Source organism: Narcine bancroftii, chromosome 5 (assembly GCF_036971445.1).
Source record: "Narcine bancroftii isolate sNarBan1 chromosome 5, sNarBan1.hap1, whole genome shotgun sequence".
Classification (NCBI taxonomy): Eukaryota; Metazoa; Chordata; class Chondrichthyes; order Torpediniformes; family Narcinidae; genus Narcine; species Narcine bancroftii.
This window is the reverse complement of record NC_091473.1, coordinates 141,545,501-141,617,589: the sequence shown is the minus strand read 5'-3', so window position 1 is coordinate 141,617,589 and position 72,089 is coordinate 141,545,501. Positions and strand designations below refer to the sequence as shown.

The window sequence follows — 72,089 nt, the reverse complement described above, 5'->3', positions numbered from 1 at the left end:
GTGCCTGGACTGGGGCCGCCGCCTCCCACTCCCTGCCCGGAGTACTAAATTATTAGTACATAATGAATTAACCAAAACCGAGAAAATTAGTTTCAGTGTGAGCAAATACAAGATTGAAACTGTTTACCTTAAAAGAATGTGATTAAGTTATTTCTTTACAGTAAAAACCTATGAACAATGGAGATCCAAAGAGATTTGGGGCTTCTCTAATAATGTCATAGAAAGTTACAGTGCAGTGTTACAGACTATTATAGATATGTTTTTGGGAGATAAATTGGGAAAGGTTTGTTAATGTAGGTAACATAAAAACACTTTAAAACAGATCTTATTGGAAATACTGGAGCTCTGCTATGCTTGACATATCGGCCTCACAGCCTTTGCAAGAGCTTTGGAGAGTGCCCAAGAGACTTCACTTATGGATTTTTGATTATAAAAAGGCAACAGATGAAAGAGCTTGTTGGAGCCACCGTATGTCTGGAAGGGAACTTGTTGTTCTAAGAGGGTCATATGGTTTTGCAAGCAGAGAGAGTCAGATGCTTTTTTCTCTCAGAGAGAGACAGACAGACAGACGGACACACAGAGATCACTTCTACAGTGTTACAGTCAGCCACATCAGGTGGGACTGGAACAGGACAAGCTGGAAAGCTTGTGGAAAACCCCATTTGGAAGATGGGTTCTTATTTCAGCCTGGTCATAGCCCTCGTGGTTCATGCAAGAGGAGAGGACTGGCTGTCTCATGTTTCACTTGGAATAAGTGAAACAAAGAGGAACTCTGGTGACCTGAAAGAAAGAGGTTATCATTTGGAGATCCCGGAGGGGGAAAGTTCCATCAGCAAGACACTGAAGTGTCTGATGGAAGTAAATCAGTTGTGGAGGTTCTGGAACAACAAATCTCTCTCTGCAAACCAACAAGAACCTTCCTGAACGGTAACCATTTACCTTTCAAGCACCAAAGCTTGGTGAACTTTATAAATGTTAAATTTTGTGCACAGTATAAGAATTTCCTCCAACCAGTGAACTTGGAGGAATGAGAAGTGAAATTGGACTGTGAACCAAACAACTTTTCTGAACTTACACACACATTGAATGGCGGAGCAGGCTCGAAGGGCCGAATGACCTACTCCTGCTCCTATCTTCTATGTTTACATACACGTGTACTTAGAATTAGAAGGAGGTTAAGTTAGGTTAGTTGAGTCAATAGTGATAAGTTAAAGTGTGATTCTGTTTTCATGTGTAAAGATAATTAAAAGCATATTTTGTTTAAGTAGCCCTTTGATTTGGTGAATATCTATTGCTGCTGGGTTTTGGGGTCCTCTGGGCTCGTAACAGTAGCGCCTACGATACGGTGGCACTGCAAAGAGAAAGGAACATGTCTGCACTGAGCTTGAGTGAACCAGTAACTGACTGTTTATTCAAACAGACCGTGCTATAAAAGCAATACTGCAAAACCCCCAGCCGCCATGCTGGTTCACGGGAGTGATGTCAGCGAACAGTCTCAGGAGTGGCACTTGCACCCTGCAGTCTGCTCTTTTAACCCTGGTGCTTCTCTTCAGGGAGGAGGCGGTCTCTATGCCGTTGTGTGTAGGCTGTGTGCTGCGGTGATTCGGCCCCATGTGTACAGGGCTGGACCAGACTGCTACAACAGTTAATTATCAGACGTGCAAATGGACCTTTTATCCAAAAAAGAGAATGCTAAATTAACAGATTAACTGGGCTAATGCCTGGAATGCATTGCCAGGGATGGTGGTAGAAGGTGATACAAAAACACTCATGGACGCAAGAAAAATGAGGGGTTGTGACCTGTGACGGGGGAAGGGTAGACTGAGGCGTAGGTTTATAGTGGGTCAGCATGTTATAGGCCAAAGGGTGGTACTGTTCTAATACCTTGATCCAAATAGTTAAGTTACAAGGAAAGATTATTCCAATTTGAGTTGTATTCCAAAGAATTTTACAAAGTTACAGGGTAATTTGATAAAAGTTTTAAAGGATATTAATAAAGCCGAAAGGAGGGGGTTCAGGGGATGACAAATTTTAAAAAAAATAGCAGCTGCTGAAATCTGAAATAAAACAGAAAATGTGAGAAACACTCAGGAGGTCAGGCAGCATCTGTGGGAAGAGAAACAGAATTAAGATTTCAGGATTGAAGACCCCCCATCAACAGCGAAATAAAGAAAAGCAAATAATTGCTGGTTAGAGTGTGTTGGACTAAGAGAGATTGTCTACAATTCAATCAAGACTCAAGAAGTTGATTATGCAAGTAAATGTTGGTACAGATTAGAACTTTCTTCCACAAACACTAATTGATGCTTGACGGGAGCTGGACAAGAAAATATGCAGTTGCTGGGTTCTAGTGCAATACACCAAAATACTAGAAAAACTCACCAGGTCACGCAACATCTACAGGAAGTTAAAGGCAATCAACGACGTGGGCCTGAGCTCCTTGTGGGGAATCTGGAAAAGCAGGTAGTCACCTGAATAAAGAGGAGGGTGGAAATTTAAATTTTTTTTTTTAAACATTTAAATTAAATTTTAACATTTAAGTTTTAATTGTTTTTAAATTTAGACAGAATTTTGGCCCACGAACCCATGCCGCCCAATTACACCCATAACCCCATGTATGTCTTGAAGGGTGGGAGGAAACCAGAGCCCCCGAGGAAAACACCTGCAGACCTGGGGAAAACATACAAACTCCTTACAGACAGCCTGGGATTCGAACCCTGATGCCAATCGCTGGTGCTGTAACAGCATTGCACTAACCTCTATGCTAACCATGCCGAGGAGAAGAGGGAGGAAAGGAATACAGGCTAACAGGTAAGATGGACTAAGTGGATGCAGCTTGGAGGGTAGAAGAGAAAGAGACTGGGAAGGTAAAGGGGAGAGGCTAGAGGAGAGCTCTCCAATAGGAAAGAGATGGGGTGGAGGAAAGGAGGCAAGAGTTTAGAGAAAGAGAGAGACCAGGGGAGTGGGTTCATGGAAACCAGAGAAATTGTTGCCAGATCATTTGTTATTTTAATACTTTAAATTAATAATTGTAGTTGATCAAAGATATGAGAAGGCGATGAGAGTAAGTTCACAGAGCAGCTGGTGAAAAATGCCAGAGAAAATTAATGGTTAGTGTATCTTAATTAGCTCCGACCAAAATGTTCAAATAAACTGATCGTACTCGTTGAGGATGGAAATAGCAAGAAAAAGAATTATAAAATTTTTTGATTAATACGTATTTGAGAATTTTAGTTTGTAAAAAGTATTTTCAACTTTAACATTTCAGAAGCATTATTTATTTCCTTGGGAGCAGAGCTTTAACAATGGATTTTATTTGTGGATTGGACATGAACTTCAGACAGCGCTGTGAGCTTTAGAGATTCAGTAACAAAAGAAACATTTATAGCAAAAGCTTAAGTATAGCCTTTAGGAACTCAGCCACAAAAGAAGCAATAACAATGAGTGCTTTGAATATTAAAAAGACAAAGACACTAAATAAAAGAACAACTGTATTTTAGAGGTCAATATCTAAGAATACATTAGTAATCTTTTAATGCTCATTTAAGGGCTCTCACTTGTGCACTTTATTGATTTCCTTTTTGTTCTCTCTATTGCACAGTTTGTTTACATTTATTATGTTTCCAGTTCCTTGTCTACATGTGTTACGCTGTTTGGCACTACCAATTTGTGATAATTTTGCTGCGCCTGCAGGAGAAAGCAATCTCAGGGTTGTATGTGATTTCATGTATGTACTCTGACAATAAATTTGTAATCTAGTAGATAGTTTTATTTTTCTCTTCTTTTTCAAGAGATTATCATACAGCGTACTGTTCTTGTGATAACAAGATATTGGAGCAGAGGTAGGCCCATCGAATCTGCTCAGCCTTTCTATCATGAGCTGATCCATCCCCCCACTCACCTCCACTCCCTGGCCTTCTCCTTGTAACCCTTGATGCCCTAATCAAATACCTGACAATCACTGCCTTAAATGCACTCATCGACCTTGCTTCTACACCCACCTGTAGCAACGAGTTCCACAGACCCACGACCCTCCAACTAAAGAAATTTTTCCACATCTGTTTTAAATTGACGCCCCTCTACCCTGTAGTTGTAGACTCTTTTCCTAGATGCCCCAACCATGGGATACAGCCTTGCAACATCTACTCTGTCCAGGCCTTTCAGCATTCAAAATGTCTCAATGAGGTCCCCCTTCCTCCTTCTGTACTCCAACGAGCTCAGTCTAAGAGCAGACAAATGTTCTGACAACGCTATGTGAAAAGTTGGCGGAAAAAGTAAATTTGTAATTTTAATTAACAAAAAAATAGATTTTAAAATAAAAAAATTGAAGCCAAAAACCAAATGCTAGGCAAAAAGTTAAATTGGATGGACTCAGCAGTCAGGTAGAGAAATAGAGAGCCAATGTTTTGGGTTAGGAACCTTTATTGAGGGGAGATATCAAGCATAAAAAAGGAATGGAGCTAGGGCTGGGGAGGGGCCATAGTAATATTAAACTGGACAAATGTAAGTGGGAAAGATGGAGTGGAGAGGCTCAAAGGGGATTAGACCACTTGGCAGGTGCTAAGGATAGGTGGAAACAATGGGATCTCACATCATGGAGACATGGTTTCAAGGCAACCAAAGTTGGGAACTGAATACTTAAGAGATATTTGACATGTAGGAAAGGAAAAGGGAGTAGCTCTGTAACTGAAGGCTGGGAGCGCAGTGATGAGGAATGATATTGGTTCAGAAGCTCAAGATGTAAAACCTATTTGGGTGGAGATATCACTGGTGCAATTAGCATGCGAGCTTCTATGAAATGCTACATGTGAGAGAAAAGTGTAAATCAAGACATAATGGGGCCTTGTAAGAAAGTACAGGTGTGCGCTGCTTATCATCCACGATATTAGCAAACTTTCACGGGATGCTGTAATGTACCTGTAAACTTTTTAATTGTAAATAGGGACTGACACAGGGCAGTGGAGAGGGCGGGGCAGTGGAATCAGTTTGGGTGTACAGTATAAATTTCTTATAGCTAGCAATCGGTTTTTCTAAATTTGCTGTGAACTTGCTCACAGTAAATGAATAATTATAGGACCTCAGACATGTACGTGGTCAGATGTTGCCTGAACAGATGTTAATGGTGTATACCTGTTAAAGTGATTTTATTTGGACAAATAAAAGTAATATTAGCCTTGAGGTCAAATTCAGTTCCAATTTGGAACTTAGAGCAACAGAACCATAGAACACTATAGCACAGAAACAGACCCTTTAGCCCATCTAGTCGGTGCTGAACAATTATTCTGCTTAGTCCCAATGACCTGCACCATAGGCCTCCATTCCACCCCCATCAATGTACCCATTCGAATTTTTATTAAATTTCAAAATGGAGCCGCATTCAACACTTCAGCTGGCAGCTCATTCCACATTCCCACCACTCTCTATGCTAAGATCCCCCCCTAATGTTCCCTTTAAATATTTCCCCTTTCATCCTTAATCCATATCCTCTCGTTATTGCCTCACGTAACTTCAGTGGAAAACGCCTATTTGCATTTACTCTATCTATACCCCACCCCTCGCCGTTTTGTAAATATATCAAGGAACAGACTGTATTAGGCCTGGTATCGTGCAATGAGAAAATCAGTGAGCTCATAATAAAATAGGCAGCAAATTCAAAATTCTTCACCCTATACCCGAACTCAGAATCATCCACTTTAATCTTTTTGTCAGGTAATCGTTCAGTATCGACGATACCTTTCTTCAATCCTGATTCTGGAATGTGCATGTGTCTATATATGACAAGAACATGAGCACTTAACCATAGCCCTATCAACTCATTACCTGCTAATGGACATAAATACATGGCTGCTCACAAAAACCTGTCTCCTTCCCCTCTCTTTCCATAACACACTCTAAATGTTTAATACTTCAAAATAAAAACAGGTTTTAAATTTCAATTAAAACAGGCCAGGCAGCCTTCTCAGAGAGAAACGTAATTAATAACCTTCCATAAGGGAAATGCAGGGGAAAGAAAATAGGATGAAAGGAAAGGTTGTCGGAAGCTTGTGGATTAAACAAAGGTATTTCACCAACCAATCACCATTCTGCAGTTGGTCCTTCAGTGCAGAAAAGGGCTGAGTTTTGAACAGCAAAAGCAAGCATCCCAACTGGAAAAAAAATACTGTTTCAAAAACAAACAAAAGAAAAAAAATTGCACTTGCAACCAGAAAGACTGGTTTGGAGAACTGAAAATGAGGGAGGAGATAAAAGGGCGGGTGTTGCATCTACACTAAAAAGTTGCCGAACTTTATGTTGATGCCAGTAACCGAACCTAGATATTGAAAAATATTTCCTTAAGAATTGCAGAAAGGGAGGGGAGGTAGGGAGGGTGGGATGGGAAGAGGGAGAGAGGGGGGAGAAAACGACACTGTATATATTTGAAAAGGAAAATATATGTATCTTGATCAATGTGGTTTATAATGTGAAAAATAAAAAAAAAATTTTTTTAAAATTACAGAAAGGGAAAGGAAAAATGTGTCTGCTTTCATATTAGTTTGCAATGTCAGAAATGGTACATTATGTGATGGAAAAGGAAAATTTGGAAAAAAAATCTGCAGATCCTGGAAATCTGAAGTAAAATGAGAATATACCAGAAACACTGAGCGAGATAGACAGCAGCATAGAGAACCCTTTATCAGAACTAGGAATCTAAGGGCTGTACAGTTGGTGTAGCAGTTAGTGCAATTCATTTACAGCACTAGCGTTGGAATCTCGCACTGTCTGTAAGGAGCCCATGTCCGTGAGGGTGTTTCCCCAGGGACTCCAGCTTCCTCCCACCATTCAAAACGAACCAAGGGGTTGTAGATTAATTGGGTGTAAATTGGACAGCACGGACTTGAGCCGAAATGGTCTTTTTTTTTAATTAATTTTAAGTTGCACAAAAAGAAGGGCAGAGAGATTTGAGCAAGAGCAACACAAAATGGTGCTGTGGAACATGCCCTGCAGTAGTAATGGAGAAAAACTGAGACAGTAGCCTTTTTCACATTGGCTAACCAATAAATTGGCTGTTCAATGAACCAGTTTACGAAGCTGTTTTTACTGTTTAAGCTGGACCTCTTAACCAGTTCTCTGCGTCCTTTCACACTCACCATCAGTCATTCCCGGGAAGAGGGGCGCCTATCCTCCACCAGTGACGTCTGAGTGAAGCATCCGAATGATCTTGTATTTAATCAAAATCAATCATGTGTGGCGAAGAACGTTTGCAACGGCGAACTGGCCACACTTGTCACGCGCTGTCAGCAGGGCAGCTGCGGCAAGGGTGGCGTCACGGGACCGTCTCTTCTGGTCCAGACCGGAAGATCGCATACATGCTTGCATCATTGGGACGCAAGAGCCGGGACCGAGAACGGGCTTAAAGGCTGCAGTATGGAATTTTTAAAAAACCAGTTGTGATACTTGAGTTCACACCCTGTTGCCTGCCTCAGTCACTTCGCTGTGCTCGCTCACAACTCACTACATTGGTGACCCCGACGACTCTCCACATCCTGAAGACTCGACACAATGGAATAAGCAGCTGTAGGCACCATTGCGTTGAAGCTGCCCACTTTCTGGACAAACAAGTCCCGGACTTGGTTTGGCCAAGCAAAGGCCCAGTTCCAGATCAACTCACTCGACCAGGAAGCCACCTCACAAGTCGATGATCTAATCCAAGCGCCGCCAGAGGAAGGTAAATACATGTCTCTGAAAAACTTCCTCATTAGCACATATGGCCTCACAATGCAAGAGAGCAGCCAGGCTCCTGCACTTGGATGGCCTAGGCGATAGGACCCCCTCTGCCCTCATGGATGAGATGCTCACACTAGCAGAAGGGCACAAACCCTGCCTCATGTTCGAGCAGGTGTTTCTCGAGCAGGCGTTTCTCGAGCAGATGCCCGAAGACATCAGACTCTTTTTGGCTGACGCGGACTTCAGCCATGAGATTGCAGCGTGAGTGAATATTCTCTACCATTCCAAGCGCAAAGTTATAGACTCGGTCAACTACGTCATGCAGCCATCACTGAGGACAATGCCCAAATTCAGTCCACCACGTAAGCAGGAAACAGAGAGGTCCAATACTCAATGATGTTTCTACCACCAATGTTGGGTTGGCATCTGCATGCAGGTACCGCCAGCCATGTTTGTTCCCGGTAAACAACGGGACCAGTCGCTGTTAGTGCCTGTGACAGCTGGTCGACCAATTAGCCTTCTCCACGTCTGGGACAGCATCTCAGGCTGCAGGTTCCTCATGGACACAGGGGCAAAGACAGGTGTCCTACCCCCTACAGCACTCGAGATGTGTACGAGACCCCACTGCCCTTACCTGTGTGCTGTCAATAACACCGTCAGAACCTTTGGGAAAAAGGCGAATTAGATACGTTTCGACGACACTACTTTCCAATGGTCCTTCATGCTCGCTTCAGTGAAAAAGACTCTGCTAGGCACAGATTTCCTCTGGGCACACTCCCTACTTGTTGACCTCCAGGGCAGACGACTAGTCCATGCTGAGACTTTCCACCCAGTGCCCCTTGGCAAGTTCAACAAGCCTTCCACCCAACTTGCTTCTGTGGAAACCCAACATGGCCAGTACAGCCACCTCCTCGCACAATTTCCCTCCATTATGTGCCCCTAGTCATGCCCAAGCACGGTGTCCAACACCACATTGCCACCACTGCATTCATGGGCCAGCCACCTGGAAGAGTTTAGGTGCATGGAGGAGCTCTACATCATCCATTATCCCGAAAGCCAGTGGGCCTCAGGCCTCAACTTGGTGCCCAGGTCCAATGGCAGCTAGAGACCTTATGATTACTGATGTCTCAACAACAACGGATCACTATCCTGTGCACCCGGATGACACCCAAAAGACTGCCATTATCACGCCGTTTGAGCTCTTATGCAGGCCGTTTGGTTTAAAAATGTGGCGCAGACATTTCAGCGCCTCATGGATGTGGTCAGCAGATTTGCCTTTTCTCTTCATTTACCTCGACAACATCCTGGTAGCCAGCAGCTCACCAGAGGAGCATGGTGCATCTCTGCCAGTTTTTTTTACTTGCCTCACCATTAACCCTGAGAAGTGCCAGTTCGGCCTCATGGAAAGAGATTTCTAGGCCACAAAATTACCACAGCCGGTGCCATATGACGCTTCGCCAGACCAACAACACTGAAGGGCCTGCAGGAGTTCGTGGGCATGGTAAATTTTTACAACAGATTCATCCCAGCGGCAGCCAAAATTATGCGCCCTCTCTTCACGTTAATGTCGGGCTCGTCAAAGGAGCTTGAATGGACCGATGAGGCTCACACCGCTTTCAAGTGGACCGTGGTGGTCCTGGCCCACACAATGCTAGTACACCCACAAATGAATGTACCACTGGCCCTCAGTCGTCGTGTCAACCACCCTGTAGGTACCCCCATGACTTGTACTCGTGCGCAAAGGCACACACAGAACTCCCCTCCAGTGACCTTATGAGGGTTGATACAAGAGACACTTCGACGTTCATCTTTGACATTGGGGGCAAGAAAGAGTTATTCACGCTGGACCGGTTAAAACCAGCCAATGTAGGTTCCTCCACCAGTGCAGAGGTCAGACGCCAAAACAGCACACCTCACCTTCGACGCATCCTGAGACCATCAGTGTCAGTTCTGGGGGCGGGGTGTGGCAATGCACGTTTACAATGGTAAACGTTTACAATGGCCCCACTTGTCACGCGTGATCAGCGCGACAGCTGTAGCAAGGATGGCATCACGGGACCATCTCTTCCTGTCCAGACCAGCAGGTTGTGTACATGCTTGCGTCATCGGGACCCAAGCGCTGCGACGTTAGGGGCGGGACCGAGGACAGGCTTTAAGGCTGCAGCACGAAATTCAAAATAAACCAGTTGTGATACTCGAGCTCCCAGTCTGTTGCCCCAGTCCCTCACAACTCACTACACATACCTAATAATAACATAATTAAGCATTATGTACAGCAGAGTATAAGCCCTTCAGCCCCTGTTGTTGTGCCGACCTAATATAAACCCATGTAAATTTATAAAGGACTGTGGGAAAGTGGTAGCAATAATAAAACACATAGGTGCACAATTTATAAAGGACCATGGATACAGTGAAAATTAAGAAAGATTATATGAAAGAGGATGATTAATTGGAAAAAGAAATAGAAAGTTTGGAGAAGGATTTACAAAGAAAGGCTTCCGAGGACAAAAGGAAGAAATTAATAATTAAAAAGCTTAATTATAATACGATTTAGACTTGGAGAACGCAGAAATTAATTGAGAGAACCAAGCAAAGATATTATTAATTAGGGGAAAGAGCTCAAAGTTCTTGCTTGACAATTGAAAATGGAACAAACTTTTAGAACAATTAATGCTATTTAAAATTTCTAAGACAATTACATATAAACAATGATTTATTTTTAAAATTTTATTCTAATTTATATAAATCTAGTCTAGATGTGATGAAAATAAGATTGAGAATATTTTTATCCCAAATAAGTTTACCTAGCCTGAATTACTGGGACCAAACAGACTTAGATGCTCTTTTATGGCAAGAGAAGTTAGTGAGGTATTGAGTTCATTACAAAGTGACAAGTCGCTGGGGGAGAATGGTTTTACATCTGAGTTTTAGAAATTTAAGGACCATTTAATACCTCCCTTTATGGAAGTCTTAAATCAAGTAGCAGAGTCTCATTCTCTACTAGTGATAGAGACCCTTTAAAGCCAGTGTCTTATAGACCAAAATCTCTATTGAATGCAGATTATAAAATTGTTGCTAAAGCTTTAGCAAATAAATTAGCTAATTACTTACCAAAATTAATCCATATGGATCAAATAGGTTTTGTTAAAAAGCAACATTCTTCTTATCGTGTTGTAAGATTGATTAGTCCAATTCATTTAGCCCAGAAAAGGTGAGATTTAAGTATGGCAGTGAATTTGGATGCAGAGAAGGCCATTGACAGGTAAGAATGGATATTGAAAGTTTGGTCTATGGCCAACATTTATTAAATTCTTATACTAAAGTCCTTGTGCAAAAGTAGTAACTAATGGTCAAATTTCTACTCCTTTTCAATTGAATAGATTGAGTGGACAGGGTATCCTTTATCACCAGCTTTATTTTAGCAATCGGGCCTCTAGCTGAGTTAATAACATCCTATTATCAAGTGTATAAAGGTCAAATCAAGAGGAATATAAATGCTGATGAGGTTTTGATTTATTTGACAGATCTTATGAATTCTTTACATCAATTGCATACAAGATTTTAAAAGTATGGTAAAGTATCTGGGTATAAGATTAATTGGAATAAAAGTGAAATTTTGCCCTTAGTTAAGGGTGACTATACACAATGTAGAAAGGCCACTCAATTTAGGTGGCCAGATGATGGAATTTAATATTTAGGTATTCGGGTCAATAATGATTTGAATAGTTTATATAAATTAAATTACTCACCATTACTTAATAAAATTATTGATGATTTGAATAACTGGAATATCCTACCTATTACTTTTGTAGGTAGGGTAAATTGTATTAAGATGAATATTCTTCCTAGAATTCTATATCTTTTTCTGTCAATCCAAATTTCCCCCCCACAAAAAAAATTAAATATTTGAATAAGCATTAGATTTTTATGGAAAGGGAAAATGGCAAGGGTTTCTTTGGAAAAATTGACTTGGAAGTTTGAGCTTGTGGGGGTGGGGGGGGGGTGGGAATTACATTAACAACTTCCCCATTTTAAGAATTATTGTAATAAAGCTGCCCAATTGAGATAACATCCCTGCTTGGATTAATATAGAATTAGTAAATTAGGAGAAATAAATTTGCAGGATTTTATTAATAAATGGAATTCTAAATTGTTGGTAGGAGGTAGGGGTACACCTATTTTGAAACATTTGATTGAATTATGGAATAAAATTGATTATGAACTAGGAATGAGAGGTTTAATTTCAAGAAAAATGCCCTTATGTCAAAATAGACTTATCCCATTTTCTATAGACAATCAATTTTTGACGACTTAGATGCAGATGGGTATTCAGAGGATAGAGGATTGTTTTGAAGCTGGAACATATATATTTGAAGAAATTAAGAATAAGTTTAATGTGCCTATCAATACCTTTCTCTGATATTATCATCGTGGTTTTTTCACTGATGACATAGGTCAGAATTTGATACTACAAAGTTGGAATTACTGATTCACAACAGTAATGCCAAGTAAATTTATTTCTGTAATGTATAATTTACTTCAAAGGAAAGCTCCCAAAATAGGGGTGTAAAAGTCGAGATTGAGAAGAGATGTGGACCTAATTAGGCAAATAGACAACATAAAATTGGATGAAACTATGTAAAGATAATATGACAAAAATTATCAATGTTAGATATAGGCTGGTTCAATACAATTTTTGCTCTCAGTTATATCTGGCTCCTCAAAAACTAAAAAGATTAAATCCTGCATTATCAAATTTGTGTTTTAGGTGTGGATGAGAAATTGGATAATTTTCCCCATGCTATTTGGCAGTGTCTTTGTTAAGCCTTTTTTGGTGCAAGTTGGTAATTTTTTGGAATGAATAACAGGGGTTAAGTTCCCAAAGGATCTGATGTTATTTTTGTTAGGTAATATTAAGGTTATAAAACCTAAATTAAAAAAGGTATCAAAATGAATTTGTAAAAATTGCTTTAGCAGTTTCTAGGAAATGTATAGCAACAACTTGGAAATCAGATATAGATTTAGGGATGGAGAGATGGCATGCGGAACTTCATAGTTGCACACCACTTAAGATCACTTATAGTTTATTAAATATCATAAACTTTATTTATACACATATACATATATAAAATTCCCTCTATATTCTCCAGTCCTCCTTTATTTATGGGGCTATGGGGGGGAGGGGGGGGAAAGAGGAGGAGGTTTTACATCACTTGTATAATCTTCAGAAGCATTGTCATTGAAAATGTATTTACTGTTGTGGTTTAAAATTTATAAATATTTTTTAAAAAAGGCCATGGGAAAGAGGCAAAGTGACCTGCCCTCCCAGAATTCCATGCATCAGAGAAAGGGCTGTATGCACGGAGCATCCATGGAGGAGTTTCTCCGCCTCATGGAATTCTGGGAGGGCTAGTCTACCATTGCTCTCTCTGTGACTTTTCCAAGATCTTTATAAATTGTGCGCTTATGTGTTTTACTGCTTTCATAATTTTAAGTTTCTCTCTTTACACATTAATTTTGTTTAAATAAACGATCATAATACATTGATCAGGATTTAGTAAATTGAATACAAAGTTTATACCTTTTTAATCTTTTGTTTCCTTCACGTTATTGCACTCATACAAAAATGTCAACAACGCATCACTATATCCGCTCATATTGTAGAGCCACCGTGCACATAGATTTCATAGCGTCGTGAAGCTCCAGGTCTGGATTAAACCTCGATGCATGCTGCAGTGGGTGATCTCAATTTGTGTGAGGATTACAGTGAATGTGGAGGAAGCAGAATTCGACATCATCATTGAAATTCTGGGAGCACAGGAACATTATTTCCAATCACGCTGGAATAAACAGTAGAGAAGAAAAAAGCATCATCAATATTTTTACAAGTATTTCAAGTTAATCTCACTCTTGTTCAACAAATGTTTTATGACCCCACAAAAGCAGTTTTAAGATTAGTCGGAATTTCTTCTGAAATCTAATATGCATAGGGCCCGATTGCTCAACATTTCTTCTTAACACAACCTTCATCTCAAATCAACTTCACAAACCTTCACTTAACAGCCTTCGATGCAGCACTCATCCTGCTTAAAGGCCAAAACTGTAAGCTTGGTCTAATAATCTAGACAGTTGTGCAACTGTCCCCAATTAGGGAGGCCTTCTCCATGACCTTTACAGCAAAGAACAACATTCCTTTGAGCTTCCAATTGCATGCCAATTTCTGTGTTCCATGTATATTTAAACTCATCTCTCAGGCATTGTTCTGTAGACTCTCTCCAATTACGCTTTCCATACCAAGGTGAATAAGATCTCACATCCCACATTATCTTCCCAGCTTTTACCCACTTATTTTATCTATTTACAGTTACACCATGTTAATCCAGCATAGTGTTTGGATATTTTGGTAGTCTGGAATCCTATCACTCATTAGAATGGAGCAAGAGTCACAGTGCAAGTAGGGTGTGCACCCAGGGCTTGTAACCACAGCAGAGGGTCAAGGGTGCAACCAAAACTGGGACCAGGCTGTGCACAAGTTCACAGGGGCAGGGTCCCAAATATCCCAGATCAGCAATGTTGATTGCTCTAGAGCAGAGGTCCAGTGTGCTTTTCTATTACCTAATAACCAGAACATACTGTGCAAGATGTTAAAAGTGAAATAAAATTGTTTGGGCATTAATAGAGTACACATTCAATAGGTCCAGAAAATCTGGACAGCTAAGATCTACCAAAATCCCAAGAGTTATAAATGATTGAGTTTTACATATCCCTCTGCAGTGCCCTTGTCACAACTTGCTTTCCCAATTATTGACAGCAAATTTGGTTACTACATACTGTTTCTACATCATAGTCATTAATTGAAGTTATACAAATCCTAGTATAGACTCCCATTAATTACAACTTTCCACTCCCAAAATGGACCATGTTTTCTACAATCTTGTAATTCTCCATCCTTCCTATTATCCTCAATTTCAAGCAAACATGAAGCAACCTTTTGTGGCATCATACTTTTAGAAATCCAAACCAAATTCCCTTGCACGAGGCTATTTTGGCTCAGAACAAAATGTTTTAGGATTTCTACTACTTCCTTAATCATAGATGACGGCATTTATCAATAACAAATGTTCAGCTCAATGAACTGTACTTTCCTTGGGGGGGGTTTCCCCCTGATCTTCTTGGACTTTTCCAGAACTTGGGAGATGTAAGATGATCACTTAGTTATTTAAGTTGTTGGGATGAAGGCAATCAAATCCAACTAGATTTTTCTCAAATCATTCCTCAACGCATCTGGATTAGCTCCTGTCGGACAACTGGGTTTAGCTCTCATTGATTGAATGGCCTCTTAAACTACAATTCTACTAATGAATGTACCAACGTAACTGCCATGACAGCACACAAATCTGTTTCCCAATTCAACTCAGAAAAAAGTCAGGAAACATTACCCCGTTCTGTATATTCAAAGATGCCTTAGCGAAGCTAGTAGCGGACCCCCACCTTATCTAAATCATAGGTTGGCACATCATGGGCTGAAGGACCTTTTGCTGTAATAAACTACATTCTATTAACAGTTCCGAAAGGAAATTGGACAATTGTCGGAAGGCTCTAACTCTCAATAGCAACAAGAGTTTTGAAATAGATAAAGTAAACACAAAATATTTAACATTTTTTAATAAAAACCTGTTTTTATTGCGAAGAGAAAGAGCACATGAAAAATGTAAGAAGAATAAGCACCATGAAAGAGTTTATATCAACCTTGCAATGCAGATTTTTTGCTAAACATACACTCCACAATGGAAACCTTCCCCAGATGTAGCAAGGTGAAATGTAGCAAGGACTCAAAATCAAGACAGTTTTATTTCTTTAAGAACACGAAGCGTTACACAGTACAAAACAGTTAAAACATTTGAGCAGCAGTCAACGTGCATCCCCCGAAGAGCCCACTTCATTTGTCAATCTTCCCAAAGCCGAATTCACTCTTTGCTACTGCAAATGCTGCCAAAAATGTGTTTTGTTTCTTTTCCAACCCTTCCGGAAATAGAGCTTACATTACACCTAGGAGGTAAATCTAACCAAAGGACATATGCGGCATAAAATTAAGACTAAAAAGTCTACTATAGATTTGATGGTCTTATCAAAGATAATATAATGTTACTCTTTAAAATTCTGTGAACTCAAACTCATTTTAAAAAAATGAACCAAGGGCAGGTTAACTGGTTTTTTTTTTAAAAAAAAGTCAGTTTCACCCCAGTTACAAGTCGCACGTTAAAAAACATTTCAATTGCAAACTTAAATAAGCCACAATAAATTTGCTTTCAGTGTGTGTTAAACAGTAGGGGAGCAACTGGTTACACAAACTGAAGCATTAATTCAGATTCACAAGTATTAACAATACTGATTTTCAGAAAGCTGCAAGAAACAGTACTGCATTGATTTGATTTGATGCTCCCAACACTTGTTGCCTGATGTGTAACTAATAATAGTATTCTCAACATTCCAATCCTGGGCACTTCCACAAATAAAAAGTAATTGGTTGTTACACATGAAAACTCATGACCCTCTGCAAGGTTGTGAATGAAGCTGAAAGTTGCAGACTGGCCAGGTCACTTGTTAATGTGCGGTAAAAGGACATCTGTGTAAAAGTAAAGTTGCTGGTTAAGTTTAAACATCATCCTCTTCCTCTTCATCTTGTGAAGATCCTGCTTTATTAAGTGGATTGGATGTGGCTGATGTTGCTATCTGTGCTTGCTGGGCAGCTTGCTGCATCTGTAACCACTCCTGCTGGGCTAATTCTGCCTGCTGCTGTCTGGCCTGCAATAAGAAGAAAGAGGGCATCTGTAAATACTTTCCATGGAAACCTGGTAATCTGCCAAATGATTCTGAAGGTCATACTAACAGAAGGGCAACACAATAATCCCTCAATTATCTAGCTGATCAGATTTCAATGAACAATGGGAACAAGAATACAAGGATAAATTGGGAAGCACCTGAACCAAGAGCTAAGAAACTACAATTATAAAACATGCTTATAAATATCATGGCAATGTTTGCAAACACCAAGATATCATTTACTCTTCGATTTTGCTTTAAATTACATTTCATTGTCAATGGAAACGGCACGGTAAAAATCCAGAATAATTTAAAGAAACGTTTCCTGCAAACTTAAGAGCTTGAATGTTTACAGACACTAAAATATTGGAGCTTTACTTTCAGAAACCTCCCCCAATATGATCTGCGTCCAAGAAGAGTTGGTATAGAAGGCCATTTGGTCCATGCTGACCAAATTAATCAAGTTAATCTATTACCCAACTTTTAGGATGTTACCCTGCATCATGGCTTGTAGAAAAACCATAAAGTTTACAAATTTCCTTAAAACACCAGTGAACCAGCAAGATTTTATTTTTAAAAATCTACCAATTTCATAGTTACCTTTACTGAAACTGCGATTTTAAATTCTAGAATTTTAATGGCAGGTGGTCCCCTACTTCCAACCTAACGATCTATGTGACTTATGACCATCCGTACATACAACCAAAAAACTATAAATTTAAAAAATAAAGAAAAAGATGTAAATATAAAAATGATGCATCAGGTCACAAGGATCATGGGGCTGTTTATTTTGACGGATCAACACGGCAGCGGCCACGGGCTGGGAGGAGGCCGAGACTCCGCTGCCACCGAACGTGTTCTATTTTCAGAACACGAAGATGGTGGCGGACCCGGAGTTCAAAGAGGGGGAGGTGAACGATGGCCAGGTGTTGATGGTGAATAACGGGTCTTTCCAGTGCTGGGCTGTGGACAACGTGTGCAGCTCCAGTCTAAGACTGTGTCAGCCTGGAGTGACTAGCACCCATTTCGAGATCCAATTGGTTGGTTGGAACAGAACTCAGGTGTACATTGGGGACCTATGTACTTGTACTTAAACGACCAAATCACTGATTCAGAACTCTGGCTATAAGGAAGAGAGAACAGCAAAATTGAAAACCACTTAAAGCATCCCCAGTATATTTTTGTTTAAAATTAGGAAGCAAATATTTATGACAGAGTAGTTGTTGAGCTAATTATCAATCTGACTTCTGGATTACTAGTTGAGTGATTTAATTTTTGATGTACTTTTCATGTTTACAATGTTAATAACTACACTAGTGATTCACTCGTAGGATGAAGCAACTCCAGGAGTATTCCTTGATTTTAAGGAGGACAAGATAACTGAAGGTTTTCCCTATGACTAATTAAAAACAGTTCTGATGTTTCACAAAATTATCACAACATAGGCCCATGCATCTGTTATGCCAGACGCTGGCTATACATATCAAAATAAAAATTGCAAATTGATTTAAACAGAATACCAATAGGTGTGGAAAAAGACCTGGCACACTGAGATTCCAAAAGTACAGGCTAAAAATTTGAGAAAGTTCTATATGCTTGAATGCACCAGTGAAAACATGTGATAGTGAAGAATGAGAATGTAATTTCACCTTGTTTGTTCCTTGGGCGCTCCCAGTCATGGTTCTGATTTTGTCTTTTTATGATTTCAATTTATTTTAATAAAAAGAATTCTAAATTTTGGCCATCCTCTTCAGCAAAATCCTGTGAGTTGACTTAATTGTGTACACTGCAAATTTGTTTCCCCCTTTTTTTCTAGATTGTAGAACTTCTCAGCTCTCCTGTCAGAGTTTTTCTTTGCACATGGTAAAAGTTTGATGATATTCTCCCTAATACAGTCAGTCTTTTCACATTGTGGTGAGAAAATGGGATCTTTTAGCAAGAGTATTACAATGCGAAGCTCAACTTTTGTCAATTTGTTGTTTTTAATCAAGCACTCGATCCAATGCCCAGAACAGAATTTTTCAACCTGTGGACCATGGACCACTAGCAATCTGTGAGTTTGTTATAGGCAGTCCGTGGCCGTACAACAAAGAGAAATATTACTGATAAGAACCAGATTATAAGTTTAGTGTCAAAAGAAATGTGCAAAATTAAAAATTCCCACAAAGACAAAATGAAAAAAGGATCCATGGTAATAGGGAGAATCCTGGGAATTATAGACCAATGAGTCTTGCAAACTACTTGAGAAGATTCTTAGGGACAGGATTTACCAGCATTTAGTGAAGCAAAGTCTTCTCTGGGGTAGGTTGTGGCACATGAGCCTAATTTTTCCAGGAGGTGACAAAAGAAATTGATAAATCTAAGATGGTAGATGCGGTGTGTATGGATTTTAATAAACCATTGGACATGGTAGGCTCATTCAGAATGTCATGAGGCATGGGATCCATGGAACTTTGGCTCAATGGATTCAGGATTAGCTTACCTGCAGATGGCAGAGGATGCGAGTAGATGGAACATATTCTGCTAGGAGGTCAGTGCTCCACAGGGATATGCTCTGGGACCCCTGCCCTGTGATTTTTATAAATGACTTGGAAAAAGAAGTAGAGGGGTGGGTAAGTAAATTTGCCATCGCAAGAAGATCGGAGGTGTAGATAGTCCAGAAGGCTGACGTAGATTACAAGACACAGAGTTGAGCGGAGAAGTGGCAGATGGAATTCAATCCACAATATATCCAGTAAATATAGTAATGCACTTTGGAAGGTCGAACTTGAAGGCAGAGTAAGTGGTTAATGCCAAGATTCTTAACAGCATGGAGGAACAAAAAGATCTTGGAGTCCAAGTCCATAGATTCCTCAGGGTTGCCATGCAACCTAGGGTGGTTAAGAAACCACATGATGTGCTGGCCTTCATTAGCTGCGGAAATAGTGTTCAAGAGCTGTGAGTTAATGTTGCAGTTCGAGAGAACTCTGGCTAGACCACACTTGGAGTGCTATGTTTAGTTCTGGTCACCTCTTTAAAGGAAGGATGTAAAAGTTTTAGAGAGGATGCAGATATTGTCTGCATTAGAGAACATGTCTTGCAAAACAAGGTCAACTTAGCTCAGGCTTTTCTCTTTGGAGTGACAAAAGGATGAGAGGTGACTTAAAGGCACACAAGATTGTCAGATGGGGTGGACAGCCAGCATCTTTTTTCCAAGAGGGAAAATGGAAGATACCAGAAGGCATCTGTTTAAGCTGAGTGGAGGAAAGTTTTGGGGAGATGTCAGTTTTTTAAAATAAATAAATACACAGAGAGTGGTGGGTTCTTGGAATGCATTGACAAAGGTGGTGGAAGAGGCTGATACAAAAGGGACATTCAAAAGAATCTTAAGATTAGATTGTTGTGGAGTAGGTTTACATACCTGTAGATCAACACATCATCATGGACCGAAGGACCCTTACTATTTTATATAACCAATTTATATCTTTACCAATATTTCACAATAAAAATTTGAGTACTCAATTTCAAACGGTAATATAGTAATAATGCCAAGAATGACAACACCTGTATAATGGTTTGAACATCAACACGTTACTTACTTTTGCAAATAGCTCCTGTTGCTGCCTCAATAGTTCTTCTTCTGGTATGCCGAGGTTCTCTAGTCTTGAGCTTGCTTTTCTCCTCTTTAGTGCTACTGTTTTGCACTCTTGCAAGACTTCCTTTACTTCACTAATATACGAGCAAAAGCCAAGACTTTCCAGGGCTAAAAAAAAGTCATAAAATTATATTAGCATTTGTGCATGCTGCATAAAAAATTTCCTTCCAATTAAATTGCAAGACAATAGCTAACAGGAAATACAGCAATGAGAAAGTATCTATATCAGACAAAGTTGAACCCCTGAACCTTGTTTCTCACCCTGTGTATTTGCATAACTGTAGTTGTCTCTCAAGTACTGGAGAACATTTTTGTCAGACCCAACATGCATAAATTTGGATTGTTTTGAAATTTTGCCCATATACATACTTTTTTTTTAAAAAAAAGGTGTCTGGCTATTCCAATACAATTTCCAAAACAGACTTACAAAATGGTGATGCAAACTCTTCTAGATCAAAAATTTCCTTTACATTTCAAGCAATAAAACATTGCTTCTTTCTCCTAGACTTAATTGCAAAAAAAATGCCACGGCAATAGAATTAAAATGCAACATGAAACATATGAGAAGAATTTCAGCATTTCACAAAAATTACACTTATAGAAACCATCATCAGATTAAAATAACATCTGCTGCAAACCTAATAAGTTCAAGAATGTAATGAACTTCAATGGAATGCTACTTATGGATGACATCATTACAGGTAGAAATTGCCTTCCAATATTTGATCAAAACTGGTTCTTCAACACGCAGATTGTACAGCTCTTGGTTCATGTTGATCTTTAACTCTCATATTCCAATAAGATCAGATTTTAGTGTAATTTTTTACTGATTTGCTCCTGGACACAGATTTACAGTGGACCATTCTAAGATGACGGTTCATTGGTGAATAAATTACAACTCTATTAACAATGTGGTAGCATTTATCCAAATAAATTGAAGATTCCAATGTTATGGGATCGGAGGATTCATTAGCTACACCTCCACAAGAAAGTGCACGATTTGAGTGAATAGGGTCCATTGGTTTTGATAGCAAGCCATACACACCAGGTTCAAATCCTCAAGTTCTCAAAATGAGCAAAACTGGAGGCAGTTCAATAGATGAGTGATTCAATTAACAACACAAACATAAAATAAAGCAAATCAACTATGAGGCTCCAGGTCTTAACCAATACCCAATGTTGTACAAAAAAATAATTAGTTGTAAATTTCCTACTTACTGCTGCATGTATCATGTGGAACTCCAGTCAATAGTACCATCTCCCTAGATTTCTGGCTTGAAGTGAATTAATATGACTGTGTCAAAGTTTCCTAGATCACTTGATCTCTATTGCCCAATCAGCTTCATGCTGACGTGAGCTTTTCAAATCCAACTGCTTGAGTCACCTGACTCCAATTGGCAGGTGCAGCCTTCAGATAACGTCCCTTTTGAAATCTGCTACAATGCACTCAATGAAAAATAATTGTACTAACTTAAGGGCACATTTAAGAATGTCACCTCCTGGAGAGGAGTCACGTGATAAAGTAGTGGCCGGTAGGAGAATACCAACCCTCTCCAGAAAAAAAGGAAAAAAGTTAAGAAAAAGCAAAGCCCCAGACACACAAATCACAACAAATAAAAGATAAAGGTGTGGAGAAAATGGCACCTAAGAAAAAAAACCCAAAAACAACAGGAAAAAAAAGGAAAGATGCCAGAAAAGAAAGGTGAAGGCCTTACTTGCAAGAAAAAGCATGGACCCGCCGTGGAAAGCAGAGCCCACTCTTCGAGGTTAGTGGAGTCCCCCGCAGGGTCGCGACCCACTGACCGCAGGACTGCAAAAATGTCTCACGGAGCCAAACAGGGGTGAGCAACTGCACACAAGGAGAACACCTAGAACATCGTGCTGAGAGATGCCCGACAGCAGGGCTCCCAGCTGGAAGAAAAAGAAAGCAACGGGAAAGAAAAACAGAAGTAGGGGGCCCAACAGATAACCAGCCCAGAAGATGATCAACATTAAGAACCCATGGAAAAAAAATACCCAACAAACTGAGACAAGCAGCTCAACAAGAAAGTCAGAAGAGACACAGATACAAGGAAGAGAAATAGAAGATACAAACCCAAGAGCAGACACAGAAGAAGAAGGAGAACACCAAGCTCTGCACAGAGGAATAGGAGGTAAAATGAATGGACAGTACATAGATTAAAAAAAATTTCAAGAACAAATGAAAGCATTAAAAGAATGGCTGGCACTAGAATTTAGTGAACTGAAAAGAAAAATGAAAACTACAGAAGAAAAAGTGAGTAGAATAGAGCTAGTCATAACAGATGTAGGGAAAAGATTAGAAAATATGGAAGAACGTGTAATGGCAGTAGACATGGAAGTGAACGACTTAAAGAAAATTGGAAGAAAGTGACAAAAAGTTAAAGAAACAAAGGAGTTGTTAGCTCAGAAGATGGATATAATGGAAAACTATAGTAGGTGAAACAATATAAAGATAGTGGGCCTTAATGAAGATGAAGAAGGCAAATATATGAAAGAATTTATAAAAGAATGGATCCCCAGGGTCCTAAGAATGCCAGAAATACAGGAAGGAATGGAAATAGAAAGGGCACAAAGCACATTAGCCCCGAAACCATAGTCACAACAAAAAAGATCCATTTTAGTAAAATTCCTGAGATACATGACAAGAGAAAATATATTGGAGAAGGCAATGAATAAAATTAGAGAAGACCAGCCCTGGAATACAAAGGTCAAAATTTTTTTTTCTACCCAGACAAAAGTTTTGAGCTCCAAAAGAAGAGGAAGGAGTTTAACGCAGCAAAATCAATCCTATGAAAGAAAGGCTATAAATTTATGTTAAGATATCCAGCGGTGCTTAAAATAGTTATCCCAGGGCAGCAAAACAGACTGAGAGATGGAGATGTAACAAGAACAAAGAATGACGACAAACTACATATAAAGATGTAAAAATAATGTACAAGTAAGAACTAAAGAATGGAAAGAAAAGGGAAGAAAGGAAGTAAGGGGGGGGGGGAAGAGGGTGAGCTTTGTTATATGTGAAGATAAAAGTCTTTTCTGGAGGGGGTTGGGTGGGAGAGGATAACAGTCACTGCGAAATCAGCTGACACTTGCGAACGGCCACAGTCCAAATGGAGAATACTTGGGATTAAGGGAATTTTAGATGTGGGAATGGTTGAAATATTTTATGTTTTAGAAGTGTCATACAGTGCGTTCAAAAAAAGAAAACTGAGAAATGGAAATGGGGAAAAGGGGAAAGCTGGTGGTGAAGAAGCGGAAATGAAGTGTAAACAGGGTATGATATGGCCATGTTGAACTATATGACTAAAAATATTAACGGAATACATAACCAAATCAAAAGGAAGAGGCTATTAAATTTACTGAAAAAATAAAAAAATAGATATAGCATTCATGCAGGAAACGCATCTAAGTGAAGTGGAACACAACAAATTAAAGAGAGATTGGATAGGACATGTAACAGCAGCATCATATAATTCAAGAACCAGAGGTGTAGCTATATTAATCAATAAAAATGTACCAATCAAAATAGAGGAGGAAATAATAGATCCAGCAGGGAGGTATGTAATGATAAAATGTCAGATATATTCAGAACTCTGGAATTTGGTCAATATATATGCACCTAATGAAGAGAATCAAAAGTTTATGCAAGATATTTTTTTGAAGATTGTAGATACGCAGGGGAATAGGGGGGGTCTTTAACCTTAATTTGGATTCAAAGATGGATAAAACTGGACAAAAGACTAGCAAAAAGAACAAAGTAGCCAAATTTATGGTTAAATCAATGCAGGAAATGAAACGTATGGATATATGGAGGAGACAACACCCAAAGGAGAAAGAATACTCATATTATTCGAGTAGACATAAAAAATACTCAAGGATTGACCTGTTTCTGTTGTCAGCCCACATCCAAGGGAGAGTTAGGAAAACGGAATATAAAGCTAGATTATTATCTGATCACTCACCCCTGTTATTAGCAATAGAGCTGGAGGACATCCCACCTAGATGGAGATTAAACTCCATGCTACCTAAAAGACAGGACTTAAAGAGAATTTATTGAGCACAAAATTAAAATGTACTTTGAAATAAATACAGAATCAGTGAAAGACAAATTTATATTATGGGATGCAATGAATCCGATCAGAGGGCAGATAATAAGTTATGTAACTAAGATGAAGAAGGACTACAATCGGGAAATAGAACAGCTGGAAAGGGAAATAGTATGTACAGAAAAAGAACAAGCAACAAGGGAAGATACAACAAAAAGAAGAGAATTGGCAGACAAAAAAATAAAATATGAAACATTACAAACATATAAGGTGGAGAAGAACATAATGAAAATAAAGCAGAAGTATTACAAGCTAGGAGAAAAAATGCACAAAATATTGGCTTGGCAGCCTAAAACAGAACAAGCTAAAAGAACGGTATTGGCATCAAGGAAAAAAGACAAGCAACATACCAAAAAATCCACAGATCTTTCTTCTAAGTAATACAAGAAGTAAAGAACTTGGACTCGATTTGGATGGAGCACAAAAAAGATTTATTATGATAGCCTTAGCTGTAGCAAAAAAATGTATTATGTCAACCTCGAAATTAGAAAATAGCCTGAGAATACAGCAATGGTACATAGAAATTAATAAATGTATTCCATTGGAAAAAATAACATATAATTTAAGAAATAACATCGCAGTATTTGAACAAATTTGGGATCCGTACATGGAACACAGAGAAGTCCTACCGCAGACCTCCACCGCCTAAATTGACAGAAGGAGAAGACAACGAAATAAACTGACCCAGTATGTAAAAGTAGAAGACACAAATTTCTTGTTTATTTTCATTGTGTGTCGACATTGTTTAATAGGATTTAATGTAACGTATCATATAGGTTGAACTTCGAGTGGGTGGGGAGGAGGGGGTTAAGGAGGGAGGGAAGGGAGGGGGGAAAAGGGGAGAAAATGACACTGTGTATTCAAGAGGGAAATGTTTGTGTGTATTTTGGTTAGTATGGTTCATAGTGTGAAAAATTTTTAAAAAATTAAAAAAAAGACAAACAAATTACATATAACCCAACAGAGATCAATGAAAACGTCAAGGAATTCTATTAATAATTATACCGAATTGAAAACGAAGGGAAAGAAGACAAAATAGGTGAGTTTTTAGCTAAAATTGAACTACCGAAATTGCAAGAGGAGCAAAACAAATTGATAAAACCATTTGAAATAGAGGAAATATAGAATATATTAAAAAAGCTACTGAACAATAAAACACCTGAAGAGGATGGACTCCCAATAGAATTCTATAAAACATTTAAAGAGTTATTAATTCCTATCTCCTGGAAGTAATGAACCAGATTGAAGAAACACAAAACATGCCAGATTCATGCAAAACAGCAATAATTACAGTAATACCAAAGATGGGGAAAGATCCACTAACACCAGCATAGTATAGACCAATATCTCTACTTAACACAGATTATAAGATAATAGCTAAACTATTAGCAAACAGATTGGCCGACTGTGTACCAAAAATAGTAAAACTAGATCAAACTGGATTTATTAAGAAAAGACGAACAATGGACAATATCTGTAAGTTCATTAACTTAATCCAATGCAGTAAAAGGAAACGAGATGCTAACAGTGGCAGTTGCCTTAGATGCAGAGAAAGCCTTTGACAGAGTAGAATGGAAATATTTATTCAAAGTACAACAGAGGTTCAACCTACCGGAGAAATATATTAATTGGATTAAAGCATTATATAAGGGACCATTGGCAAAGGTGACAGTAAATGGATATATATCAAATCAATTTAAATTAAGCAGGTCAGCTAGGCAGGGATGTTCACCATCTCCCTCACTGTTCACTTTAGCAATAGAACCATTTGCAGAACTGATAAGAACAGAAAATAAAATAAAAGGGATAAAAATAAAAGAGAAGGAATATAAAATCAGTCTATTTGCAGATGACATCATAGTATACTTAACAGAACCAGAATTATAAATAAAAGAATTACATAAGAAATTGAAGGAATATGGAGAAATATCGGGGTAGAAGATCAATGCAAATAAAAGTGAACCGATGCCAATGAATAATGTGGATTTCACAAAGTTTAAGAAAGAATCACCATTTAAATGGCAAACACAAGCAATCCGATACCTAGGTATTAGACTAGATAATAATCTAGGACATTTATACAAATTAAATTACAGCCATTAACAAAGAAATTACAAGATGACTTAGAACATTGGAAAGATTTACCACCAACACTGATAGGAAGGGTAAATTGCATTAAAATGAATATCTTCCCAAGAATACAATACCTATTTCAATCATTACCAATTCCCTTAACAGAGAAATTCTTCAATGAGCTAAATAATAAGGAAATTCTTATGGAAAGGGGGGGAAACCGAGGATAATGCTAGATAAATTAACAGAATGGTACAAACAAGGGGGTTTGCAGCTACCAAACTTTAAGAATTATTATAGACCAGCACAATTAAGATATCTATCAGATTTTTATCAAACATGGGAAAAACCAGATTGGACCAGGATAGAGCTAGATAAAATAGGGGAGAAGGAACCAGAACATACACTTTATAAGTGTGATGAAAAACTGATGCAATATAAAAGTTCACCAGTACTGCACCATCTGTTCAACATTTGGAAGAAGATTCACGTTGAAAGGAAAAAAAAAATTACCAACCACCAAAATTATTATTGATGCAAAATCAACTAATCCCTTTCACAATAGATAGATAACCTTTCCTTTAGAGAATGGGAGAGAAAAGGGATTAAAAGAATAAAAATTGTTTTTTGGGAAATAATTTATTATCTTTTGAACAAATGAGGGACAAATATGGAATAATTCACGGTAGGTACAATGTTTACATACCACCAACTGAAAACCTACTTAAAGAGCAAATTGGGAAGCAACTTTGAATATGTGATTACAGACACAATGATAATTAAAAGATTTATAACAAACATGTACATCAAGCTACAAGAGAAAGTAAATGATGAAATAAGCTGTAAACCCAAACAAAAGTGGGAACAAGATCTAAACATAAAGAATGAAACATGTAAAATAATTACTGTTATAGTCACATACCCAGAATAGAAGCTGTAGAATTCTAAAGTGGATACACGGGCATAGAGTTGGACAGAATACTAAAAAAATATATTTTAGCCACAGTAAAATAGTACTCTCCGAAAACCAGCTCTAAACGGCAGCTTCAACTTCAAGTATTTGGTGGGCACCGTTTTTAAAATATGCAAGGTCAATGTGACAAAATAACTTTGTACTTTACCAATCACAAAAATGTAGAAAACAAAAAAAAAATTAAACTTTGCATTTTTCACTACCTTCTGCTCAAATCTTCTTATTTCTAGAAGTTGTGTTTGAATAATTTACTTACCTGCTTCTTAAGTTGCTTTAAGGTGCAAGGGTTTATTTCACTACGTAACGTGGAACCAGCCCCAATACAGTAAAACCCCTGGTATCCGGCACTCCTGGGACCCAGGTGCAATTACTGCAGCAAAGGTGCTGGAAACTCCTTTTAAATTGCAGTGGGATCTACCCATTAAATCACCAACCTGCAAGCACTGATGTTACCGGAATGTGCGGGTCAGCCATTTTTGTTTTCAAATCAACTGTGGACGTGACCTAGGTAAGTTTAACTGGATTTCCTGACTACCTGGAGGTACATCAGGGATTTGGTTGGATTCAGATTGGGTTGATCGGGTCAGACCCTTTCTAATTGCCGTGTAACTGGGGTACTAACCAGGAAAATTGCCCTGTTAACTTAATTTTACATGACAGTTTGAAAGGGCCTATTTGATATTAGTGCTTTAAATGACTGGGTTGCAGAGTACATTCTGCCCCAGGCTGGCACTGGAGGAGCTGAGAACTATAATCAACAACCGTGAGACAGCACTCCCTGATGCCTTCTCGATCATGTAGGGAACTTCAACCAGGCCAGCCTGAAGAAGTCTCTTATAAACTACTAGCAGCATATCATCTGTTCAACCAGAGGAGTCAACATACATGACCACTGTTATACCACCATCAAGATCTCTTACTGTACCATCCCATGCAAGTCTGATCAACTGCCTGTACTTCTAGACTCTGCGTACAAGTAGAGACTGAAGACTACAGCACCAGTGGTGAAGACAGTGAAGATATAGTTGAGGGAGGTAGAGAAGCATCTGCAGGTCTGCCCTGACTCAGTGGACTGGACCATATTTATGGATTCATCCTCAGATTTTAATGAATATGCCACAGTTGAGTAAATTTCGAGTACCCTAACCAATAGCCCATGGATGAAGCAAAGGATTTGCAGCAAGCTGAAAGCTAGATTAATGATGTTCAAGACTGGTTATCCAGAACTTTATTGAAACACCAGGTAAGACCTATGGCCATCTTAATTGCCATCTACAAGTTTGCTGAAGATACCACGATTGTTGGCAGAATCCCAGATAGCAATGAGGAAGGAAACAGGAGTGAGATATATCAGCTAGTTGAGTGATGTCACAACAACCACCTTGCACTCTATCTCAATAAAACAAAAGAAATGATTGTAGACTTCAGGAAGGCGAAGCCAAGAGAATACAAGCCATGGGTCAGCAGTGGAGAGAGTAAGAAACCAGATACCTGGGTGTTAATATCTCTGAAGATCTACCCTTAGACTATCATATTAATGCAATTATGAAGAAGGCTCACCTGTAGCTATATTGTTTGAGGAGTTTGAAGAGATTTGGTATGTCACCAAAGGCTTGAAAATTTCTGCAGGTGTACTGTGGAGAACATTCTGACTGGTTGCATCAAAATTCGGTATGTAGGTACGAATGGGGAACAGAGGGTTGTAAACTCAGCCAGTGCCATCATGGGCATTAAGAGGTAGTGTCTCAAGAAAGCAGCATCTATCACCAAGGACCCTCATTACACAGGTCACTCACTCCCTTTTCTCAGTACTACCATCAGGAAGGTGGTACAGAAGCCTGAAGACACACACTCAATGTTACAACATCATCTTCCTCCCCTCCAAAATCAGACTTCTGAACAGTCAATGAACTTGGACACTATCTCCTCTTCTTTGCACTACTAATTTTTTTTTAAAATCTTGGATTTATGTAATTTTTACACCTTGTTCGGCACAAAACAACACATTTCATGACAAACTTGATTCTGATTTCAATCCTTTTCCCAAGTCTCTCTTCTACTTCTTTATGGCCATTGGCCTAACTCCCATTATTTCCACGTGGCTGGCAGCAGATTTTGTTTCACAGTCCTCAATTAAAAGGCTCTATAAAAATGGACTGTTGACTCATGTCAAAGAATGATAGATGAAACAAGGAGTGTGAAATGGAAAATTTAAAAAAAGACACTAAATGGGGAGATTTTAAAAGTCTCTGAAAGTAAAAAAAATTGGGAAAGGGAGGAAAAACCAGCAAGGAAAATATTGTCTGAATGATTAACCTCTAAAGAGAAAGTACTTAAATTTCTATATGCCCACAGGACATGCCAAGCCTTCTACAGTTATTTTTTGTTGTTGAAAAACATAGCAACTAATTCGCAGGCCAATGTGATAACTAAATAATTAGCTACTTAGCCTGCATTAAGTAGTGTTGCTTCAAGGTCAAAAGAAAATTACCCTGCTTTTATCAGAACAGCATAAAGTATGCATGGCAGGTTGACAAGATTTTTGAAAGTCAGGTGCTGAGAATATGGAGAGATTTGAAAGGGAGGACAAGGATTCTGTAAGTATTTTGTTGGAGACAGTTAGTTGCAAATGATTCCATGTGGACTTATGTTAAGTAATTAGATTGACACTGAATTAAAGCTCTCAGACTGAAGCCAACTCATGAAGCAACGTGTGCTAGAATTGAAGCCAATCATTGTGATGAATGCACGTATCAATGCTAATACAGTAGGTTATAACAAATCATGGCTTGGCTTCACAAATGAAGATGTAGGAAGGGGGCTGTCCATGTCTGCTGCAGGCTCGCTGGTGGCTGACAATGCCAATGCGGGACAGACATGCCCAGCCGCAGAGGCTGCAAGGGAAATTCTGTTCTGGCTTTGGTGTTTTGGGTTTGGTGCTGCTGTGTCATGGTTCTTCCTCCATCTCCTTTTATCCTCATGACCAGCTCTGCGTGCGTTCTTGAAGGAAGAGACAGACTGGTGAATGGCGTGTCGCCAGGCCGCGCCATCGGAGTCTAGAACAGACCAGTGGCGATGGTCAATAATAAGTACATCAATAATGAATGACCAAGAATGAAGTTAAGAGGCTAAGTGAAATAAAGATATAACCTACAAAAAAAATCTGCTGCGTTAATGGATCAAGAGTGCAAAAAGAAAAAAAGCAAGCTTTAATTTCTTTAAAAAGTAATGATTTCTACAACTAAAAGTATTTCTTACTTTACCTAGTGCTAACACAAGTGTAAAAAAGAATTTATCAATTGAGCTGCGAACAAATACAGAAGCTGATTTCAAATAGAGCAAAAATTAATGGGACATTTATTCTCAGCACAAAATAGTGCAAAGAGGATAGCAGATCAAAAGGATTAATGACATCAAGATTAAAACACGATGGAGTTTGAACCCTAATCATATAGAAACATAGAAGATAGAAGCAGGAGTAGGTCATTCGACCCTTCGAGCCTGCTCCGCCATTCAACGAGATCATGGCTGATCTTAAAGTTCAGTACCCCGTCCCCGCCTTCTCTCCGTAACCTTTAATACCCTTATACTGAAGAAATAGATCTCATTCCCTCTTCAATAGATTTAATGAACCTGCCTCGACTGCCCTCTGTGGCAATGAATTCCACAGATTCACCACCCTCTGGGTCAAGAAATTCCTCCTCATCTCGGTCCTAAATGGTTTGCCTATTATCCTCAAACCATGGCCCCAGGTTCTGGACTCCCCCACCATTGGAAACATCCCATCTGCGTCCATCCAGTCCTGCCAGAATTTTATATCAGTAAAATATTGCACAAAAACTCTCCCAATAATACAATTGATAGTTTCAGGAAATCTGTTAAGAATCACCAAAACAGGTAGTGCTGGCAAATAAGTCATGCTATTTTGGAAGGGGAGGGGTGCAGTTAAACTGTAGAATATACCCCGTATCACCTTCCATTCCATAACTTGAGAATATTCAAAAGCAGACAAGAATTAGTTTCATCAGATCATGCAACGTGCACTTTTTCTTTTGTATCCTAATTTAATTATTTTAAAATTTACAGACATCTGTTTTGGACGGCGAGCCAAAGGCAGATATCCAACTTCCCCATAACAAAAGTACTGAAAATGCAGCTAGTTGAATATTGTGATATCTGCACAACAAAATCTTGTGTAGTGCACCAATAACACACAAGAGCAATTTAAAATAAATTCCTTTAGATATTTAATATCTAACGTTATCAACAGCATCTGTACAAATGTTAGGATTAAAGGACACTAATTCTACCAACTAAAACTACGCGCTTCAAAATTTGAACAAAATTACCGTTTTGAGTTTATTGCCACTAAATGAGAGAACATGAGATCGTCAGTAATAGCAAAGTCAAGCAGATGAGTGCCAAAGATTAAAGTATTCTGAATCAATGTTTTAAGAGAGAATTGGTAAATTATCACAACCCTGCTTCTTCCCAAAGTCCCTTTGATCAAAGAAGTCGAGCCAATTGAACTTGCCAATATCAAGAAAAAGCCAAGACCAAAAGCTTTTAGAGCCAGACAACCCAGCTGCAGCCTTGAAGACTTTCATCGTAAGGACACAAGTGGGAATGTTTGTTGATGATTGAATAATGGAGTTTTTTTTTAAATGAAATAGTTGTTTGGCTGCAGCGAGTACAGTTTGTGACAATAAACTCATTGCCATTCTATTTCTGAAAAAATTAAGTTGTCCATGCCTGCATTCAGCAAGACTTAGATTTTTGGTTGGATTAAAATACCAGGCAATGAGCATCTCCAACAGAGTCGAGCCAAGGTGCCTTGCCAAATTCACCACCATTAACATTCTGGGCAGACACCATTATTGATAAACTCGCCTACCGACTCTCCAAAGTTAATGGACTATCGACATCATATGTGATGGATTACTCTCCTACTGCCTGGAAAGGTACAGCTTCAACAAAACTCAACTTCAAGTGCAGCACTATTTAGGGTAAAGCAGCCCAACTGACTGCCATCCCATCCACTCTAAATATTTGCTCCTTCCTCACCAACCAATACCGAGGCACCAAGGTTGCAGTTTATGCCATATACAAAATTCAACAGCAATTACTTACCAGTGACCTCCACCACAAAGGACAAGGTGAGCAAGCACAAGGGGCTCATTATCACCTGCAAATCACTCCCCCTCAACCCAAAGTCAGACAGCAATCATGCCTGGAAATATGTCACTGCTTTTTCATCACTGCCTCCAAATCCTCGAACTCCTTTGTCAACAGCAATTTTGGAGTACATTCACCAGAAACCCTGCAGTAATTCAAGTGGCAGGGAGGATTAAGGTTGACAAAAAAAAATGTTGGCCATGCCACTAGTGAATGCCCTATTCCCAAAATATTTAATCATGGTATTACATGAGAGATCCAGCACAGAAACAGGGCTTCCTTAAAGTTCTGCTAATCTTTTGTTCTGCAAGTTGCTCTATAGTCCCAAAATTTGTATCTGCGACTTGTCAAATTTTACTTGATAACGCCTAGTGAATATCTTTGAATTTATAATGTTAATTACATTAATACAAGCTGTAATTTAGAAATACAAGCACACAGGCAACCAATTAGAGGGGGTTGTATTCCGAGCAAATAGTCTGTCTGAATCACAACATGAAATAACATTTATTTCAAGCAGTTGTTTTCAAAATGCCCCCCCCCAACTCACATTCTACCTTAAATAATCCCTATGCCATAAGTGCTCTGTGATTAGTAAGGGATTGCTTAAAGTGGTATGCGAGTAGAAAGAAAGGTTGTAAATCGTACCTAATTGACTCATTATGTGCACGGTTTCATAGCTCCCAAGGAAATGGGCCAATGACAATTTTTCTCAAGCAACATGTTTCAGTGACAATTGGGCCTAGAGCAGTAGTTCTCAACCTTTTTATCCCCACGCACATACCATCTTAGGCAATCCCTTACTAATCACAGCAGTTATGGCATTAGGGATTATTTAAGGTGGAATGTGAATGGGGGGGGGGGGGTAGGGGCAGTTGGAAAACCACGATTTAAAGCTAGAAAGCAGATCTAGCCATGGCCAGCAAAGAAAAGTGCTAAATTAAAGGAAAAGGCACATACTTTTTTTTTTAAACTTTATTTATTCGTTCAAAATACAAATAGTAGATAACATATACAACAATTAACCATAAACATGAACATTTTTTTTATATATAGAAAAAAAAGAAAAGAACGCCCCCCCCCTTCAGCCATAAAAAAATTAAGGAAAAATTAAACATACATATCAAGATCTAATCAACATAAATTAAAATGTAAATATTCTGAATATGACAACCACTTATTAATTAAAAAAACCCTGTAATTATCATGCGAAACATGTAATTTTTTTTCCATTATTAAACAATATTTCATCTCATTATGCCATCTATTAATATCATTCATATTTGTATCTTTCCACGTACTAGCAATACATTATTTTGCTACAGATAAAGCTAAGTATACAAAAGCAAGTTGAAATTTATCTAATCCCAAACCTTTCAGAGGTTGCAAACTGCCCAGTAAAAAAAACTATCAGATCTAAAGGTATTTTAATCTTATACAGGTATTCTAAAAACAATTGAATGTTCTTCCAAAAAGATTTTATATATATATACATATATATATATATATATATATATATACATATATATTATATATATGTGTGTGTGTGTGTGTGTGTGTGTGTGTGTGTGTGTGTGTGTGTGTGTGTGTGTGTGTGTGTGTGTGTGTGTGTGTATATATATAGATAGATAGATACACACACACACATGACCAGACAACATGAAAAAAAGTTCCAACAGAATTACCACATCTAAAACACAAATCTGATTCAGGAAAACCATACTTTTTTAAATTTTTCAGGTGTTAAGTTTAATTGACGTAGAAAATTATAATTAATCATTGCATAATGTGCATTTATCAATCTAGTTACACTATCATGACAGATATCTAACCAATCATCCTCGAAAAAAATAAAACCAATATCCGCTTCCCATTTACTTTTGGATTTATCCCAACCCTTTTTATCCATACCATCCTGTAGTATTTGATACATAAATGAAATATAACCCTTCCCTGGTACCTTCATAAGAAGTCTCAAATTTAGTCATTTCAGGTAAAATCATATCTCTACGAAACCTATGTAAAAAGCAACATCAATTTTCATTTTCTTAATATACGCCAAGACTCGCTTACACTTGATCGGACTGTTTAAACCTCGAACATTAAAAGTAGCAAACTTCAACTTTGACATACCTACTAATATTACTAAATACCAATAATATCTTTATATGAAAACTCAAAAATCAACGTATATAGGCCCTCCAATAGGAGAAAAAGTCACAAATTAAAAGCTAACTAAAATGAAAATAAAAAGAAGAAAAAAAATCCCCCCTCCCCCAAAAAAAACTACCAAAAGGTAGTAATCCTAAACAAAAATTGGGTGTGGGTCACCCACCAGTGGCTGATGACTAGTAGAACTTAAGAGCAAATCTCTCCCTCTCCAGCCAAACAAAGAATAACATCAAAATATCATAATAACATAAAAAGTAAAATAAGAATAAGAAAATTCTTCTATTCATCCAAGAGATTCCAAACTCGGAGACCCCATTTCAAAAGAAGTTGGACTCTTTCCATTCCCGTTTTTCCCATTTCTTCCGTTTCCAGAACAACCAGATTTTTCTTTAGGAGACAATGGTGGACTACGTCTTTGTCCTCGTATATCTGGCAATGAATCAGCAAAAATCATTGCTTCATGATCATTCTCAAAAATCCGAGATTGATAGTCTCCATAAAACACCTTCAACACTGCCAGGTAGCGAAAAGTAGACTTATAATCTTTACGCCACAAAACTTCTTTAACTGGATTAAATCGACGTCGACGTTGAATGACCTCTTGACTCAAATCAGGATTAAAAAAACTCTGCTATTCTGAATCAATAATGGAGTTTGTTGTCGTCTCGCATTTTGCACTGCAAGTCGAAGTATTGGTTCTCTGTCCAAATAATTCAAACATCGAATTATTACAGGTCTCGGTGGTTGACCAGGTAAAGGTGTTCTTCTTGAAGCTCTTTGAGCTCTTTCCAATACCAAGCCTCCAGAAAAAAATTCTTGCCCTAGTACTTGTGGGATCCAGTCTTTAAAAAAACGAAGAGGATCTTGTCCTTCCATACCTTCTGGCAAACCAATGATTTTCACATTATTCCTTCTGCTTTGATTCTCCAAGTAGTCTATTTTCCCCTCTAACTCCTTCTCACGTTCTCGCAATTCTATAACTGATTTTTCAACCTTCAACACTTTTTTTGTATTAGAAACCACTTGCTGTTTACATTTCAAAAAAGCAGACTGAAATTTTTTTTTTAAAATCTTCACAAGATGCTTCCACACGTATTTTAATTGTATTCAATTCTGAACTTATATTAGCATTCATTTGGGCCATCTCATTCAGTAAGGGTTGAATGGCAGCTTTTTAGCTCAGAAAAGCTCAGCCCTGCTTTCTCTGACATAGTGGCAGAACCAGGTAACTGCAGCTCCTGCTGCAACTCAACAAAAGGCATTTTAGAGGTTTTACTGTGGGTCTGGACTCCCAGCGACGGCACCCCGACTTCCTCAGGGGGTCGCCGCTGGTCTCCCCCCGCAGCTCGTTGTTTTCTCGCAAAATCACGGAGGAAATCAAAATCCTCAGGTTGGAATGCTGCCTGAAGCATTTCAGACAATGGAGTCGTCTTCCTGCGTCTCCCTCCGCTAAAATCAAAAGGCTTCCAGAATCAGGATCCACTTCTTGGGAACACGCACCTTCCTCCAGAGAGTGGGTAATTCCAGCGCTATCCTTCACTTGGTGAGTAGTAGACATTTTTTTTCAACTCCCACAGGCAGTCTTTGTAGTTTAGACACTGAAGAAATTAAACCTGAAGCTGTAGCAAGTTGTTTAGGCCCCAAATCTTCAATACTTCGAAAATGTAACTTCTTCTGCACTTGAGGTTTAATCTTTTTACCATTAATGGCCATAATGGTTCCTTAATACTTTAAACTAAAATTTAAGAAGTTTAAACTTGAAAACAAAGGGTTGAAAAAGCCAGAGAGGTCGAGATTACACGTCTAGACTCGACGCCATCTTGCCACGCCCCCCGAAAAGGCACTTATTGATGCCATCAAAAAAAGTAGCCATGGGTGCCAGAAAAATTTTTACTTCAGAAGGATCAAAAGAATTATAGTGAAATAGAAATAAGAAAGGTTGCAGATCTACTATGATTACAGAGACATGGGTGTCCCTCTACACGAGTCACAAAAGCTTCGTTTGCAGGTGCATCAGGTAATCAAAGCAACAAATGGGATGATGGCTTTATTTGTTACAGGGATAGAATTTAAGAGCAGGGAGGTTCTGCATCAACTCTACAGGATAAGAGTGAGGCCACACCTGGGGTACTATGCATAATTCTGGTCTCCTACCCTAAGAAAGGATTTTCTGGTTTTGAAGAAGTGCAGTGGATATTCACAAGGTTGACTGAATACGAGGGGACTAGCTTATGAATAACTGAGTAGCTTCCTGGGAGTTTTAAATGATGGGGAGGGGAAATTTTATTGAACCATACAAAATGATCAAATGGATAGACAAGATAGAAAGAAAGAGGATATTTCTACTGGCAGGAGAGACGAGAACCAAGGGACATGGCCTCAGGATTCAGAGGATCAGAGTTGCGGGATCAAGAAGGAATGTTTCTCCCAAAGAAAACTTCCCTGCCTAATGATGCAGTGAAGGCAGACTCATTAAATGTATTCCAAGCAGAGATAAATTGGGGAATTATGAGATTATGGAGATCAGCCATGATCTTGTTGAATGACTCGACAGGATACATGGCCGACTCTTGCTCCAATTTCTCACATTCAATAGCATGGAGGTTAGCGCAACGCGATTACAGCATCGGAAACCTGGGTTTGAATCCACCATGGTGAGGAGCTTGTGTGTGAGGAGCTTGTGTGTTCACCCCGTGACCACATGGATTTCCTCATTTGAAAGACGTTATTGGGGGGAGTGGGAAGGTCGGTCACTTAAACGGTCACATGGGTGTATTTGGGTAGCACGGGCTTGTAAATAAGTGAAACGAAAATATGAGGCAAAATTAAAGTGGGTTGAAATAAAGTCCGCAGACGCTGCGGCTGTAGTAAATAAACGAAAGTACTGAAGTCAGATTCCACTGCATCCATTGAAGGCAAAAATGTAACTAGTGTTGAGTCTGAGCCATTTGTCAAGGTATTAGCAAAAAGCAGGCAGATGCCCAAATGAAAAGGTAAGTGAAAGGATGGAAAAGGGGGCAGGGGAGGAGCACGGATCAACAGGTGGACGAGGAAAGGAGGTCAGGAAAGAAAAACTGAATTGATTTGGGGGGGGGGGGTTAGCTCTGAGAATGAAGAGCTGAAAGAAAGGAGACAGAAGGATAGGAAAAGAGAGATACAAGGGGAGGGAAGCTGGATGAAAGGAGGCATGGGAATAAGGAACAAGAGTCATCAAAAATCTTGGCAAGCTTCGTGGAAAGTGTGCTGACTGGCTGCATCGTGGCCTGATAATGAAGGTATCAATACCTCTGAGTGGAAAGCCCTGCAAAAGATAGTGGTCACAGCCCAGTATATCGTCACGGCTGTGGACTTGAATTCGTCAAGAGCGGTGTCAGCCACAGCTGATGATGTAGACGATGCAACACACATGATTAATAATGCACATGCGTCGGTGTGTTAAGCATCAGCATACAGGTGATAAATCTCAGAAGTAGGAGGAGGAGAGCGAGAACATCACCCATGTGGCAGTGATCCAATGAGAATGTCAAAGGGGTTTGGCTGGGGAGGTGGTGTTTGGGGAGTTGAACAATGAAATGTTGTCTAGTGAATAAAAAAGAAAGTAGACTTCATTGTGTGCTGAAAGAAATGAGTGTATTCTTTATTTGTTTGGACGCTGTAGTAAATCAGTGCTGCTACAACAACCGTCAAAACTCTCCCCACCAGAGAGAAAATCTACATAGAATGCTGCCATTGGAGAGCAACAACAATCAAGGATCCATACTACCCACGACATGGTCTGGTCTTGCTGCTGCCACCATGAAAGAGGTATCGGAGCCACAATACTCTTACCACAAGGTTCAGAAACAGTCGCTACCCCTCCACCATCAGACTCCTCACAACAAGCTCAGACTCATTTAAGGACTCTTACTTTACACCTTATTATTGAATATTTATTTTCTATATTGCACAGTCAGTTTGTTTGCACTTCCTTCATTGGGTACATTTCTCTCTTTTGTATATGAATCTTTTGAGTAGTTTCATTACACTACCAATAAGTAGAAATTCTGCATGCCCACAGGAAAAAATGTCAGTGTTGTACGTGATGTCATGTATGTACGCTGACAATAAATCTGAACTTTGACTTTGAGATGGGGCGGGGGGGTTAACAGAGAAGTCCACATTAATGCCATCTGATTGGAGGGTGCCCAGACAGAAAGAGTTTGTCCTCCAATTTGTGGATGCTCTTAGTTGGGCAGTGCATGAGACCATGAACTGATATGCTGACATGGAAATAGGGCAGGGAATTGAATTGAGTTGCTACTGGAAGATCCCTGCTATTACAGCAAACAGAGCAAAGGTTCTTAAAAGTGATTGGCCAGTCCCTCCAACATAGAGGAGGCCACAATGGCAGTGCCAGTGATGAACCCTGCAGATTCACAAGTGAAATGTTGCTTCATTGGTTTGTGGCCCCAAATGGTGTAGCATTTTCAGCAGTTACAGGAGAAGGTACCAAGGGGACGCTTTGTGTGAAGGGATGAGTGAACTAGAGATCCACAGAGGGACCGGACCCTGCAGAAGGTGGAAAGGGGAGAGGGAAAGATGTGTCTGGTGGTTGCATCACAATGTAGTTGGTGGAAATTGCACAGGATAATGTGTGGGATACAGAGGCTGGTCGGGAGATAGATGAGAACAATGGGAATCCTGTCCTTGTTGCGCCTGGGGACAGAGGGAGCTAGGGCAGATGCGCAAGAAATGGAGGATATTCAAGTTTATGGTAGTGGAGGGGGAGCCACTTTTTCTTTTGAAGGAGAACATCATGGATGATCTTGCTGGAAGGCTTCATCCTAGGAGCAAATACAATGGAGACTGGGGAATTATGAGGAATATAATCCTTACAGGGAACAGGGAGTGAAGAGGTGTAGTTGAAGGAACTGGGAGAGTTGATGACTTTGTAGAAAATGTCAGTTGAAAGTTTGTCCCCCAAGATGGAGACAGAGAGATCAAGAAAGGGAAGGACAGAGTGACATTGAGGTTAGGGTGGAAGTCGACAAAAGCTTATCATAAGCGCACACGGCAGCACCAATGTAATCGTCAATGTAGCGGAGGAAAAGTTTAGGAGCCTTGGCCATTGTAGGCTTGTAGTTTGGATTGTTCCATATAGCCAACAAAAAGGCAGGCTACATCGCAAATTAATCGAGATTAGAGAAGAGCTTAAAAGAGCTACTGAATACCTAAATTTGATTTGCATTCTATAAGGTAGTTTCGCAAGCTCAAATTATTCAATAATATTAAACAAGAAAATAGGAACAACCTCCCAAGCCCCTAGAGTCTCCCCTGCCATTCAATAGGATCTTGGCTAATCAATGCTGGCTTTGGCAACTCTTCTATACCAGTTTCCCACAACTTTAAATTCCTCATCTTTCAAACCCTTATACCCATCTTAAATATGTATCTAATAATAGGCCCCACCAGTCAGGAGCGGGGAATGACAGAGATTCACTACCCACAGAAATGAAATTTCTGCACACCTCAGTTGACCCTTATCCTGTAACTATGTTCCCTTGTTTGTGATTCTCTCATTAGTAACACACATTTTGTCAAGCACATTTTGAATCAGGTTACTCTCTTGTTCTTCTAACCTCCAAGGAATATCAAGTTAGCTTCAAATTGTCCAATGTTTATGTGGTAGGAATCAGCTTCGTGGCTCACACATCTTGTCAAGCACTCTTTAGGTCCTTGGACATTTTGAATCAGGTTACTCTCTTGTTCTTCTAACCTCCAAGGAATATCAAGTTAGCTTCAAATTGTCCAATGTTTATGTGGTAGGAATCAGCTTCGTGGCTCACACATCTTGTCAAGCACTCTTTAGGTCCTTGGACATTTTGAATCAGGTTACTCTCTTGTTCTTCTAACTCCAAGGAATATCAAGTTAGCTTCAAATTGTCCAATGTTTATGTGGTAGGAATCAGCTTCGTGGCTCACACATCTTGTCAAGCACTCTTTAGGTCCTTGGACATTTTGAATCAGGTTACTCTCTTGTTCTTCTAACCTCCAAGGAATATCAAGTTAGCTTCAAATTGTCCAATGTTTATGTGGTAGGAATCAGCTTCGTGGCTCACACATCTTGTCAAGCACTCTTTAGGTCCTTGGACATTTTGAATCAGGTTACTCTCTTGTTCTTCTAACCTCCAAGGAATATCAAGTTAGCTTCAAATTGTCCAATGTTTATGTGGTAGGAATCAGCTTCGTGGCTCACACATCTTGTCAAGCACTCTTTAGGTCCTTGGACATTTTGAATCAGGTTACTCTCTTGTTCTTCTAACTCCAAGGAATATCAAGTTAGCTTCAAATTGTCCAATGTTTATGTGGTAGGAATCAGCTTCGTGGCTCACACATCTTGTCAAGCACTCTTTAGGTCCTTGGACATTTTGAATCAGGTTACTCTCTTGTTCTTCTAACTCCAAGGAATATCAAGTTAGCTTCAAATTGTCGAATGTTTATGTGGTAGGAATCAGCTTCGTGGCTCACACATCTTGTCAAGCACTCTTTAGGTCCTTGGACATTTTGAATCAGGTTACTCTCTTGTTCTTCTAACTCCAAGGAATATCAAGTTAGCTTCAAATTGTCGAATGTTTATGTGGTAGGAATCAGCTTCGTGGCTCACACATCTTGTCAAGCACTCTTTAGGTCCTTGGACATTTTGAATCAGGTTACTCTCTTGTTCTTCTAACCTCCAAGGAATATCAAGTTAGCTTCAAATTGTCCAATGTTTATGTGGTCGGAATCAGCTTCGTGGCTCACACATCTTGTCAAGCACTCTTTAGTCCTTGGACATTTTGAATCAGGTTACTCTCTTGTTCTTCTAACTCCAAGGAATATCAAGTTAGCTTCAAATTGTCCAATGTTTATGTGGTAGGAATCAGCTTCGTGGCTCACACATCTTGTCAAGCACTCTTTAGGTCCTTGGACATTTTGAATCAGGTTACTCTCTTGTTCTTCTAACTCCAAGGAATATCAAGTTAGCTTCAAATTGTCCAATGTTTATGTGGTAGGAATCAGCTTCGTGGCTCACACATCTGGTCAAGCACTCTTTTGGTCCTTGGACATTTTGAATCAGGTTACTCTCTTGTTCTTCTAACCTCCAAGGAATATCAAGTTAGCTTCAAATTGTCCAATGTTTATGTGGTAGGAATCAGCTTCGTGGCTCACACATCTGGTCAAGCACTCTTTAGGTCCTTGGACATTTTGAATCAGGTTACTCTCTTGTTCTTCTAACCTCCAAGGAATATCAAGTTAGCTTCAAATTGTCCAATGTTTATGTGGTAGGAATCAGCTTCGTGGCTCACACATCTTGTCAAGCACTCTTTAGGTCCTTGGACATTTTGAATCAGGTTACTCTCTTGTTCTTCTAACTCCAAGGAATATCAAGTTAGCTTCAAATTGTCCAATGTTTATGTGGTAGGAATCAGCTTCGTGGCTCACACATCTTGTCAAGCACTCTTTAGGTCCTTGGACATTTTGAATCAGGTTACTCTCTTGTTCTTCTAACCTCCAAGGAATATCAAGTTAGCTTCAAATTGTCCAATGTTTATGTGGTAGGAATCAGCTTCGTGGCTCACACATCTTGTCAAGCACTCTTTAGGTCCTTGGACATTTTGAATCAGGTTACTCTCTTGTTCTTCTAACTCCAAGGAATATCAAGTTAGCTTCAAATTGTCGAATGTTTATGTGGTAGGAATCAGCTTCGTGGCTCACACATCTTGTCAAGCACTCTTTAGGTCCTTGGACATTTTGAATCAGGTTACTCTCTTGTTCTTCTAACCTCCAAGGAATATCAAGTTAGCTTCAAATTGTCCAATGTTTATGTGGTAGGAATCAGCTTCGTGGCTCTCCTTCAGAATGCTTCCAATGCAACTACAGTACAACTCCAATTATCCAAAATGGTCAGTTCTGGGCCTATTTTGGATAAACTATATTTTTAGATAACTGGTGAATTTTTTTTTAGAGTACAGTAGCGATAGTGTTTAATATAAAACAAACAAGGGAAGGCTTTTTAAACATGAAATGTTTAATTCTCACCAAAAAACACAACCTGAACAAAATGAGATAAATCCAACAACAAAAACTCTAAATTCTACTCAGATTTTTCCAAAGTTTTTTCAACCCGTGATGTCAATTCAGCTTCAAAAAAAAATTGGATAACTGAAGATTTCTGATTGTTTCGGATATTCTCATTTATCCAAAAATTTTTCAGATCAATTGAGGATTTCTGATTTTTCTGAAATCCTCAATTATCTGAAAAAATTTCAGAGCCTCACAGACATCATTTCCAGGTCCAAAAAATTTCAGATAACTGAGGATTTGGATAATTGGAGTATACTATATATCCTTTTCTAGGCAAGGGGTTCAAAACTCTACACAGCATTACAGGTATGGTCTCCCTGTATCACTGCAGAAAAACTGCCATATTGTTAAACCCAACTCCTTTTCAATTAAGTCGGTGTTTTCAACTGCGTGTTGAAGCTGCCTACTGCCCTTTTTTAGTAATTCATGTACTAGAACACAGAGATCCCCCTGAACTTTACCTCATTTGTATTCTCTCTCCATTAAGATAACAATTCATCCTTTGAATCCTCTGACCAAACCACAAGACTTCCACTTCCTCACGTTAAACTCCATTTGCCAGGTTTTAGCCCGATCATTCAATCCTATCCTGCCCATCCCAAAAGAACAGCTTGCTCCTTTCACCTTACTAGTGAAAATGCTTCTGAAATGTGACCTGTTTCTATGACAGTTTCTCTTTGTGAAGTTTTGAGCTTTACATTTAAGTCTAAAATTCTATTTACCCTTTGCCAATTTGCTCAAGGTTCAATTCATCCACAATTATCACCAGTGGTTCTGTTTTTAATTACAGAATTTTTATTGAGCCAGTTAGGAGAGAAGCAGCAATCTACATTTTCCCACATTTATCAGTGGAATTCTAGAACTTCATTCGCCTTCCACCCTCCAACACTATAAAGCCGCTGGATGCAAGTTCAAATGATACTTTCACAATCCATCTGATTTTTGATGTCACTTTTTAATACAGGTATATGAAAAATCAAAATACTTAGCATCCTTTGCCGAGAGAAAAGGTGGCAAAGCCTAATGCTTCCAATCGAAGTGCTGGCAATACCACTGACCAATGCCTGCTGAGACCAGAATCTATCATACGATTCCAGAATTATTGTCAGAGCACATGCATGACATCACACAACCCTGAGATTCTTTTTCCTGTAGGCGAGGCAGAATGATCATACTGGCAGTGCAAAAAGACCGTACACAGCGTATACATGTAAATAAATAACTAAATAGATAACAAACTGACTATGCCATACAGAGAATTTAAAAAAATAAAGTGCATAAGTAAGAGTCCCTAAATGAATCCCTGATTGAGTGTCTGGTGGGGGAGGGGTAGCAGCTGTTCCTGAACTTGGTGGTGGGAGGCTTGTGGCACCTGTACCTTTTTCCTGATGGCAGCAGCGAGAAACGAACATGCATTGGGTGGTGTGGATCATTGATGATTGCTACTGCTCTCTGACGGCAGCGTTACCTTTAGATGTTCTCAATAGTGGGGAAAGTTTTGCCTGTTGTCCTTTTGCAGGGCTTTATGCTCAGGAGTATCGGTGTCTCCCATACGAAACCATGATGCAGCTGGTCAGCACACTTTCCACCACACAATCTGTAGAAATTTTCAGGGGTTTCTGGTGTCATACCAAACCTCCACAAACTCCTGAGGAAATAGAGGCACTGTTGTGCTTTCTTCACAATGCCATTGGTGTGTTGGGTCCAGGAAAGATCCTCCGAGATAGTGACTCCCAAAAACTTAATTTGCTCACCCTCTCCACCTCTGATCCCCCAATGATCACTGGATTATACACCTCTGGCTTTCCCTTCCTGAGGTCAACAATCAGCTCCTTGATTTAGTAGTAATTCCAAATTAATCCAGAAAAAAATCCCTTCAACAATAAAGATTTTAGGTTTAAGATGAACAAATGCAAGTTCCTACAGTAGATTCCTGTACTACATTGGGTGATCCTCAATGGGGTTGAACAGAGATCCAGTCTTGATTAGTATATTGTAAAGCAGATTGAAATACACTGATAATCCCCCACTACTCCTGGGAACAAGGGAAAGAAATGGGTGCTTGTTGTTCTAATATGGAACAAAAATCAGAAGGCTTTTAAATATATTTTCCTTTCTCTACATTAGCCACTAAAATACAACTTTATTTCTTGACAAATGATTGTACACATTAATTCAAGATGACCACTCTATGTCAATTTCTCACTCCACCCCATTTGTAAACAAGATGAATTTATAACCTACTCTTTATCCTAGGGCTGTTGCAGAACATAACTAGTTTCTGCATATTTACCAATAATGTTGCATTTTAAAGTAGCTTTTCCTTTAATGCTTCATTGATTCTTTCAATGGAAACATATAGCAGCTAGAAATTATTTACATTTTGAACTCTGAAGCCACCACCTATATGCAACTACAGTACCTCTAACATTCCTTGCATGCTAAATTATAACCCTACATTACAAACTTGATGTATTCTATAGGAATGATTTTGTACTGTATATATTAGCCATGTCTTCAGTTTATTAAACTACCCAGCTTTACAACTCCAATTCCAACTATACATTCCTATGAAAAGACTGCTATAGTTGTCATTTAGTGCCTTGGATAAAATAACTCACTGCCATTACTAGGAGAGTTTGAACAAACATATTTTCTCTTCCAGAAAGTATAAATAACACAAGCTTCTATCATAACCAAATAAACTCTGCCCAGCATTAAGCTTATTGAAAGAGACCAATCACAAGCTTCAGTCATAACCACCACCATTTCATCTTAATGTTTAACTGAAAATCCAGATGAGAAAATTAAACATAGATCTGTTCAAACATTACATACAGTGTCCTCCATGATATGTTTTGGACAAAGACACTTTTTTCTCTATTTGCCTGTGCTCCATAGTTTTACATTTGAAATCAAACAATTCACATGTAATCTTTGGTTCTTTTTTTTTTAAATTTTATTCAACTGTTTGCATCATTACAGGGAAAAAAAAAGAATCAAATATCCATAGCCCAATGATACAAAATTTTTTAAATATTTTTCTCCACATCCCCCCTTCGACCCAAAAGAAAAGAAACACCTACCATTTAATATACAATAATATTAGCACAGACAATCATAAATTTTTATTAAAAATTACTAATTAAGAGGAGTGAACAAGATAGTTGAGGTGAACGGAACATTATCCATAAAATCTCTATATAGTTTCCAAATACTATAAAAGTTTTCAACTTGATTCCTTAAACTATACATAATTTTTTCCAAAGGTCTACAATTTTGCATCTCATTATACCATCTACTTAATAACACTTCTCGATCATCTTTCTTTGTAGTTGCTATTGCAAAACTTTAAAAATTTTCTTGGTATTTGTCCAATTTCAATTTTATATCCTTTTCATAAATATCTCCAAGTAAAAATATTCTTGGATCCTTTGATATCTTTATCTTCATAATTTGCCCCAATAATAAACTCAGTTCATTCCAAAACCTTTCCACTTTTTCACAAGACCACATTGAATGTAAAAAGTCCCTATTTCTTTCACACATGGAAAACATTTATTTGAATAATTAGGATCAAGTCCATTTAATTTATGTGGAGTTTAATACAATTGATGAAGAAAATTATATTGAACCATTTGATATCCAAGTTACTGTATTCATAACACTTTCATAACATAATTTTGACTAAATCTCCTCCTGAATTTGTATATTTAAATCTTTCTCCCGTCAGATTTTTGATTTATATAAATCTTTTTTTCTTTACAGTTTCTTGTAACTTTATATACATATTGAAGTGCCAGTTAATGAAGAAGACGAAGGCTGAGTAGTTAACCAGAAATCATGGCTTTTATTAGCAGAAACTAGTGGTACAAGAATGAATGATAATGGGTGCATACACAGTTATACCCAAGGGGAGTGTCTTTAGTGGTAGAAAAATAATACACGTCCAATGTCAGTAAAGCAGACTATACAAGATTCATCTATGACACAGATTCATCACACATATTAGTAATAAATTTCTTAGCAACAAATGAATCTGTTATTATATCTTCAAATTGACTTTGTTTAGGGAGTGTCAAATCTGCTCCCAGTCTCTTTTTCAAATACATTTTTAATTGATAATATTCAAAAATTGTATTATGTATATTGTATTTATCTTTTAATTGATCAAAAGTTAAGAAAAAAATTCTAAGAAACAATCCTTTATTCTCTGTAGACCTTTACTACACCAATTATCAAATAAAGAATTCTTCAAAGTAAAAAGAAGTTGATTTTGTTTTAACAACATTTTTGGTAATTGATAATTTTTAATTCCTCTCTCAATATGAATTTCATTCCATATGTTTAAAATATGTTTCAATATGGAAAAATCTTTAGTTCCTTTAAATGACTCACTAATCCATTTATACAAAATCAACTCCTGAATAGATTCACCAATTTTATTCATTTCTATTTGAATCCAAGCTGGTTTTTCACCCCTTTGATAACAGGAGGACAAAAACCTCAATTTTGCTGCTTTAAAATAATTCTTAACATTTGGTAGTCTTAGTCCATCCTGATCAAATTTTCACATTAATTTTTCTAAACCAATTCTTGACATCTTACCTTTCTAAAGAAATTCACGTATTATTTTATTCAAGTTTCGAAAGAAAAATTATGGTAATTGAATGGGCAATGACTGAAACAAATATTGTATTCTTGGAAAAATATTCATTTTCATACAATTCACTCGTCTTATTAACATTAATCTTTATTAATATTAAACTTATTAACAGTAAATCTTTCCATCCTCCTCCAATTTTTAAAAAAAATGGTAAATAATTTAGTTTAAACAACTTACTTATATTTATACTAATTTTAATTCCTAAATATTTAATTGCTTCATTTTTCCATTTAAATTTTGTCAAATCTTTTACATTGAGAGTAATCCATCGGCATTACTTTACTTTTATCAACATTCACTATACAACCCAATACTAACCCATACTCTTTTAATCTCTCATTAAACTTATTTAAAGATATTTCTGGTCTTGTTAAATATACTATAGCATCAGCAAATAAACTAATTTTATGTTCTTCATTATCTACGTCAAATCCTTTCATTTGATTATCAGTTTGAATTACTTCTGCCAATCGTTCAATCGCTAATGCAAACAAAAAGGGTGAAAATGGGCAACCTTGTCCAGAACACCTTTCAAGCAAAAAGGGTTGTGAGATTTGTTTATTGGTAATCACTTTTGATTTTGGTTGATTATACAACGCCTTTATCCAGTTTATAAAAGTATTTGGAATCCCAAAAGCATAAAGTGTTTCAATTTTATTTTTTTTAATCCCATTCCAATCGATCAAATGCTTTCTCTTCATCTAATGCTACCACTACCACGGGAATCTTCCTATTTTGTGCTAAATTAACCAAACTTAAAAATTTAACTATGTTATCTGCAGCTTTTCTATTTTTAATAGAACCAGTTTAAATTGAATCATTTTGGCAAAACTTCAACTAATCCATTAGCTAACAATTCGCTACAATTTTATAGTTTGTATTCAATAATGATATAGGTCTATATAGGCTGTAAACAATCTTTCCCTTTTTTTGGAAAGAGTTATTAATGCTGTTTTAAAAGATTTAGGTAGATCATAAACCTTTTTCATTTGACCTAATACCTCCATCAATACAGGTATTAATAGCTCCTTAAACTCAAAAATTCTGGTGGGAAACCATCTTCACCTGGCACCTTATTATTCTGTAAAGACATTAGAGTCTCATAAACTTCTTTTTCTGAAAAATTCTCGGACAGTCTTATCTTTTCGCCCTCCTTTAACAGCGGTAATTTAATTTGTTTCAAATAAGCTCTTATTTTATCATCTCTCAGACTCTGAACGATAAAGTTTAGCACAAAGGTTTTTCAAATTATCATATTTCCTGCATTTTGTAAGTTATCTGTCCTGATCATTTCTTAGTTGCAATTATTGTTCTAGAAATCTGTTCCATTTTTAATTGCTATGCTAAAACTTTATGGGCCCTTTCACCCAACTTGTAAGATTTTTGTCATGTTCTCATTATATCTCTCTCCACTCTATAAGTCTGCACAGCATTAAGTCTTAATTTCTTTAACAATTTTCTCTTCCTCTCGTCTTTATGTACTTGAATTTCCTGCTCCAATTTCATTATTTCTTTATCTAATTGAGTTACTTCTTTCATGTATTCTTTTATTTTTGGTTTAACTTATTATTTGACCTCTCAAATATGTCTTCATTGAATCCCATAATACAAACTTACTCACAACTGAATCCTTATTAGTGTCAGGAAAAAAATGTTGTTGCCTCATAATATCACAAAATTCCCATTTCTTCAACAGAATAGTATTTAACCTCCATCTATAATCTAACTTTCTTCCAATGAAACAGACAAAATTAAAGGTGAATGATCTGATAAAACCCGCACTTGATATTCCACTCTTTGTACTCTATATTGAAGCTGTGCAGAAACTGAAAAATTATCTATCCATGAATATGTTTTAAATCGAAAAGAATAAAAATAATCTCTTTCACTTGGGTGGATTTTTCTACATATATCCACTAAATCCATATCTTTCAACAAACCTGTTACCATTTTTGCTACCTTATTTTTCACCATTCTATCTACTGATCTATCTAATTTAGGGTCTAAAGCAAAATTAAAATCCTCTCCCAATATAACTTTCCCCTTGGCATTGGTAAATTCATAAAGACATCTTGCATAAATTTTCCAACATCTACATTTGATGCATATACATTCATTAAGGTCCATTGTTCCGAATAAATCTAACAATTCACCATAATGTATCTCCCCATTACATCTATATTAATATCCATTTTAACAGGTAAATTTTTATTAATTAATATTGCTGTACCTCTAGCCTTACAATTAAAAGATGATGCTATTACTGTTCCTACCCAATCTCTTTTTAATTTTTGATGTTCTTTTTCCATCAAATGTGTTTCCTGTAAAAAAAATTGTCAATTTATTTTTTTTTCCCATACAAACCTAATAATTTTTTTCTGATTTGATTCTGAATCCCATTAATATTAATACTAATAAAATTGAATTTATCAGCAATCTAAACTCTCAAAATCCAATAATTGTCTAACTTTCCATCTCCACTCTTCTTACATCCAAAATTCTAACTAAACATTTCATAATACAATTTTTAAATTTAGGTGTATTAAAGAGAAAAAGGAAAGGAAAGAAAGAACAGAAACCCTACACCCCAAAAAAAAGGTATATATTATTAAAGAGTCTTCATACCCTGATCTATAGGAGTTGTGAACAAAAACCACTAGATTCCACAGAGGCCAGGCTCATACTCTCATCTAACTCCCCCCGAAATTATACTATCTCTTATGTCTCAAATCTACTCAAACTTACAATGATCAATTCATTTTTTTTTTTTTTTTTTTAATACACAGATCTATTGGGTAAAAACTGTCCTCTCTAAAGCAGCTTTCAGGTGCTCGGATCCAGATAATGCGCCGGCAGACACAGCTGGAGGAGTTCAGCTGGGACGTTCAGGTGGCCACGGAGAAGATGCCTTTCTGTCACCTGAAGGAGAGCCACGTCCGAACAAATGCCGGCTCCTGTGGTCTGTGGCCATAGTCCCACTGCTGCTTTCAGGTGCAACGGGGGATTCTCCGAGCCAGAGAATATAGGAGGAGGGTTAGGCAAGTGCTCCTCCTGGCCGGGTTCTCCACTTTCAGGTAGCCACCTGACAGACGCATTGGGGTAGAATAGGCCGCTTTACAATTGTATATTCTGGCCACCTGAAAGCAGCTTAATATTTTCTCTCCTCCTAAAACTTGTATCATTTCATTATACATCCCCAACTGCAATCTTTCCACTTCCTCTCTCTCTTCAAATATCTCCCAGCTCTCATCTCATTTTCTCAGGCAACAAATCTGCAAAACAAAAACTTTTAATACTGGTGGGTACCTTTTTTCCCATAGCACATTTTTAACAGCATTAATTATTTTAATTTTTTTTTCAACAAATCAAAACTTGTATCAGGGTAAAAGAAAATATTATTATAAATCAATGGCAATTGTCTCTCCTTCGCAGCCAGCTCCAAGATCTTCTCCCTCACTTCATAATGAAGCAACTTGACCAGAATCAAACGCGGCTTCTGATCTGGCTGTGGCTTAGGTTGTAATGCTCAATGAGCTCTTTCAATCTCAATATCTCCTTGAAATTCAGTTACACCCAAAGCTTGCAAAATCCAACGTTGTAAAAATTTCTTCATCGCCTTCCTTATGTCCGACAATTTTTATATTATTTCTTCTATTAAAATTTTCTAAACACATCAATATTTTGAGTTAATTATTCTTTAGTTGCAGCCACCTCAGCTTGAACCTTCTTCATTTGCTCTTTAACATGCTGAATTTCAAATTCATTACCTTTAATTTTCGCATCCATCACTTAACTTTTTGTTCCATTTGCAACATCATTCTATCCACCTTCTTCGTAGAACCCTTATTTTCAATTATACCCTCATAACATTTTTTAACTTCCATTGTTAACTGTAACAAAGTTTGCTGGAAAGAATCCAAATATTTCTTCATTTCAGTTGTAGATATACAAGGCTCCTTTATTTTCTCCTGTTTTTTGGCCAAAACTCTGTTCAACATACATTTCTTCTTCTTGGTCACTGGAGCAAGCAGTTTCTTGAGCTTTCTTTTTATATAAAGAAATTTGCCTCCTTTTTTTGTGCTCTGCACAGTGTCACTTCTGCACCCGTGGCAGTCAACCATTATCGGGGGAAGACCTTGGACAATTATGTCCAAGGTCTCCCCAGGTCCAGGTCTGTCACCACGGTTATTTGCCTCTGAAGAGCTCCAGGATCCTTCAAGGTCGGCCTCTCTTCTTTATTAGCTTCTTTTTCTTGTTCAAGTTTTTGAAAAGTAACAGTTTATCTTTCTTAGGAGGCATTGTTTATTGTTCTGAAGACCTTCCAATAGCTTTCTCTTTCATTTTCTTGCAGTCAGTTCAGGCTTCTTAACTCTTTTTAAAAACTTTTTCGGAGAGAGGAGAAAATTGAAGTCTAGCCCCACATCATCATGTGGCACTCCCCACCCCCGGTAATTTTTGGTTCTTGATCCTCCAAAATATTAAATATGGAATTTAAACTGGAGGTGGGGGAAGGTGTGCTCAAGGAGGAAATTTTTGAAGAGCTGTCTTAAATTTAATTGGGTCTGTTTGAATATGATAGGGCAATTGTTGCATGCTTTAACTGTACAGGGAAAAGAATGAATTGCTGTACACATCTGTCTTGGAAGATGGCACTACAAATTGGGTTGCGTGCCCCTGTCCGGTCCTAGCAGGCTTGGTTTGGTGTAGAATTGGCAGTCTACAATGGAGCTGGCAGTTTAGTATTTTGTAAAAGCAGGTCAGGGGGTGTGCTTCTCTTCTGTCTTGGAGAGAGCTCCACTTTAATGAATCCAAGAGCTTTGTAACACTCGCTTCTCTTCCATATGTATTTGTGACAAATCAGGCTGCTTGTCTTTGGACTCGTTCAATGGTAGTAGTGTTTATGCTTGTGTATGGGTCCCATGCAGCTACTGGGTGAAGTACAACTTCTCCTTGTCAGAAGTTGAACAATGATGGAAGTTGTGTCTCAGAAAATTTAGGACTTCTGTTGCCTTCACCACTGTAAATTTAGGTGTAAGATACGTCTGGTCATTCAGGATTTTGTGCCAAGGTGCTTGGCTTCATCAAAGGTTAATTAAATGATACCTTCCAGATATTATTCGATGTTATTTGTGTACATGTTGATTTGATCATGAAGAAATCACACCACTCTTTACACCTAGTCCCCTCATTTGCCTTGTGAGTACTCAGGACTGTTTAATTGCTTCATTGGGGCAGGTAGAAGAGAGCTTGGCTTGCTTCTATGCCTTTGGAGTCTGTAGTTGCTATTTTTCAACAGGAGGTCCAGAGCTGTGCCCATGAAAGTCAAAGAAGCCATAATGAGGCTGAAAAACAAGAATAAAACAGTAAGAAATATCGCCCAAACCTTAGGATTACCAAAATCAACTGTTTGGAACATCATTAAGAAGAAAAAGCATACTGGTGATCTCGGTAATCGCAAAGGGACTGGTATTTTAAGATCTCCACTACTGATGACAGAAGAATTCATAATGAAGGAAAATCCCTAAAAGCATGTCCAACAGATCAGAAACAATCTTCAGGAGGCAAGTATGGATACGTCTATGACTACTGTCCGCAGAAGACTTCATGAAAAGAAATAGAGAGGCCTCTGCAAGATGAGAACTCTAGTTCGCCATAGAAAGGATGGCCCGATTAGTTTGCCAAGTATTGAAAAGACTTGCAGGATTCTGGAAAAGGTTCTTGTGGACAGATGAGACCAAGAGTGATGGCAAGAGCAAAACGTGAAGGCTTAAAAGAACTGCCCAAGATCCAAAGCATGCCACAAGTTTGCATCTTGATAATATTCACACCTGCATCTTGAATATTGTTAATGATCTGTCATTTGGGGATTTTTCTTCATTATGGTAAGCATTCTGTCGAAGGTCTTCTTGGAATACCAGTTCCTTTGCGACTTCTGAGCTCCCAGTATGCTCTTTCTTCTTAATGATGTTCCAATCAGTTGTTTTGGTAATCCTAAAGTTTGGGCAATGTCTCTTACTGTTTTATTCTCGATTCTCAGCCTCATAATGGCTTCTTTGACTTTCATGGGCAAAACTCTGGCCCTCATGTTGAAAAATGGCAACTAGACTCCAAAGTTGATCTAACGCAGTGGTTTTTAAACTTTTTCTATCCCTATGCCATAGGTGTTCTGTGATTAGGGAAGAATTACTTAAGGTGGTATGTGAGTGGGAAGAAAAGGCTGAGAACCACTGCTCTAGACCCAATTGTTATTGAAATACAATGCTTGAGGAAAAATTGTCATTGGTCCATTTCCTTTGGAGTTATGAAACTGTGCTCAGAGAGTCAATTAGGTGCGATTAAAACAGTAGTTTTCAAACTTTTTCTTTCCACTCACATACCACTTTAAGTAGCCCATTACTATCACAGAGCACCTATGGCATCAGGATTAATTAAAGTGGTATGTGAATGGGGAAAAAAAAGTTTGAAAGCCACTGATCTAAAGTTTAGCCTGCACTAATGAAGCAATTAAACATACCCAAGATTTCACAAACACCTGTGAAGCCAAATGTCCCAAGCATTATGGTGCCCTGATGAGGAAACTCTGGAGAAAAAAGTGCTGTAATTTTCTACATGATCAAAGAAAATGGATACAAATAACTGTGAATAAAATCTGGAATTTGCACTTTAATTCCATGTGTATTATTTAATTACATAGTTAAAACTGTGGAACACAGGGTCAAATAAAGGGGAAAAAATGTCTTTGTCCCAAACATCATGGAGGACACAGTATGTATGGATAGTATTCGCTAATCTTGGGAATCATTACAGGAAAATGGATGAAAGTATTTTTTTCCCCTGAAGAAGTTTCATAATAAAAATAACCATCAATTCATTTTTCCTGAGGCTTAAAAGCAAATAAGCCCAAACATGCATTGTGGGTATGTCAGACTTCTAAGACCATGTGCACAGATTTAACCACCATATTTTTAGTAGAAGGCTACCTTGCACTGTCCATGCAAATTGAACTATTCCAAAAAACTTATCATTGCCAAGTAATTTTAAAAATGTATGCAAGATAATTATATAAATGGATGTGTTAAATATGCCATTACACACACAGGACAATTGATTTTGAACATTAAGCCAAATTCACAAAACTATGAACTTCAAATAAGCAATATAAACTGTGCTTAGCAATAACTGGTATTTCAGTCAAAAAGACTTCAAACTACTGGACAGACTTTCTTTTTGAAGCCAATGTCACACAAATTCAAAACAGCAGTCAAAATTGGAAAATCCCAGTTATACTGTTTATTTTCTGCTCAGGCAACAGTTGAATCTTAGTAACAATGTTGTTTCTGATGTATTCATCATAAACACAATTTTAGTTGAATCACTTTGATTCATTAACAAGTCAATACCTTTAATTGACCAGTCAAACATTTCTTTAAAACCTTGCCTTCTAGAACTAAACAATTTGGCAGTTTTTCTTAAAACCTACCCAAACTTTCTGTTTTCATCATAAACGAACGCTGCATTTGCTCACACCGTGTCTTTTTATAGGGCGATTTCCATGGTCTTTGGTATATTCAACAACTTTCAGCTTAAAAGCAGCTGAAAAAGAAACAGTCTGTGAAAATCATGTCATTTGTTCTTCAGCTGTGCTCATATGCCCACTGGGATCCTGAAACCAGCTTCAATGGTTAAATACTTAAATACGTCTAAAGGGAACTGCAATGTTTTGCTTTGAAGTACAAAAGACATTTTATTTGCTAAAAAAAAGTGGAAGTTTGTAAAAGATGAATAAATCTTATGATGCAGTCTACAAATACTCCAGAAAATCAATGAGCATTCAGGTACATTTCCAGATCTTGGTCAACAGTAAATATGTAAACATTGCCATTTCTGAGACAGTATTTTAAACTGCTGAAAGGAGAGGAAATGGCTGGCTGGCTCATTCAAGCCTCTTGTCACTAATCAACATGCCTGACATAGATCCAGTAGTAAAACCTAGGCTGTTTATACAAGTTGTAATGTGATAAAGACAAATTGTAGAAAATTATTTTGAATTTAAAAAAAACTGGCTTATATTTTTAATAAGGAACTTCCTCTATATGATTAAACTTGTCCTACTTGCATAATTCCCTACAAACTAGATGCTGAGACAATATTTCAAAAAAATTTCAACCCCAGCCACCAAAGCAATTGACAAAAAACTTTCACAAAGTCCCAATCCCTTTTTAGTTATTTGTAAAGAGCAGTACCTGAGTAACAAAAACATGTACCGAAGGAAATATGCTACAGTGACAGCCTCTGAAGGAAAAAATGTACCAGCCTATTAGGAATATATTGAAATGATTTTCTAGATACAGAATTAACCTTCTCACTAGATCAAAGAACACTGAACTATTTATTTCACTCAGAGCAAACAGATCCCAGATCATATTAAACTGCAGATGTGAACAGACAGTTACAGTTTTCCATTTTAATTAAATCACGTGCATAGGTTAAAGAATATAATTGGATTTTACAATGAAGCAATACAAATTCACCCCAGATTAAGGTGCATAAAAATTTCACACCTGCTCCAGGTCAATCTGAAATATGTATATCCACCTTTATCATTCACAAGATTACAAAGCTAGTTAAAAGGCTTCTCCAGAAGAGAGTTTCATACTCTCATCCATCAAATGATTTTTTTGGGTTAGTTCTCATACTTCAAACCAAAATGTCTATTTTGTGTTGAAAAATGGACTAATCTGTGCTGTGAATGAAAAGCAGAGATAACTGAAATACATCAAATTGTATTTTTAAAGTTTGCTTATTTTCACTAGTATTTTAATAAAGCGTGGAACAATTTACATCCATAGTGTCAATACTGTCGAACCAATTCCAGAGTGCAGTTAGTGAACATCTTTTAATAAAGTGTGCAGCAATTTACATCCATGGTGTCAATACCGTCAAACCAATTCCAGAGTGCAGTTAGTGAACATCTTTTAATAAAGTGTGCAACAATTTACATCCATGGTGTCAATACCGTCAAACCAATTCCAGAGTGCAGTTAGTGAACATCTTTTAATAAAGTGTGCAACAATTTACATCCATGGTGTCAATACCGTCAAACCAATTCCAGAGTGCAGTGAGTGAACATCTTTTAATAAAGTGTGCAACAATTTACATCCATGGTGTCAATACCGTCGAACCAATTCCAGAGTGCAGTTAGTGAACATTTTCTTCACTTATGTTCTTATTGTAGATAAAGTGAGGCATGGATAGCATAAAATACACATCCTTATTTTACCAAATACATCTCAATCCTATATAAAAGATTTCATCATGACCCAATGCAGGATTCCTTCCACCCCAATGGGAGCTGGAAACCTCAGAGTAATAACAATGCTGGAGAAACTCAACTGGTCAAACAGTGCACTTTATACAGCAATCGCAACGTTTCAGGATCGAGATGAGGGGCTGAGTTTCTCCCGCACTGTGTTGTGACTTCAACCACGGTGTCTGCAGACTGCGCGTTTTTTTTTAAATTTTACATTTCAGTCTCAACTTGACCGGCCACAGAAACGGCGGCTTCCGAACAATTTCCACCCCAGGCGCAGACCCGGGCGAAAGGGGAAATAAAGGAAGCCCCCCCCCCAAACCCACCCCCCCACAAACCCACCCCCCCACAAACCCACCCCCCCACAAACCCACCCCCCCACCCCCCCCAAACCCACCCCCCCACCAAACCCACCCCCCCACCCCCTTACCTTGGATCACGTGCTCCGGGGAGATGGTTTTCTTCTCCGACTTGTTGCAGATCTCGTTGGCCTCCGACGAGATGAGGTGAATGAACTCGGTGCAGCAGCTCACCACCAGCTCCCGGGCTTCGTTGGCCACCCGCACGTTGGGCAGCGTCTCCTTGATCATCTTATTGATGGCCGCTCGGGGGATGGTCAGGTCGTCGTCGTTCCCAGACGCCGAAGCCATGATTCACTTCAGATACTTTTTAAAGATTAAAAACCTTCCCACTCGGGGGGTGGCCCCCGGCCACAGTCCCCGCGGGGGGGGGGGGGGGGGGGGGCCTTTGTGGTTAAACACCCCCTCCTGTCCACGCGGCCTCTCACTATCCTCCTTTATTATCCCTCCTCCTCCTCCTCCTCTCTCTCCCCCTCCCTCTATCGCCTCGAGTCCCCGGCCTTCAGGCACTCTCATCAAAACCTCCGAGCGGAGCCCCTTCCGTCCGCCTCCCTCATTGCTCCGCTCACGACGGCAGCGCCATCTTCAATCGCTCGCCGGAAACCATCCGCGAAGCCGTGCGGGGCTGCACTTCCGGTTCCTGCCCTGGGACAGGCGGAAGGGCCACGTTCCAGTTCCCCTCTTCCCAGCTCTGCAGTTCAAATAGCACCTGGAACAAAAGCAGAAAATGCTTCTCTTTTACACACGAATCTTTTCTCGAGTGTAGTTTTTTTTAAATTCTTTGCACTTTCCATAAGTAGAAATTCTGCTTTGCCCTCATGAAAAAGGAATCTCAGGGTTGTATGAGGTGGCATGTAGGTACTCTTGACAATAAATCTGGAATCTGAATTTGAACAATGCAGTCAAGGCATTTACCTCAATCCCAGAGATGCTTTTAATGTATTAACCTATGCTGTATCTCTAATTTAAAAAAAAAATGCAATCAAAATTAAATCTGCAAAAAGAAAAGATGAGGCAAAATTAATTTGGGATGAAACAAGAAAGTCTGCCATTAATGTGACTGTAGTAAAGACACGGAAGTGCTGGAGTAAGTCAGCAGATCCCGTTGGAAGCAAAAGCGTGGCCGGCGCCAAGGGGGGGGCATTCGCGGCCGTTGCCCCTCACCCCCAGGAGTGACTGTGCCCCCCCCACCCACCCATAGCGCTAGCGCCCACACGATATAAGCGTGTGTTTGTTACGTCGGATGACGGCGGCACGGGGAGGTGGTTCATGGCAGATATGGCACCCACCTTCCCCCCCCCCCCCCCACCCAGCCCCGCAGAGTGAGTCTTTGAATCTCAGTTTGTGCCCCCGCCCCACCATGGTTCTCCCCCATTAGACTCGTTCTGACACCGACTCTGAGCAAAGATATGTAACAAACATCTCAGGCCTGAGCCCTTTAGGTCAAGGTATTAGCTAAAAGCATAGCTCTGAGTGGAAAGCCCTGCAAAAGGTAGTGGACACATAGCATCTGCAGACTTTCTTGTTTCATCCCACATTAATTTTGCCTCATTTTTTTGCTTATTTAATTTTAATTGCATGTTTTTAAAATTTAGAGACACAGCACAGGTGCTGTTAATACATTGAAAGCATCTTTGGGTTCAAAGTAAATGCCTTTACTACATTACCTGTTCAGTGCATTACAGGTAAAACTTTCCCCACCATTGATAAAATCTATATGGAACGCTGTCATTGGAGAGCAGCAGCAATTATCAAGGATCCACACTACCCAAGATATGCTCTGTTCTTGCTGCTGCCATCAGGAAAGAAATATAGGAACCACAATACTCATGCCACCAGGTTCAGGGATAGTCTCTACCCCTCCACCAACAGACTCCTCAACAACAAACACAATCAGAGACTCATTTAAGGACTCTTACTTTGCATTTTATTATTGAATGTTTATTTCCTGTATTGCACGGTCAGTTTCTTGCACTCTCTTCTTTGAATACGTATCTTGAGTACAGTTTTATTACACTATCAATAAGTAGAAATTCTGCCTGACCCGCAGGAAAAATAATGTGATGTAATGTGTGCACTCTGTTAATAAATTTGAACTTGAACTTTGAACATTCAGCAAGTCAGGCATAATTAATAAAATTTGAGGATAGAACCAGACAACACTACATCACATAAAAAGGCCCTTCGTCTCTTCTAGTCTGCCTAGTCCCACTGACCTGCACCTGGACCATATCTGTCCATGCCCCCCCCCCCATCCATGTACCTGTCCATGCTGGGGTCCAATCTAATATGTAAAATTTGACTGATGAGTAAAACAAAGCTGCAGAGTTTGTCCAGCGTTAACTTTTCAAGTTGCTGGCCTTTTATCACAAAGGACTTTTCATAGTCCCAACTTAATGTGGATTTTACTGAGGGTTCATATTTGGTTTCTACATCAGAGATTCTTAGCTCCACTTCAAAAACTGTTGTGATTGATAATCCACTACATTCTCAGAGGTACCATCTTTTGGATAAAACCAGCCTGCCCTTTTTAGCTCAGTGTCCCTTTCTGCAACTGGATACTTGAATTCTTGTCTAACAGACCAAAGACAGTAAAGGCGAGTAGGACCATCTCCTCCACGATCACCCTCAACACCAGCACTCCTCAAGGATGTGTACTCAGTCCCCAACTGTACTCCCTCTACACCCACAACTGTGCAGGTAAATACCATTCCAACTCCATCTTCAAATTCTCCAACAACACCACAGCAGTGGGCCAGGTATCAAATAATAATGAAACAGAATGCAGGAAAGTGATTGAAAGTCTCGTGGCACGGTGCCAAGATAGCAACCTCTTCCACAATGTTAATAAGATGAAGGAGATTATTATTGACTTCAAGAGACAGGGAAAAGTCCACACCCCTGAACATATTAATGGCATTGAAGTTGAAAGAGTGGATAGCTTAAAGTTCTTAAGAATAAATACATCTAATGATCTGACTTGGGGCAATCAAGTTGAAGTGACAGCCATGAAAGCACACCAATGCCTCTACTTTCTTAAAAGACTAAGAAAATTCGGCATGTCTCCCTTTTCCTTCAACATCTTCTACAGGTGTACCATTACTTAAATGCATCATAGCATGGTATGGGAGCTGTTCTGCTCAACAATGAAAGAGGCTACCGGAGTTAGCGAATGCAAATCCTTCTCCTTCATGGACTTCATCTACATCTCCCACTGCCTAGGAAAGGCAGCCAACACACTGAAAAGCCCATCACATTCCAGACATACTCCCTTCTCCTTCCTACCATTCGGAAAAAAGCCACAGGGTTTGTGTAGGAGTTAACGTAACATTATTAAACGTCAGCGACCTAGCCTTGTATCTGGTGCTGGCTGTAAGGAGGGTTTTTGTTCTCCCCCACATCTGGATGGGTTTTCCTCCCACTTTCATAGTTTGGGGGTTTGGAGGTATTTGGACAGCTTGTGGGCCTGAAGGGCCTATTGCCATACTGTATGTCTAAATTAAATTTAAAAAGTAAAATTAAAGTGTGAAAGCACACACCAACAGGCTGAAAGACAGTTTCTTCTTTATAGCTATCAGGCTCTGATTGAACCCCACAACAGTCCTGTCATTCTGCTTTTGCTTGGTGCTGATTGATCTTCCTTTTCATTGAACCCGATGTTCTGTAATCATTCCCTTCACATGCCTGTATGAATGTTGGAGATAATCTGTCAGCCAACTTCGGTATAGTTTTTGCATAAGGGTCAGAACCATGAATCCAGCAGCCCTTTGTTCAGGAACCAGTTTCTTTCCAACATTCATTTACTGTGTGCTCGCTTCGGCAGCACATATACTAAAATTGGAACGATACAGAGAAGATTAGCATGGCCCCTGCAACATTCATTGACTGTGACCTGCTGCATCACTCAAGTCATCAACAATACCAAAACGTTTTCTGTACCACTGACAGAAAACCAACCAACCAACTGTGAATATTCATTAATTATTTTCTTTTCACTTCCTTTTGTATTTATTATCATTCTTTTCTTGGCATCTTAATTATACTTAATTTATCTTTGAGGGCTTTTAAAAAAAATTAGACATACAGTACGGTAACAGGCCTTTTACACCCGTGCTGCTCAATTACACCCAATTGACCAACAACCCCGGTACGTTTTGAAGGGTGGGAGGAAACCAGAGCACCCAAAGGAAACCCACACAAACATGGGGAAAATTCCTTGCAGACAGCATGGGATTTGAACCCCAGTTCCAGTTACTGGCATTGTAACAGCTTCACGCTAACCGCTACACTAACTAACTGTGCTGCCTATGTAACTGGGAATCTACATCAAGTAGGACTTTCATTGCATCTGTGCGTTGTACTTATGTATATGACAATAAACTCTCATTCATGTTAAGACTAGAGCCTTTCCTGCCAATACAACATTATTGGTTATTCTGGCTACAGTGCTTTGATGGCCACGTGCGATTATGAGAAGCCATCATTGATTGCCAGTCACAATGTCCAAGGTACAATCTGATTCTCACTTAAAAAGAAATGGATGAAATTATTTCTTTGTTGATACAGTGCTTACTAATGCAGAGGTGAGCAGCAAATTGGGATTCACAACAGAAACCTAGTGAGGTCCTTGGAAAGGTTCTGTGGCAAAGAAGCCATATAACCATATAACCACTTACAGCACAGAACAGGCCAGTTCGGCCCTACTAGTCCATGCCATAACAAATCCCCACCCTCCTAGTCCCACTGACCAGCACCCGGTCCATATCCCTCCAGTCCTCTCCTATCCATGTAACTATCCAGTCTTTCCTTAAATGTAACCAATGATCCCGCCTCGACCACGTCTGTCGGAAGCTCATTCCACATCCCCACCACCCTTTGCGTAAAGAAATTTCCCCTCATGTTCCCCTTATAATTTTCCCCCTTCAATCTTAAACCATGCCCTCTAGTTTGAATCTCCCCCACTCTTAATTGAAAAAGCCTATCCACGTTTACTCTGTCTGTCCCTTTTAAAATCTTAAACACCTCTATCAAGTCCCCTCTCAATCTTCTACGCTCCAGAGAAAAAAGCTCTAGTCTGCACAACCTTTCCCTGTAACTCAAACCTTGAAATCCTGTCAACATTCTCGTGAACCTTCTCTGCACTCTCTCTATTTTGTTTATATCTTTCCTATAATTTGGTGACCAAAACTGTACACAGTACTCCAAATTTGGCCTCACAAATGCCTTGTACAATTTCATCATAACCTCCCTACTCTTGAATTCAATACTCTGATTTATGAAGGCCAACATTCCAAATGCCTTCTTCACCACACCATCTACCTGAGTATCAGCCTTGAGGGTACTATTTACCACAACTCCTAAATCCCTTTGTTGCTCTGCACATCTCAATAGCTTACCATTTAATGCATATGACCTATCTAGATTTGCCTTTCCAAAATGTAACACCTCACACTTATCTGTATTAAATTCCATCAGCCATTTCTCAGCCCACACCTACAGCCTTCCTAAATCACCTTTTAATCTACGGTAATCTTCTTCACTGTCCACAACACCACCAATCTTTGTATCATCCACAAACTTGCTTATCCAATTCTCCACCCCTACATCCAGATCATTAATATATATAACAAACAATAGTGGACTGAGGACCAATCCCTGAGGAACTCCACTAGTCACCGGCCTCCAATTGGACAAACAATTTTCTACCACTACTCTCTGACACCTCCCATCCAACCATTGCTGAATCCATTTCACTACCTCCTCATTTATACCTAATGCCTCCACCTTTTTTCCTAACCTCCTGTGGGGAACTTTGTCAAAAGCTTTACTAAAGTCTAAATAGACAACATCCACAGCTTTCCCTTCATCAACCTCTTTTGTAACCCCCTCGAAAAACTCAATCAGGTTTGTCAAGCATGATCTACCCCTGACAAAACCATGCTGATTACTCCCAGCAATCCCTGTACCTTCACATATTTGTAAATACCATCCCTCAGAACACTTTCCATCAACTTGCCTACCACAGACGTCAGACTCACGGCCTATAATTCCCAGGTTTACATTTAGACCCTTTCTTAAACAGCGGAACCATATGCGCCACCCTCCAATCCTTTGGCACTACCCCCGTGGCCAGTGACATCCTAAATATCTCTGTTAATGGCCCCACTATCTGTCCACTAGCCTCCCTGAGTGTCCTTGGGAATATTTCGTCATGTCCCGGAGATTTATCCACCTTTATCTTTTTCAACACAGCCATCACTACCTCCTCGGTTATCCTTATATGCTTCATTACCTCCCCACTATTTTTCTTTACCTCAACTGGTTCAATATTTTTTCCCCTAGTGAATACCGAGGCAAAGAAACCATTCAAAATTTCCCCCATTTCCTCTGACTTCTCACTCAGCCTACCCTCGCTATCTACAAGGGCTCCAATTTTATCCCTCACTAATCTTTTACTTTTAATGTACTTATAGAAACCCTTTGGATTTATTTTTACTCTGTCTGCCAAAACCTCTTCGTGCCTTTTTTTGGCCTTTCTAATTTCTTTCTTAAGATTCCTTCTACACTCCTTGTAGTCCTCCTTCAAATTGTCAGCTCTCTATTCTTTATACCCCTTGTACACCTCCCTTTTTCTCCTAAGCAAATTTCCAATATTCCTCGAAAACCAAGCCTCCCTATGACTTCCAGCCTTTCCTTTGATCCTCACTGGGACATAACTACTCTGTACCCTCAAAATTTCTTTTTTGAATATCCTCCATTTTTCATTTACACCCTCACCTGAAAATATCCTGTCCCACTCAATACTCCCCAAATCCCTTCTTATTCCTTCGAAATTTGCTTTTCTCCAATCCAGAACCTCAACTTTAGGCCTCTCCTTGCTCTTCCTTAAAACTACCTTAAAACTAAGAGAATTATGATCACTAGACACAATTGGATCTCCAACATTAATGTCTGATACCTGACCTAGCTCGTTCCCTAACAGGAGATCCAGTATTACACTGTCCCAAGTCAGTTCTTCTACTAATTGATTCAGAAAACAATCTTGAACACATTTAACGAACTCTAGCATGGTCAACAAGTCTGTTACTCCACAAAGAGCAGTCCAAACATGGGAGTTACACAAGAAAATTTGCAGATACTGGGGTCAAATATAATATACAAATGTGCTGGAGAAACTCAGCAAGTTACACAGCATCTGTAGGAAGTAAAAGGTAACCACAATTTTAGGCCTGAACTTCCCATGGTTGCTGCGAGACCTGCTGAGTTTCTCCAGCATATTTGTGAATTGCTCCAAGCAGAGGTCCAGCTAGGATTTGGTATCCCTGAAAACTCTTGTAGTGAACTGGGAATTCACTACTAGTGCGATGCTCTAAGGACTGGCACCTCCCCTGACTCCGTCCCCACATATCCCAATATAAACCCTGGACTCCCGTCAAAACCCGAGTTCAGTCCACAGACCATCTGTGTCATTCTTATTTAATAAAAGCGTGTTGTACTCTCTCTGGTCTTGAGTGCTCTCAGTCACACTACAATTTTTTTCAATAAAGAATGGGATAGAAGCCCTATTGAAGCCTGCGATGCTCCTCATCGACCTTCTGTCCCCAGATGAGCGTTTGTGTACTGGCTGGAGTGCTTCCTAATGTACCTGTCGGCCACACAAGGTCTACTCAACGGATAAGCTTAAGAGGTCGGTGCTCCTCTCTTGCGTCGGACCTAAAAGATTCCCAATCTTCAGGGCCTGTACAACTTAAGCAGCGGCTATTGATAAGCTGAAGGCCCACTACATGAGGCCCCAAAATGTCGTCCTAGCAAGGCATCAACTCTCACAATGGAAGCAGTGGCCTGGTGAGACCATTGAGGATTATGTCCTCATCCTACGAACACTCACAAGGATCTGTGGGTATAAGGATGGTGTGGCCCGAAAATGGGAGGATGAGCAGATCTGGGATGCTCTGGTCACTAGGGTGCAATCCAAATACATTCAACAATGGTTGCTGGAGAAAGGCAGTGTAACACTGCCTGACAATGTACTAGTGGCCAAGTCGCTGGAGATGGCCCAACTGGGGGCTGACTATTTGGAAGGCGGCAACACCCTTCATGAGGACCTGGGTCCTGGAGTGATGCTACATGCTGCATCAGCTCTGATGGCAACGGCCTTGGGCACTAAGGGATGCTTCTTCTGCGGTGGCAACAGAACCCAAGAACTCGATGTCCAGCTGAAGACTCCATCTGCTCCGGTCGTGGTAAGAAGGGGCACTGAGTGTAAGTTTGCAGGGTGAGGTGGAGTGCTGAGAGGTCCAACGCATGCAAGATCCTTGACGGACTGACTGAGGTGAACCCGAAACCCAAACCCCCTGCCTCCCATGCCAGTGTTGTATGCCATAGCCTTCCTGTGGGGCCGCGTGGCGAGAGCAGTGAGGTGGGAAAACCTGGCATCCAATGATGAGGGAGCGTGGCCATCTTGCTGCTCTACGTGGTCTCTTCCATCTTGTCGGCGTTCAAATTCCACGTGGCATTCAAATTCCACGGTGGAAGAAGGAGGAGGGTGGCCATCTTACTGTGCCTCATGGCCCCCGCCATCTTGCCTGCATCAGGATTTGAATGAGGGGAGCGACTCCAACAAGGGGAACGACGGCATCTCCAGAGTCTTGGCAGCGATGGTGTTGGACCAGGAGATACCGCACCAATTGAACTAATCCTCAAAAAAGGTGTGGGTTAATGGGCATAAACTGAAATGCTTAATTGACTCTGGCTCAACTGAGAGCTTCATAGACACGGAGACAGTCCAAAATCTCAATCTCAAAGTGAATCCCGCTAATTATCGTATTTATTTAGCATCCCATACAATATTTAAGAATATTGTATGGTTCATTTATCTTTACATTCTGTAAGTTCAAACTGTATTTATGTGCTCCAGTTTTGCTGGTCCTTGACTTCTTGTGTCATTTTAAAAACATGACCCTGGAGTATTCTGGGCCTCTCCCTCCCATTACGGTTCGGAACGGAAGGTCCCAAAACTCTGATGCCATTTGCTGTCTCACCACACTGAAAATAGATCCACCTCCTCTGTTCCCGAATTTGAGCGCCGATTGCAGACCGATTGCTACAAAAGGCAGGCGCTACAGCACAGAGGACCAGGCATTCATCAAGGCTGAGACACAACGACTGCTTAATGGGAACATTATTGAGCACAGTACCCACTCATGGAGAGCACAGGTGGTTGTTGTAAAAGTGGAAGAAAAGTCCAGACTAGTAATTGACTATAGCTGAATGATTAATCGCTTCATACTCCTGGATGCATACCCCCTCCTTCGCATTTTGGACATGGTGAATGAAATTGCACAGTACAAGGGTCTATTTGACCATCGACCTTAAAGCTGCTTATCACCAGTTGCCAATCCATTCCGAGGACCGTCCCTACACCACTTTTGAGGCTAATTGGAGACTCTATCAGTTCCGGAGGGTACTATTTTGTATCGCAAATGGGGTCCCAATCTTCCAGAGACAGATGGACCAAATGATAGACGAATTTAAGTTGAAAGCCACCTTGCCATACCTCGACAACATTGTGGCCACACTCTGGAGGACAATAACACCAACCTCCAGAACTTTCTCCATTTGGCTAAAGCCCAGAACCTCACATATAACACCATCTTAGCTGCATGGTGGAGAATGGCATAATTGGCCCCGACCCCTAGAGGATGCCACCCCTGTTGGAACTCCCGATCCTGAGGACAATGAAGGCATTGAGGAGGTGGCTGGGCTTTTTCTCATATTGCACCCAATGGGTCCCTCAATATACTGACCGACAAGGTATGTCCACTCCTAACAACCACTTTTTTCCCACTAACAGTCGAAGCTCAAACAGCTTTCAACTACGTCAGAAGCCACATTAAAAAGGTCACCATACACACCGTGGATGAAAATGTACCTTTCCAGGTGGAAAGCAAGACATCAGATGTAGCCCAGGCTGTATCCTTTAATCAGGCAGGTAGGTCAGTTGCATTTTTTCCAGGACCCTACAAGGCCACGAGCTTCTGAATTCGTCAGTGGAGAAAGAAGCACAAGCCATTGTAGAGGTCATCAGGCACTGGAGGCACTACCTGGTGGGTAGGAAATTCATCTTCCTCACAGACCAGCGATTGGTGGCTTTTATGTTCAACAACACAAAACGAGGCAAAATTAAAAATGACAAAATTGCCCGGTGGAGGATTGAACTCTCCACTTACAACTATGGCATAGTCTACCGACCTGGTTCCCTCAATGAGCCTCCAGATGCCCTGTCCAGAGGAAGCTGTGCTTCTGCATGCACCGCCCAGTTGCAGTCACGATGAGCTCTGCCATCCAGGCATCACTCGCATGGCTCATGTCAGGGAAATGGCCAGGTCATGCCAGGCCTGTGTAAGCCGCACTTATACCATCCCAGAAAGGCATACCTGATAAAGGCATTCAGGCCCTTTGAACAGCTCAGTGTCAATTTCAAGGGACCTCTCCCCTCCACAAATGGGAATGTGTATTTCTCACTGTCATTGACGAGTACTCTCATTTCTCATTCGCCATTCCCTGCCTAGACACATCCACACTGTCCATCACTGGGGCCCTAGACTTTATTTTTGCCCTGTTTGGGTATCCTGGCTATATCCATAGCAAGTGGGGCTCATCATTTATGATTGCATTGCATCCAACAGGATGACTAGCTATAACCCCGGGGGAATGGCCAGGTTGAGAAGGAGAATGCTATGGTTTGGAAGGCTGTAAAATTGGCTCTCTGGTCCAAAGGACTTCCAGACTCACGCTGGCAGGATGTCCTAGCCATGGCACTCCACTCCATTAGGTCACTACTCTGTACTGTGACCAATGCGACTCCTCACGAGTTGACATTTTCTTTCAAGAGTAAGTCAACATCAGCACCAGGTCCAGTGCTGTTCCAAAAACATGTGAGGAGGAGCAAATGCGACCCCCTGGTCAAGAGGGTGCTCCTACTCCATGCCAACCCCACTTACACCTACGTGGCATACCCAGATGGCAGGGAGGACACTGTCTCGATCAGGGACCTGGCACCCATCGGAATTGAGAGCCCACCACCTCAAGGGGGCCAGGACTCTGTCCTACTTAGGGTTTCTAAAAAAACACCAAGGGGCTCAGGTGAGCTGTCGCAGGAAGTAGCTCCAGCCACCCTTCAACCAGTGCCAGATCAATGCCCGGGAACTAAAGGACGGTCAGGAAGCCCAGGGCCAGCTGACACTGCAGCGCTCTGCCTGCATTTACAGAGCTCCTGACAGTAAAAAAAAACTTTTGACTATCCGACGTTCTCTGTTTTCACCCGCATGCTTCATTCAAAAGGGTGAATGTAATGAACTGGGAATTCATTACTGATGCTATGCACGAAGGACTGGCTCCTCCCCTGACTCCACCCCCCACATATTCCGATATAAACCCTGGACCCCCGCTAAAACCCCAGTTCAGTCCACAGACTATGTGTGCCATTCTTATTGAATAAAAGCTTGTTGTACTCTCTCTGGTCTTGAGTGCTCTCAGTCGCACTACAGCTCTGTGGAAGGTCTGTACCTCCTGCTCCATGGTCTGTACCTCCTGCTCCATGCTAATCCCCCGAAAGGGGGATCGATAAGATGATTAGTCACATTCCACGGTAGGGAAGTCTAAAGATAGAGGGCATGGGTTTAAAGTGAGAATTTATCAGAATTTATTGTCATGAACATCTCACAAAATTCTTTGTCTTGCTGTAGCATTACAGTACAAATATTCCTACAAATTACATTTCAAAAATAAATAAATAGTGCAAGAAAAGAAAATAAAGTGAGGTATCATTTTTGGTTCATTGTCCATTCAGAAATCTGATGGGAGAGGGGAAGAAGCTGTCCTTGTGCCACTGGGTGTTCGTATTTCCTATTACCTATTTCTGAATGGCAGCAGTGTGAAGAGGACATGGTCTGGGTGGAGGGGGTCCTTGAGGAGAGAGACTGCTTCCTGAAGACACCGTCTCTTGTAGATGTCCTCACTGGAGGGAAGACAGATGCCCATGATGTTACTGGCTGAGTTAATAACTCTGGAGATTTTTCCTGTCCTATGCATCAACTCCTCCATACCAGACAGTGATGCATCTAGTCATTTATCTTTCCACAGTACACTTGTAGAAATATTTGAGTCTTTGGTAACATATCAAATCACCTCAAACTGAGGGGAGAGATTTAAATGGACACTGAGGGGAAACTTTTACACTCAGAGGGTGGTGGATATATGGAACAAGTTGCCAAGTATTATTACAACATTTAAAGGGGATTGAGGCAGTGACATGGACAGGGATATGGACCAAACAATGGCAAATGAGACGAGGTCAGATAGACAAGATGATTAAGCACAAAAAGGTTGCAGTGAACTGGGATTCACTGGTAGTGTGTGGTGCTGATGGCTGGCCCTGCCTTCCAGCTCCGCCCCTATCTGCTCACATGTAACCCCGGTTTCCCACCTAAACCCAGAACTCTTCCGAAGACTACTGTGAAACCCTACCCATAATTATAAGCTAATAAAAGCATTTGTTCTCCCTCCAGTCATGAGAGCTTTTATTCATGCTACAATTTTATTAGCTTATTCCCAAAACAATGGAAGTGCTACTCAAGCCTGGTATGCTGTTGATAGACCCTCTTTTGTCCGACGTGGCTGAGGAGTTCACATACTGGCTAGACTGCTTCCAGGCCTGACCAGAGATGTCTTCCACACCGATGAACTCAGAAGGTCTACACTCATTTCGGGGGTAGGAACGAAAGGGTATGCAGTCATCAAGGACTGCACTATAAATGATGCTGCCATTAAAGCTTTGATGGCTAGGTACTTGAAGTAGCAGAACAAGATCCTAGCAAGGCACCGACTCACTCTATGTTGCAAATGGCCAGGAGAGACCATCAATGACTACCTGCTGCATCTGTGGACGCTTACCAAGAAGTGCAGGTACGAAGCGGCTATGGGCCATGTTCATGAGGAAGAACAGATCCGGGACACTCTAGCCGCTGGGGTCCACTCGAGGTATGTGAGGCAGCGGCTGCTCGAGTCATGAAAGAAGGACCTGGCTAGCCACATCGAGCTGGCCAAATCGTTCGAACAGGCCAAGCTCGAGAACAACGAACTCGAAGCCAGCGAGCTCACCCACCCAGGTGACCACTTCCAAGGACCGGCTGCTCCCGCTACCCCAGCCCTAATGGCTGCTGCTTCCCGTGCTAGAGGGTTATTTATCTGCAGCAAGAGCCAGCACCCCCGATCTCATTGCCCGGCTAAAGACGGGTGAGGGTTTGCCACTCGAGGGGAAGCCCGCGGCCTGCACCAGTCCCGGATCCGACTCCAGACCCAAGCAGTCTGCCCCGAATTCACCCAAGCCCACTTGCTGCGCTACATGCCAATGGAGGGTGGCAGTGAGGAAATGGCGCGAAAAGGCTTGGTGACCAACTTGCCGTGACTCAAATTCAAACGGCATCATCATTATTGAAGGAGGAAGGAGGGCGGCCATCTTTCCGCGCCACGAGGTTGACACCATCTTACCCACGCAAGGCAACCCAGGATGGTGGAGGCCATTTGAGTGAGGAGTATGGAGTCTCCAAGGACCTAGATCAGGACAGACCTCACCAGCTCAGCAACTTCATAGGGACTGTGAAGGTAAATGGACATTCCGCTAAACGCCTGATCAACACGGGCTCAACTGAAAGCTTCATAGAATCACAGAGAGTGCAAGAATACAACCTAAAGATGTATCCTTCCAGTTACCACATATTTCTTGCGTCTCATTCACATTCTATGCGTGTTCAACAACACTGTATCGTACACCTGTCATTTGAAGGGCTGGTAAATTTTGCCTGTATATATCTGTTGGGTCTGGTTTGACTGTGTGACCTTAAAAGCGTGACCTTGGAGTATTGTGGTCCCCTCCCCCCCCCCGTATCGGTTCGGAACAGAGGGCCCCTAAAATCAGAACCCACACGCAGCCTCTCCACACTGTATATCAACCCTCCCCACCTCTCTTCCCAAATCTGTCTTCGGACTGCAAACCTATTGCTACCAAGAGCAGGCGGTACAGCACAGCAGACCGACATTTCATAAAGTCTGAGACACAACGTTTCCTCGACGAAGATATCATCGAACCTAGCATCAGCCTGTGGAGAGTGCAAGTGGTAGAGGCAAAAGGGGAAAACAAGTCCAGGCGAGTACACACTCCTGGACACATACCCCCTCCCTCGAATTTTGGATGATATTGCGCAGTATCTGGTCTTTTCAACCATCGACCTGAAAGCTGCTTATCACCGGTTGCCAATCCATTCCGAGGACTGTCCGTAAATGGCATTTGAGGCTAATGGTCATCTCTAACAATTCCACTGATCAACTCATCCAGGCCCTTCAAATGGCTCAGTGTCGATTTTAAGGGACCTCTCCCCTCCACGAAAGGGAACACCTTCTTCCTCTCTGTCATTGACGAGTACTCCCACTTATCATTTGCCATTTCATATCCAGACACGTCCACTCCATCAGTCATAAAGGCCCTATATTCTATTTTCACCCTGTTCGGGTATCCCAGCTACATTCATTGCGATCAGGGCTCGTCCTTTATGGGTGATGAGCTATGTCAGTACCTGCTGGGGAGGGGCATCGCATCCAGCAGGACTACTAGCTACAATCCTGGGGGGAATGGGCAGGTTGAAAAGGAAAATGCCACAGTCTGGAAGGCTGTCAAACTGACCCTGAAGTCAAAAGGCCTTCCAGACTCATGCTGGCAGGAAGTCTTCCCTATGGCGCTTCATTCCATCTGGTCGCTACTATGTACCGTGACCAACGCTACTCCTCATGATCTCCTGTTCAATTTCAAAAGTAGGTTGGCATCAGGAACTAAACTCCCAACCTGGCTCACCACGCCCGGTCCAGTCCTTCTCAGGAAGCACTTGAAGAGAAGCATGACCAACACCCTGGCGGAAA

At 39.9% G+C, this 72,089-nt stretch overlaps 1 protein-coding gene, 1 long non-coding RNA gene and 1 pseudogene across 3 annotated transcripts in view; 1 reads left to right on the top strand and 2 right to left on the bottom strand.

Annotated features, from left to right (window-relative positions):
* Window positions 1-13,538, bottom strand: part of LOC138762829 (uncharacterized) — a 32,448-nt gene extending 18,910 nt beyond the window's left edge. Inside the window, exons 1-2 of the long non-coding RNA XR_011357184.1 lie at window positions 13,286-13,538; window positions 2,383-2,471 (exon numbers count right to left, since the gene is read on the bottom strand). This is a non-coding gene — a long non-coding RNA (uncharacterized lncRNA). The remainder of the gene's footprint in view (window positions 1-2,382; window positions 2,472-13,285) is intronic.
* A 1,998-nt stretch (window positions 13,539-15,536) lies between these two features.
* On the bottom strand, window positions 15,537-57,731 carry dr1 (down-regulator of transcription 1). 2 transcript variants are annotated; one of them, XM_069939273.1, is made up of 4 exons: window positions 57,188-57,731; window positions 49,721-49,768; window positions 20,106-20,269; window positions 15,537-16,509 (listed from the first exon to the last, which is right to left on the bottom strand). In XM_069939273.1, exons 1-4 carry the CDS (start codon window positions 57,405-57,407, stop codon window positions 16,360-16,362), a joined length of 582 nt encoding a protein of 193 aa, XP_069795374.1. In that variant the 5' UTR covers window positions 57,408-57,731; the 3' UTR covers window positions 15,537-16,359. The 2 variants fall into 2 exon arrangements, with proteins under 2 accessions (XP_069795374.1, XP_069795375.1); XM_069939274.1 differs by lacking the exon at window positions 49,721-49,768.
* Window positions 57,732-60,923: 3,192 nt separating this feature from the next.
* On the top strand, window positions 60,924-60,990 carry LOC138765604 (U6 spliceosomal RNA; annotated as a pseudogene).
* The last annotated feature ends 11,099 nt before the right edge of the window (window positions 60,991-72,089 follow it).

Excerpts from the sequence above, each read along its gene's own strand:
- dr1 (XM_069939273.1), bottom strand. The coding sequence starts at position 57,407 with ATGGCTTCGGCGTCTGGGAACGACGACGACCTGACCATCCCCCGAGCG. Across the intron at positions 20,270-49,720 it reads AAAAATTAAAAAGAGATTGG|CCCTGGAAAGTCTTGGCTTT; the intron begins GTAGGAACAGTA and ends ACTTTTTTTTAG. Across the intron at positions 16,510-20,105 it reads AACAGGAGCTATTTGCAAAA|GCCAGACAGCAGCAGGCAGA; the intron begins GTAAGTAACGTG and ends TTCTTATTGCAG.